This window comes from Salvia miltiorrhiza, chromosome 1 (genome assembly GCF_028751815.1).
Source record: "Salvia miltiorrhiza cultivar Shanhuang (shh) chromosome 1, IMPLAD_Smil_shh, whole genome shotgun sequence".
Taxonomy (NCBI): domain Eukaryota; kingdom Viridiplantae; phylum Streptophyta; class Magnoliopsida; order Lamiales; family Lamiaceae; genus Salvia; species Salvia miltiorrhiza.
In genome coordinates this window covers 57,093,352-57,148,360 of record NC_080387.1, presented here as the reverse complement: position 1 = coordinate 57,148,360, position 55,009 = coordinate 57,093,352, and the positions used below count along the sequence as shown (strand labels likewise).

Below are 55,009 nucleotides of genomic sequence, written 5' to 3'. Positions count from 1 at the left end.
GAGATACATATACAAAACGTCAACCAACTTTTATTTGATAGTTATCACATAACTCACATACCTGAGATTTAATTGTAAAACTCTTAATGCATCATTGTTTGTTTGTAATTGGTATAATAGCACCAAAACAAAAGGAGAAAGAAAATGGTCTTGATTAGCAAAACAAACCAAAATGAAAAATGTACGAATGGTCTTATCATACCATATTTTGTCTTATACATTCTAGTTTCTTGTTTCTAATGCTTATACTATAGTGTCTTTATCATCTCGCACAATACCATATTCACTCCAGCTTGTTCGAGGTTATACAAACCATTCTCCATTCAGTCAGCTTACGCTCCAAGCAAAATGTGAAGTGTTTTTTTTGTTCCAAGTTTTGTGTTGTTATCTGGGAAACACACTGACGTAGGACTACCTCTTACAGTTCATATCCCGCCTTTTGTTCCATCACTTGTTTTTATTTGTCTATGCACCTTTTCAGAAGAATTTATAATCATTTTGATATTCCCAACTCATGTTCAATCATTTTGATCACTGAAATAAGATTAAATAAAGTGCAATATATTTGTTTACTATGTTTAATCTTATACCAAACTAACACCATTCTTTTAAGCATATTGGGTCATTGTATCTATATTGTTTCAAATTAAGTATCTAGTTAAATATATCAACATGAAAAGTAAACATAAGATTCAAATAGTCCATGTCAAACAACTATTGACTAGTTGCTTGATAATTTTCTGTTTGGTAGCAGATATAATTAGGGATGTCAAAAAAGCCCGAAACCGACGGGTCGACTCGAATAGACCGATAAAAAAGGTGGGTTAGGGCTGAAAATTTTTAGCCCGAAAAATATATTAGCCCGAATGGCCCGAACCGAAAATAGCCCAAGCCCGATAGGGTTGGCCCGAAAATCGAGTGGGTTGGCCCGATTAACCGAACACATTCTTAATAATTAATTTTTAAACTTTAATACGTTACTTTTTAATTCGATATATAACATTTTGATGCTTGTAGAATATATTTTGATTTTTTTTCAACGGTTAATAACAAACATCTATAATATAAAAGTCAAATAAAGGTAGTCATTAATGTTAAATCTATATATAATTTTTATCATAAACGAAATTAAAGTTAGATATTATGTAAACTTATGTTAAAAAAAAATTAATTTTTGTGTCTAAAAATAAAGCGAAATGTCCTGATTTTAAAAATACGACATATTTTTATTACAAGAATATGATTATCTATAAAAAAATAAACATATAAAAAAATCGTAAAACTTGCGGGCCCGAACGGGCTAGCCCGAAACCGAGTGGGTTAGGGTTAGGGTCGAAAAATTTTAGCCCGAAAAATAAAAAAATCGACTAGCCCGAACCAAAAATAACCCGAAATCGAATGGGCTGGCCCGAAACCGAGTGGGTTGGCCCGATCGACATCCCTAGATATAATGCATAATGTAAACAAAGTAAACAAACATATTACTCTCCTTGTCCATGATAAATGTGGTCTTTTTGCCATTTTCATTTGTCAATGTGTGATCTTTCCATTTTAGGACATATACCCTTATACTTTATCTCATCTACACACAATATTTATGAAAAATTCATTTCACAAACCATTTATTAATTATCTAACAAATCAACTCGGTGGGACCTATTAACACTTATATTTAATCATATTTCAATTATCAAAATGATTGAACATCACTATTGGTGCAACACAAGTTAGTAACAGAAACTGCCTTTAAACTCCAATCATCAGTTATCTAAACAATCTGGAAGATATTCTAATTATCGTTTTCGCCAATAGTCTTTCGGCCTCTGCCTGAGCAATTTTTGCAGCCTAATTCCGAGGGTGAGGAGCGGGAACCGGGGTTTAAGCTTGAGCCATTCCCGCATCTGCCTAAGCCATTCCCACGGTCTGATCCTGAAGGTGAGTAGTCGAACCCGCGGCCTGAAAATGACTCAAACACATAGGGAATAACCTGATATGCCAACTGGGCCCAGAACCACCCATGCTTTCATGGACCAAGGATAATAGGACAGACGACAATGCAAAGAAACAATATCGAGAAGCTCATCCTTGTTGCCCGACAAAGATCGAGGATCGTGCCCTCGGCTTTATGCTGCATTTTCTTTTCGTCGTTCCTCACATTGCATAGACTGCGAAACATCTCGAAAGTCGAGGGCATGATCCTCGATCTTCACCGGGCAACGAGGATGAGCTTCTCGGTGTTGTACATTTGCCTTGTCGCATGTTTTATTATCATTGGTCCGTGGAAGCGTGAGTGGTTCTAGGCCCAGTCGGCATTTCAGGTCATTCCTTATATGTTTGAGTCTTTTTTGTTTAAGATAGAAGTTTAGTTCTCGAATGAGTCATTTTGGTTTAAGATAGAAATTTAGTTCTTGAAAGAGGTGATAAAAATGGTAGACAAAGTCAATATATCATTTTAAGCCATTTTGGTTTATGATAGAAGCTTATTTCTCGAATGATGAGATAGAAAAAGCCTAAATGAATGGCCTATAAAAATTTTATGCCTAGAAATATTGGCTTAAAAAAACTTGAAACTCCAAACTTCTAGAAGAAGGTGATGAAAATGGTAGACAAAATCAAGACCAGGGTGTGGATCGAAAGGACCGCGGATGCGGTCCTAAGATCTGTGAACACGATCATCCTTCCGTTAGTCCTACCTCCGAGAGACCCTACTAGTAGTACTCCTCCTAGAAACGGCTCCAGTAGAGGTAGGAATGGCTCAATCTCAGACCTCGAGAGCCGCCGCTCACCCTTAGTATTAGGTTGCAGAAATCGCTCAAACAGAGGCGAGAACGGCTCAGGCAGAGGTTGAAACTATGTTGGCGACGGTGAGGGCAAGAACATCGTTGGTTGCAGCGATAATTAGCATGAATATCTTCCGAATTGTTTAGTTAACTAATATTTGGAATTTAGTTTCTGTTACTAACTTGTGTTGCATTAATAGTAATGTTCAATCAGTTTTACCATTGAAATATGATAAAATAAAATGTAATATGTTTGTTTACTATGTTAACATTATCCATTATGGCTGCTAACAAACTACAAAATTATCAAGCAACTAGTACAATAGTTGTTGCTATATTTAACAGGATACTAGATTTGAAACAACACATATACAATGACCCAATATGCTTAAAAGATGGTTTAATTGTTTGGCATAAGAAATTATATATATGTGGAAAAATAAATCTAGGTGGAAAGTTATAAAATGTATGAAATTAAAAATATCTACGTCCAATTTTCGATGATCAGAGATATTGGAATGATACTAATTACAATAAATCAAAAAAACTGTATAATACCTTAGACCATTTGTAGCCGGCTCTAGCAGTTGCATCGAGCCCTGCCGCTAGAGCCGCCCTCTCGTTGTCACACCATCGAGGCTCATACCGGGTTGTATCCTTCACGTCGGGCTTGAAGGGTTTTGAGTAAGGCACATACATAGCACACGTCATAAATAAAAAAATCAAAATTTTCACATAAGAAGAAAGTCCGGGATGGGAGCGGCAAAATTTTCACATAGAATGAAGAAGAAAAAATGCGATGGCGAAGAAAGAGAATAAAAAGAAAAAAAGAAGAGAAAGAACAATGGAGGGACGGGGGATGGGGTAGGATTAATTATTTTTTATTTTATTTTTTCAACTTTTTTATTTATCTTTTCTTTTATTTTGATTTTTATGTTTATTGTAATACTTTTATTTATTAGATTAATGTAATGTTAAAATTGTTAATTTAATAAACAGTTTGATTTTAAAATTGAATACATTAATTTGTTTGCATGAAATATAATGAAATTTTTAGAGCCCAGGAGTGAAGGCTCTTAAATGGAAACCACCTCCTTTTAGAGCCTCAAATAGGCTCTATCACTGTAGATGCTCTTAATACATATTGAAACAGTGTTGTAAATACAAACAGGGTCAAAAGTTGTGCATTCAAATACTCCGGCCGTCCACGAAATGAGTACTCATTTTTCTTTTTGGCAAATGTACCCCAAAAAACTCTTTAATTAATACACTTTAAAAAAGTAAAACCATTCACGCTACACTCAATACATTTCTTAAAACCCATGCCCTCCTCAAATAGATAGTCATTTCGTGGACAGAGGGAGTATGATTATATGATATTAATACAAAAATCGGTGTTGCAAATACAAATAGGGTCAAAAGTTGTGCATTCAAATCGGTGCCTGTCAAACGACTCGAGCACACAAGTAGATTCAACATATTTCTGGTTTCACAAAACGTTTCCAAATTTACTTGCAAACTAATATAATCAATTCAATTGCCTGAAACATTATTGTGCATTGCTCATCCAAATCAAAGATAAACATATGCAAATGATTGTTTCATCCAGAAATGATCATATTGAAGAAACCAACAACCGAATCTTAGCTGTGGAATGAAAAACGAATGTCGAATTTATTCATGGTAAGCAATCACCTTTCAACTGCACTGTCAAAATGGTGCATAGGAACATCACAACAAAAAAATTAGCCACCTGAGAGAGGTAAACCTAGATACTGATAATATACAAGATCACGCAGCAACAGCTATAGAACTATGGGGCACGTACAATAGCTCTTTGTGACCCAAAAATATATCATATAGAAAACAAAACCCCAAAAAGAATGAATACACACACGTTACACACAGCCAACATAAAAAATACAAGTGAAGAGAAACTTGTTGGTTGCAATATTTGATCGTAAATCCACGTTTATGGGTGGGGGGACTCGTTTTCTCTAAAAAAATAAACCAGCAATATCAGCTTACCACAGTGCTCTGTAGTTGCTAAGCTCATCGGTAACCACCATATGGTTGTTGACTGTAATTTCCAGCTCCCATTGTAGGATTGTAGCCGCCAGGTATGGTACTTCCTGGAGGATGTCCCATAGGCTGTTGCGTGTTCATTCCCGGGCCCATACCCATGTTCATTCCCATACCCATAGTTCCTGGCATATTCATACCCATACCAGGTCCCATCCCCATCCCTCTTCCAATTGGTTGGCTTCCCCCGTAGCCACCCATCGCCATGCCCATGCCCATGCCCATCCCCATGCCCATCCCCATGCCCCCACCAGGACCACCAGCTATGCCATAATTCATACCAGAACTCATCATTGGGTTTGGCTGAGGCCTCAGAGCACCTACACCAGCACGTCCAACACCAGATCCAGAGCCCATTGCTTTGCCCATGGTAACTGTAGATACTACAGTAGTTGTTGCTGGTTGTTTTTCCATCCTTTTCTCCTTGCGATTTATGGCATCAAAATCAACTCCAATATCAGCCAATGGATTTGTTTTTGCTGCATAAATTTCATTAATAATTTAGGCTCAATGATGAAATGTACTCAATGAGAAAATGAAAGTGAAAATGCCAGAACTTACATCCAGAAATATTGAGATTGACCAATCCACGGCTCAGAGTGTCGGCCCAAACAGTGGACTTAGTCTCGAACTTGTCCGAGGACGGTTTAGGAGCTACAGCAGAACCTGTTGAAGCTTGAGTAACTGACACTGGAACTACGAGACTACTTGATTGTACTTGCGGAGCTTGAGAACCCATATGTGAAAGGAAATTTTGATTTGTAGAAACTCCTGTGGAAGTAGGAGGAACCATGTACCCACCAGCTGGAACTGCAGCCACTGATTGATGTTGGTAAACTCCATAGAAGTTCGAGTTTTGCTGATTTGGCTGCATAGAACCACCTTGAGAAGGAAAACCTGAAAGTGGTGCCTGACCAGCTTGACCATGGAGGGCTAAAGCCATAGTTTGAGAAGGAAAGCCTGCTTGTGGAACAGAGTGTGATGGTTGAGGAGGATAGTTCGCTTGCAATGAAGGCTGTCCAAGTTGAGTAGGAAAACCAGCAGGTTGGCCAGGTTGTGCTTGAAAACCATTTTGGGGTGCATACTGACCACTAAGAGATGGCTGCATTGTGGGTTGATTGGTTTGAGGTGGAAAGCCACTGTGAGGCACAGATTGGTTTGGTGCAGCTTGGTAACCAGTTTGTGTATTAACAAAAGATTGGGGGGCGGAGGGAGGTAGAATATCTGCTAATATATCAATATCGTGGTTAGGAGTTGATGACTCCTGTTGTGGAAATGGTGTGCTTGTAGTGGGTGGCATTCCAAAAGGGCCAGATGGCATGTTTGTTGCATCATAAAAAGTGCCCCCAGCTTCAGTTGCTGCTTTCTGAGGAACTGACTGAGGCACATCGAGGCCCTGATTGGAATTTGCAGTGAAGGAATTAGAGGATGCATTGATCTGTTGTTCAGTTGGTGCACCATCTGTAGAAGTAATAGCTCTGAAAGGACCATCACCAAATGGATCATCGAAAGGCTGAAACAAAATCAGGAATAAATGGGTGAAATTTCCATATGTTCACACCAAACCACATGTGCAGTTCACAGCAATAAGCCAAAAGAAGTTTTTTGCCTGGTTCCATTTCGTCATTTCTGATTTGACATGCGAATTGCTCACAATTAACTACTTCACTAGATGTATGCACTAAAAAAATTATTTGTATATGAAACATGTCATCAGTCAGAAAGCAATATCATAAAAGTACCTGATTGTTAGTCGCTGCTGGTGGTGGCCCACCTTCAAATGTGGGTCCAGAGGCAAAGCCTGCATTTGGATTAGCTTCAGATGCAGCATCAGGCTGCCCAACAGGCACGAGAGCCAGTGGATTTGAAGAAAAAGGCTCAGAGAGAGAACCCAACAAATCCATTTCCACAGCAGATGTAGCAGGAGTAATACCATTAGATGTGGCAGGGGCAGCTATTCAAATATTTGAAGATCATAGAAAAGAAGAATGAGCCTTCAACATCTGGTAGCTTACCAATGGTATGTAAATAAATGAAAACAAAATCATAACAAGTCCAGAATATGTAGTACCAAGAAATCATACGATGTCAAATCAGAGGAGCAACAGCATCTAATATCTTAGTTTTACATTTTTTATTGGTCAGGGAACCACTTAAAATTATTTGACTATTGATTAAAAGTTATAATTAGTGGATTTGATATTCAATGCAAAAATAACAACCAAAATAACTGAAATGTCAACAAAATCTGATACAGATTACTACAGTCATTATGTTTTTAGACACGCATCTACCAAATGACATTACCCTCAAAATTTGTAAGGAACAGCTCTTTACCTGAAAATGAACCTCTAGGATCAAATTCATCAAATCCATCAACTTCCCGGTTGCTATGCTGAGCTGTAGTCTGCACTGAAGTAGGAGGGGATGCTGAAGCAGGAGGTGAAGCAGGAATAGGGTGTGGAGCAGCTGCGGTTGTATGGCTTGGGCTAGCGTCTTTTGAGGATACTTTAGGGGCGTATGCTTGTGACGATTCTCCATCCCTACTAATGATATGGATTCAGAACTAATGCACAAACTGAAAAAGGTGGAAGGCAAATATACAGGAAATCTTACCTTTCATTGTATGAAGGACTGTGGGTGCCACCAACAGCATCCTCATAACTAGGAGGTGCATCAGCACTTTGCCCAGAATATCTGTTTTCAAGCTTCTTCCCAGCAGTACTGATTTAAAAATCAAACAAATTTAACAACTTTGGTTAATAATCGTTTCATAAGAACATTAAAACAATACATCAAAATAGATCAATTGAAATACCTTCCATCTTGAGATTGCTCATCAGCTCTTGCACCACTTCCTCTGAAAAGGGGAAAAACTCGTAAAATTCACATTTCAATATAGACGACATCACACAGTAGGGCCATGTAAGCAATAAGGTAGTGATCCTAGCTAGCACTCTAATTTGGTGGCAAAAGGTGAGCAGAATACAATTCAAAGGAGCATCAGCATCCATGATTCTTGCGGGAACCTGCTACGCATATTTAGTAAGTGTTTGCAGGTCCAAAAAAGGTGTTTTAACAGGTTCTCGGTTCTTTATTTCAGCACCAAGTCTTCAATTCTCTTCTAGCAGATGTCACATCCTTATTTCATTCTCTTTAGCTCTTATATCTTCAAACAAAGAAAATATCAAGCAATATTTACAGGTTTGTTACTGTTTTTCATACAATGAGACAATTTAAGCAACAGTATTGGCGTGGCTAGACATATTTTTCATTTTCTCTGGAACATTTTATATGTTTACCAGCATGAGGTCCCAAATAATTAAGTTCGTTCAACCTTCACGAAACATATTAAAGCTTGCAGACCAGTTGCTAGTTGTAATTTTTAATCATTGCATTTCTAATCCAAACGGCCATTATATTAGCTTAAACGAAAAGGTTGCAGATTGAAGAATACAATAACACACTTAACATGTTAAACATGAAGCAGACCTGTTTCGCAAGCTACATTATTTCTAATTTCTTTCTATTTTGAGTGAATTAGGAGAAATCCACTTCAAAAGCGCTTATCATCAGCCTATGTTTAAAAGATTGAAGAAGTTAAAATGTTGTCAATGAGTTATTTTCTAGAGGCGCAATAAAACATTTTAAATTCAAACACACATTTTAGGCCAATCACTACTAAAATTTTGGTTCAGTTATATTATTCACAACCTGATATTTGATTGACATTATGGTTCACAAAAACCCTCCCATTATTCCCTTAGTAACTGCTGAAAAAAAATCTCAACACGGTCGAACATGTTTTTATCAATTTTGGGAATAAATTCATCACAACAATCAGTAAAATCACTCTTCTCGTAGCACAGAAAATGTTCAACATGGTCACCAAGGAAATTAAGTCGAACAAATTCACTGAATATGGGGAAATAGAGACTCAGCAAACCTGGAAGAATATTGGCCATCATCCTCATTTGCAGGATTTCTCTCTCGATCAGCACTTCTACTTCTTGATCCATAATTATAGTCATCATTGCCTTGACTTCTTCCTCGGTACTCATCATCCTTGTATCCATCTCGGCCAAATCGCTCCTCATTATCTCTACCATACCTGTCTCCATCACGGCCATATGATTCTCCATACCGACCATATCTATCCTCATCTCTAGAACCCCATTCTCTATCTCTCCCATAGCCATTCCTATCATCATCTCGGTTTCCATATCGATCATCATCATATCTGTCTCCATACCCTCCGGAGCCAGGATGATACATACCACCAGTAGGAGTACTGCGGAATCTGTTAAAATATAATGTCAAAACAACATGTACACAACTTCACTAATGATAAACCAGAAGTTATTTTGGTTTATGATAATTTGCAGCATGCTTTAGGGGGAAAAAAAAGACACCAAGTAATACAAACATGAGACATCTGAGGATGCATAGGCAGATGAATGAATAAAATACAGAAAGAAAAAGAAATGAGACTTCCAAGAGATAAATCAACTTTATGTATACCGAGCATTTAATTATGCTCTATTGTGCAGCAAAAAAATCATCGCGAAAACCCTAGCTCCCTAAGGAGTCCATAGAAAAGGACATAGGCACAGCTCCCTAAGATACCTTGCTCGCACAACTCAAACTTGAAATATGAGTGGTTTTAACGCTAAAATCGTGCTTGGAAAATTTTCATTCACAAACACAACCCGAAGTAGATTAATCCCCAAAAACATTTTAAAAAAGCATAACTATGAAATTTCAAAACCTAAAACTCAGTACCTCACAATTGGAGAAGTTAATCTAGATGAAGCACTATCGAGGAACACGATTCAGTACTTGTATACATGCAGGCATTTAGTAACCAAAGAATGTTTGCAAACACAACCTTCACATAGCAAAATAATTACTGAAGATAATGATTCATTATGCAGAACAGAACCTAATATTTATGTCATTAAGAATAAGTTGAAGATGCAGGCTATGTGATGCATGCAATCAGAGAGATTGTACAACTTACTTGTCCCTATTAGCAGCAGCCTTCTGACGAACCTCTTGTATTCTTTCCTTATCATTTACAAGAACTACTATGCTCTGAGATTTCTTTCTAACATTGTTACCCTGGTCTCTTCCACTGGAATCAATGTATTGGAAATCGGACAAAGTCTATGGAAAGTGGAAAAGATAGAAACACCACCCATTAACTTACATCCAAGGTGAAGCTCTATAAGAAAAGAATTCATATAATAAAGAAACTAACTGATATTTGGTATGCATGTTCTTTGATATCATCTATGACACGCTCGGAACCATGGGCTATCAAGTACTCCAAGACAGTCAATGCCTGCAGATAAATCAGCAAAAAACAATGATTTGGTTGTAAGAAGATCGCACCTACCAAAAAGCACAATCTTTAAGAATATTGCAAAACAGGTACATCAGAATACAAATCAGAGTTGTCTCGTGAATGTACAAAATAAGATGCCAAAACATTAAAATGGTTACCAAAAAGGAAATCCCAAATTAAGGAAGACAAACCTTGTAGACATGCCGCCAATTTTTTCCAGTATCATTTATACGCTTCCATATTACTGATATGATCATCTGATACTCGTGACTGTTAAAAAGCAAAACTCAATACTTGTACATGAAAAGTAACCCAGGTGAAGTATGTTGAGTCAGCCTGAACTTACTAGTTTCTAGTTGCCTGAGCAATATCAGCAAGAAGGGATCCATGGGGACCCCAGGGCTCATTGCTAGTTGCATCAAGAACCTAAAGGGAAAAAAAAAAACAAGCATCATTTAAGAGTTAAGACCGCTGACAAGAACTAGCTAGGCATCACACAGCTCATTACTACTATTATATTTTAAAATACACAATATGGCCAAAACATGTCCATAGAAAGAAAATAAAGAAGATCAGAATGTGAAGTGCAAAGAGAAAGTCAATCAAAAAGGAAACATAGATAAATTACCTTCTGTTCTATTGAAGGGACTTTAAGAACTTTCTTGTTGACCCCTCTCTTACTGCAAGATGACAAACAAAACAGTCCTAATAAAATGTTTGGCCACCAAAACTAAGACATGATTTAACTAAGTCACCACAATATCTGAATGGTAAATCTATATATGTTGTGCCAGCTTGATAGATCAGCAGTTCTATATTCAGAGTAGTCTCCTTAGATCTATTTCTATAATCTAGACAGGGGATAAATTTAAGACTATATCAAATAACAGTGGGAAGACTACCCATTAAATAAAGTGCAAAGGCAACATATTCAGCGAATAAAGTAAAAGAGGAACTTACATGTCACGGACAGTTTGATCAAAAACTTTCTTCATTCCACCCTTGCCTGAGAGATGCCGAATTAGCTAACTCACTCGATCAATTTTTTTTGCCTGTGAAGCCAAAAGAAAACGGTATACTTAAATAAAGCACAGCAATTTTCTCTCTTCATTGAATCACAATTGCAACTTCCAAAATGATACAGATCAATTTCTAAAATAAAATATCGCGATTCCATCATTTCGCTGGAATGAATTAGAGCGCAGAAATTGAAAGTCACGCAAGCAATGATCTTTCTAACAAAATCTACCACCAAAACGGGATACCAATGGACAGAGGGAAAAAGAAAAAAAAACAAGGAACAATCATAACAGAATAACAATGTAAGAAATCACAACCAAAAATCCCCGTAATACACAAACGATTCCATCCACATAAAATAAAAAACCAATTCACATCGAAAACATCAGCTACAATCACACAGGTGACGAATAAGCTAAATTCCATACATACAGATACCGGAAATTAGATCTGAAGCCATATAAACATGATTGAAGATCCAGTAAATACGATAATATAAAAACGCTTAACAAAATCCTTAAAAAACGAAGAAGGTCATGCCTGAGAAATTCACAGCCTCCTTCACCGTATGCTAGATCTGAAGATATGGCGTTGATGAATGGCTGTCGAGATCGAGATCGAGAGGGGAGGAGAGAGAGAGGGAGGGAGAGGGAGATTGTAAGGCGAAATGAAAAGGAAAAAGAGATGCTCCGTGAAAGAAAATTCGTCGAATTGAATGGAAATTAGCTGTCTTTAGTTGGAAATTCTAATTATAGTTAAAAACTTAAAAACACTGTGGTAGTAAATAAATGAAATAAAATGGAGTAAAGTGTAGTTTGAAATGTAAAATGTTGTTTTATTCGCGTTGTTTTTCCCTCTAGGTTTTCTGTTTTGTTTTTTCTTTTTTTTTCTTCAGCAATAATAGCCGTATTTAAAAAAAAAAATGTAAAATGTTGTTTTATAGGTGTGTGGTGGGGTACAGCCGTACAGCCAAAACCGAGTCGTAGGCTCGTAGCTAGCGACCGCATTTTACACGTATACCAACTCTCATCAAAATCTACACATTTATGATTCATTCATATGCGTATGATTTAGTTTGAAATTAATTTATTATAATATGTAGTATATCTAATTTTATGATATAATTTTTGTATTTAAAATTAAAATATATCTATATTTTTTATTATTCGAAATTAAATTGTTTAAGATTACACACTATTCAATTAGCTCAAGTCAATTTATTCGAGAAACTATAAACAAAAAAGGGATTAAAAAAAAAACAAAAACGAACAAACAAAAAACTCATGGTAAAATTGGTGACGATCGAGGTGCAACTAATGCTTCTTATTCATTAATTTTGTTAGTAAGACCCATAATTACTCCCTCCGCAATATGAAAGTTTATTGCAATATTATGGAATAACACGCACAATTAATACCGTGAACTCTCAACATCTACTTCTTAATTGGGAGTGAGGATTTTTTTTTTATTTTTTTATTTGAGCCAAAGTGAGGATTAAATCTAGTAAACAAAATAATCATCGACATTACTCACATTTTCTTCCCTCCACAGATCATATTGATCAATTACAAAAATTGTAATGATTAGTATTTTCAAATGGTCTAATATTTAAGGTTGGGGGGCCAAACATAGGCATGCTTTCTCGATTTAGCGTTTCTTTTTTTTTCTTCTTCCAAATTGTCGATTTAATTAGGTATATTTTTCAAACGAATAAAATTGTAGTTAAATTATTATTACGATCAAAATTAGGTGATATAACAAACATGTGTGTATTTGATTGACCCATTTCTCTGTAGCGATGTACACATACTTATACAAATCAACCCTATGTAAACTTGATTTTTATTATTTTCATTCTATATTCAACACTTAAAAAGAAATAGCAAAACAATGTCTCAAAAGAAGAAGAAGAAGATGACGATGATGATGCCTAATTATTTTTTGTATACGTGGTCCTAATTTTATTGTTTGTTATGTCTTCATAGAAAATATTTCAATATCACAATTTGGAGCGAACAAATAAAATGAAAGTACAAATACAAATTTGCAGGCACAAATATAGTAAATTGTAAAAACAATCAAATACTAATATAAACTCGAATTTATCTGCCCCATTCCTAGCTTGGCATATTTTTTGAGATAATTAGGGTAATGAAATCAAAACATCTTTGTCGTGTCACTTATTTGGACCAAAATAATACTAACTTGACCGTAATTGTACTCAATTGACAAAGGATGGCAAAATTGACAATTCTAATAGAACCGACTACCTATAAATCCAAATAACAAGGTTTAGTTTTTCTTAATTTACAGTCCCACATAATAATATAATTAAATTTATTGGTAGAACGTGCAATAATGACATCAACGAGGATGCAGGAAATGTGAAAAGCATATTATGCAAAAGGGAATCATAATGCTCATAATCATAATGCTGGGAGCTTTGTAGGATAAAAGCTCCCTTTTATTTATAATGAATATATAAATCAACAAAAGTTGCCCTTTATTTATTACTATCAATAGAGCGGCACATAGAACTTTAGATGATACTGTGGTTTGGTATGATAATTGACCATTTTGATTTATGGAGATTGAATTTTCGGATTTTATTTTATTAATGAACGATATTTCCGTCTCGAGGAAAAGCCTTTTATCGATGAAGAAGCATTATTTTAGATTTTGGGGTAATGTTATGGGAGATATTGTACTATGTTGAGGTAATGTTATGGGAGATACTGTACTATGTTGAGGCTGTTAGAAATGGATATTGGGCACATTTCTCCCTTAAAAGGCATTATAAGGGAGAGGGTTGCTCAACATATAAAGTGGTTCATGCCACTATCTCCAATCTAATGTGGGACACTTCAATACCCCCGCACGCGCAGCGTGGACTATCCCAAACGTTATTGGGACACTTCAATACACCCCCGCACGCGCAACGTGAACTATCCCAAACGCCAAAGCCATCTGTTGGCGCAACGTGAACTATCCCAAACGCCATCTGTTGACAACGATATTGGAGGGCCCATCATTAGATTGGGTTGGCTTTGATACCATGTTAAAAATGGATATTTAACTCATTCCTTCCTTAAAAGGCTTTATAAGGGAGATAGTTGCCTCACCATATAAAGTGGCTCATACAACTATCTCCAATCCAATGTGGGACACTTCAATAGAAGCGAACCAGGTTCATTCACTTGCAAAGTTTGCTGTGAATTATACGCGGTTTTGTTATTGGATTGCTAAGTTTTCTTTGTGGCTTACTGATATTGTAGCTACAAGCCTACAACCTTCTTGAGTAATACTCTTGTTTCAAAAATAAAGAAACATTTATTATTGGATAATTTAGGATATATATACAGAGAGAGGATGAGTTCAATTAAGAATCACTAAATAAAATAAAATTAAAACATTATTTTCAACCTTTCGATCATTAAAATAATAAAATTTATAGTGGGTGCATCATCTTAATGGATGAATGCAATAATTTATAATTGTGTTCGAATTTTGAAAGGGTGGATTTTTTTTTTTTTATATAGTAAATTTAGCAGTGGATACATTAATTTTTACAATAGATGGAATAGTTTTAATAATTCTCACATTTTTACAAAATTTGTAGTTTTCACTACAAGGACACTTTGTTTTCATGAAATTATATTTGATTCGTTTGGATTATTCAAGTCGTTGTGTTGAAATTTGGTAGTCAAACTTCCATGATTGGATGCGATTATTTTACAATTGAGCAATCCAAATGAAACTAAATAAAAGTTTAATGACTAAATTACCAAAAAGAAGACGTATCTACACATTACTACAACAAAAGTTTATCCCCAGAATCAGGACATTTTCTCTTCTTCCGAAACACATTTCTTATTGCAAATTTAGAACACACTCTCCTAATTTCATGAATTGAATCAAACTCGAACGCACACTTTTTCCATTCCGATCCTCTATTGCCTTATAATATTACTCCACACTTTTTATTACACTAGCAGAAAGAACCTACGTTGTATTTGTAATTAATGTTATTTTATTTGATAATCTATTATTTTAAAAAATCTATTAATTTATTACTTTATTAGATAATTTTATTGAATGGATATATATATATATATATCAATAGCTATAGATATATATCACATAGATTAAGTGTAATATCTAATGAATTAATATATTCTTATAAATATATAATATGTAAAATAACCTTAAAATAAAATATGTAATAGGAGTAAAATAGGCAATCCACAAGTTGTGCCTTAGGAATTAGGATGCTTAAGCTCTTTTCTATTAGTATAGATTGTAGATGATTGGCATATAACAATACTAAAAATTTAGGTTTTAAGATTTATAAAAAGAATACAGCACACTTTAACATAGAACAATCTTTTTCTTTTGAGAATTAACATTGAACAATCTTAAGCCTTGGTAATGGCGGACACAGTCAAAAGTGAGGAGGGGCTTGAGCCCCCACCAAGCTTAAACATACTAGAATCCTTCAACTACTACTGACAAAATATATGGCAACAATAATTTATGATAACAGTTGTTGCTCTGTCCCTACCAACAACGTCAAAAAAATTCATAGTTGACAAAATGTCCTCTTCATGTCTCTCTCCCCCTATCATCATCAGTTTTCCTTTACATGCTCCTCTCTCTCTCTCACTTAACTTTACAGGAGAAGGCTTTGGTTGGTGAGAACAATGGAGCATAGTACTGGAATTAAAGTGCCAAGACTGAAAGTGGGCTCCCAAGGTTTGGAGGTAAAGGAAAAATACAAATTTTAATTAGCATTAATGATGAATACATATAAGATATATAATGGTTTTCTGCTGTTAGAAAGGTTTTGATGCATTGTTCCTTTGCAAAATGCAATGTCTTTTTTTGGTAACTATGAATTTGTAAAATACAATGGAAAAGTTTTGGTGCTTTCTTCTTATCAGCTGTATGAAAAGTAATTTGTAATATTCACCTCCGAATTCTCAATTTGTCTTCCTGAGATAATTCGTTAGAAACAGATTTTGTTAAACCCAAAAATTTTGTGTACAAATATTAGCTGGTGTATATATATGATTGTGCAACCATATTCAAGATTGTGATCAAGAAGATTAATGGCTAGTATTCCTCTTTAAATAACATATCTAAAAAAGTCATTAATTAGGAATTGACCTTTGTTATGATCATCCAAGAGGCTCTTACATACTGAATTTACACTATAGGATTGATTATTTGAAAGAAAACTTTGTTCAGGTTTCTAGACTGGGGTTGGGCTGTGGGAGCCTCTCAGGCATACTGAACGCTCCCCTCTCCCACGAAGCCGGGGGCGCGATTCTGAAACAAGCATTCAACAAGGGCATAACATTCTTCGACACTGCTGATCTCTACGGAAAGGATGGTGACAATAAGATCATGATTGGGAAGGTAATAACACCAACAACAAGCCTTTCTCATCTCTTTCTCAAATTTCAAATTTTGTTGTGGTTAATTGCTGCAGGCTTTGAAAGATCTGCCTCGCGAGCAAGTCCAGCTAGCAAGCAAATTCGGCATTTGTATGGCCGACAAGGCCCGTGCTGAGGTCAGGGGAGATCCTCAGTATGTCAGACAATGCATTGAAGCCAGCCTCAGGCGCCTTGATGTGGATTACATTGATCTCTACTACCAGCACCGCGTTGATCAATCTGTGCCAATAGAGGAAACTGTGGGTATAGTATTAGCTTGAGCTTGTTAGAGAACTTAAGACATTAGGTTCCCTACGGGGGGCTTAGGGTGCTCGTGCTCCCCCCTGCACCCCCTGGATCCATCCCACTGGGTGTCTGACTTCTTCTGAAACTCCCTTTTTTTTGCGTTTCTTGAAGATGGCCAGATGGGGGAGCTGAAGAAGCTGGTCGAGGAGGGGAAGATACGGTACATTGGGTTGTCGGAAGCTAGTGCTGGCACGATCAGGAGGGCGCACGCGGTGCATCCCATCACCGCAGTGCAGATGGAGTATTCTCTGTGGAGTCGAGACATTGAGGAGGATGTTGTTCCACTTTGTAGGTTGGTCCCAAATTTAGCAATTTTTTTTTTTTTTTTTTTTTTGTGATACAAAGTGTATGTTATTCTTATGCACAAGTTTTTCTTGAAGGCAACTTGGAATTGGTATAGTAGCATATAGTCAGGGGCCCAAATTTTGATTTTTTTTTTATATATAATATGTATAAAAATGTTGTTATTATTATTAGTATTATATTTGTATTTTAGTAAAAAAATGTCTAAAATGTATTGAGTGCCCCCAAAATTTTTTTTAGTAAATGTCGAACTATATTATCTATGAAAATGTTGTTATTATTATTATTATATTTGTATTTTAGTAAAAAATGTCTAAAATGTATTGAATGCCCCCAAAAAAAAATTTAGTAAATGTTTTGAACTATATTATCTATGAAAATGTTGTTATTATTATTATTATTATTATTATTATTATTATTATTATTATTATTATTATTATTATTATTATTATTATTATTATTATATTTGTATTTTAGTAAAAAATGTCTGCTGAAGTGGAAATTTTATTAAAAAGAAAAGGAAAAAAGAGAGACCTGATACATAAGGAAACAAGCAAAATAACCCGCAAGAAACCCCGGGTAACCAAAAAAGAAACCAAGACTAAGAGAATATTTTAAGCGGGTCGCCCTCGTCTAAAACATCGTCCTCTTCATCGTCCAACCAATCGCCCCATTTTTTCTTCATTTTTGAAGAGGCCACAACCGACATAGCATGGGCTGCATCGGTAGAGTTAGAGGAGTTGATCACAAAGTTTTGCAGTATCTGTCCTCCAGACTGAGCAAACTTCACTTTATTCAGGAACTCCACAGGCGAAGAAGTGTCAAGACCAGGGCCATGCATATCATCACTGCGTGCTGAATTTTGGAAATCCGAAGACATGCCATTGATTATGAAACGACGGAGCCTGTGCTTGATAGAAGAATCAGAAACTCTCCCCTTCTTGGTGATAGCCCCTTTCGGACGCCCTCGTGTACGAGAAATGGGTCCTGTCGTCCCAGTCAAAGTTAGCACAGCGTTGTTGTCAGTCATAACAGCAAGCGGCTGAACAACCAGAGGTGCAGAAGTCCTCTTGTGTTCCTGCTCAACTATCTCAATTTGGCTCTTTTCGTCATCTGAACCAGACTGTTCTATATCCTTTCTACCCTGACTGTCCTGAGGGATGCAAGCATCTGAAGCTCGGCCTCCATCAGAAGGCGGCTTGTCCATGTTATCATCACCATCAAGAGAAACCAACACAGCAAAGGGATTGGATGAGGTAGGATCTGAAGACTGTCCAATCTCAGCTAAAGCTTGTGCAGCCCTTGCTGGAGATTCCTGATTTCCGGTGTAGGGACGAGGATCAACCCTATGGTCATCCACCTTGTAGTGAACACGTTCCCGGCCCTGATGTTCCGAAAAGCCCATCGTGGTCGTTTTACTCTTTCTGCATTGGTTAGCAGTATGTCCCACAACATTGCAAACAGAGCAGTAAAAAGGCAAATTCTCATATCGAAACTTGACAGTAAAGTCAGTGTCGCCACACTTAATATCTAAAGCCTCAGGAATATCAGCCGAAACATCTAACTCAACAAGAATTCTAGCAAAGTGACCCACATGAGCCTGTGCAGACTGACCATCAATCAAGATAGGCATTCCCACTTCTCGTGCGACCCCGGAAAGAACCTCTGGGTGCCAATATTCATGCGGCAAGTTAAATATTCTAATCCATACCTGAACAAGGGTAGAAGGCGTTTTGTAGGGATCAAAATTCGGCACCCAAGCCTGGAGATGTAGTATACCTGAGCGTAGACGCCAAGTCGTTTTAGTGAAAGCCGCTGCCTTATCCTCGTCGGTTGTGAAATTAAAAGTGAAGAAACCTTTTCCGAGAGGATGAATTGACCAACCGGCAGACGGTTTCCAAAGCTGCTGAAGTTCCTCCCAAAGATCCGCTGCAAACCGAGGTGAATCACCTTTGCGGAAGATCAGTCGGCCGTGAACCGCATGGGCGAAACGCCGGACTTGTCGTTGGTGGAAAGAAGGGTCCAAAACAAGGCAACGCTTGAGATCCACCAACTCCGGCCGGAGGATTGAATAGTCATGAGCGGGGACGTCCCTAGGTTTGGAAACTTGCTTGGTCAGACTGCCATTCCTAGCCTTCAGCTTATCTGCAAAAGAGGCATTCGGCTGAGGAGGAGGCGACACCTTCGGACCAGACGGGGGGGCCATCGAAGGGTTCGGAAGAGCAGCAACACCCGAACTTCGATCCAGAGGAGCGGTCTTGGAGTTCTCTCCTACAACGAAGGATGAACGAGGAGTATTTGGGAGAAAATTTGTAGAGACGACCGGCAGGTTGAGCGCACCTCTGTCGCCCGGTGAACTGAGACCACCGGAAGCCAAAGATGGCGGCGGGAACCAACCAACGCTGGAGGGGCCATTGCCGCCGTTTGACGCCATCGGAATCAGCGGCGTGAGGTCGACGAGGTCGACGAGGTCGACTTTTTCAGCCGTTTCCTCCTGCAAAAAATTCGGCTCCTCCGCTAAGGCTCGCAGCCACCACTATGTGAATCTACCTGCCGTCGCCGCCGCCTCCGTCTCAGTCGCGAATCGGTCCAGATTCCGCCGTTAGAAGAGGGCAGATCGGGCGAAGAGGTCGCGAGGAAGAGGTGGAGCACGCGAGGAAGAAGCTCGCAGCAGCTGCTGCTGCGCCGCTGTGAAGAGTGCACAGCAGCAACGGCCAGGTTGCGGTTCTTCAGCGGACGAGCAGCAGATGCGGCGGCGCGGCTGGCGTCGCTGCTGTCAATCCGCGGCGAGGTTGCACCGAGCGCGGATGGCGGGCTGACGGGAAGTCAACGCCGGGCTTGTGCTGATTGCTTCGGTTGAAAGAGAGAGAGAGAGTTGAGGCAGAGGTGTTGCTGTCACGGCGGCAACAATTCTCGCCGTTAGAAGAGAGAGGGACGGCGGCGGTGGAGGCTGCCGCCTGTTGCGAGATCGGGTCAAAATTGGAACAGGAGAAATCGCCCAATCAAAATCGTCTCCATTCCATGTTCTCCCGGGTCAAAATTGGAACAGGAGAAATCGCCCAATCATTTTGATTAGTAAAAAATGTCTAAAATGTATTGAATGCCCCCAAAAAATTTTTTAGTAAATGTTTTGAACTATATTATCTATGAAAATGTTGTTATTATTATTATTATATTTGTATTTTAGTAAAAAATGTCTAAAATGTATTGAATGCCCAAAAAAAAAAAAAAAACGGGGGCTGCCGCCCCCGAACCCCCGTAACAGTTCAGCCCCCCCCAAAAAAATCCTGGCTCCGCCACTGCATATAGTCCACTTGGTCATGGATTCTTTGGTGGAAAGGGAATGGTGGAGAGCTTGCCTTCCGAGAGCTTCCTGGTAAGGCCAAAAAACTTAGTGTACATCCAGATATACGGTGCATCTAACCTAATTAAATTCACTCAACATTCATTATAATTATACCCATAATTGTTGCACATATCTTCGTCACATTGTTCTTGCTCTTATATGATGTTGTCGTCGTTGTTGTTGTTAGACGCTGCATCCGAGGTTTACGGGCGACAATCAAGAAAAGAACAGAAGTATATACGTCCGGTTTGCGGGTTTAGCAGCTAAGCATTCGTGCACGCCTCCACAACTAGCTCTGGCTTGGCTTCTCCATCAAGGCCACGACGTCGTTCCCATCCCTGGTAGTGTACCACTGATGAGTGAAACCTTTATTTGGATTGTATTATTGTTTTTTTTGTAAATGAAATGTCACAAGAGAATTTGTTGATAAATATTTCAGCCACGACCAAGATTCAAAATCTGGAAGCTAACATTGCGTCGTTGGGAGTGAAGCTGAAAGCAAAGGACTTGAAAGAAATTGGTGAAGCAATTAATGTTGATGAAGTTGGTGGCGATAGGGAATATGGCATTTTTTCTAAGTATACATACAAGCTAGCAGATACCCCACCCTATAAAAACTGATATGTATCCACCTTAGGTAGCAAGAACACTCCAATAAACATGAAGATGCCCACATCTTTTACTCCAATTAGCTTTCATCGATGGAAGAAATCAGGCTGTGCATTGGGCGTTTGCTATTCAAGATTGATATATATTTATATGGGTTAAGTTCCATGGAGAATGATATATAAATATAAGTAGAGAATGGAGAAATATTGAACATGTTATGAACATGTCAGTAGAAGCGATTGAACATACCAATAATTTTGTTAAACGTTTCGGGGTTTGGGGGTTCGAATCCTGTATAAGTTCAACACAATTTCTGTTGAACGTTAATGAACGAACATTGACTGTTAGATTAAATAAGATCAACGACTGAGATTGCTTTTTCTTTCTTTGCAAACATTTACTTTTCCATTGAAATTTCTTCTATATAATTAAGTATTTTTATCCTCATCATGATTATAATTATGTTTCTAATTATATTTAGATCAAAAGGATATGAGTCATGCAAATTAACTCAAACTACCAAATTGTTAATATGCGGTATCCTTTATATTACCTCAATAGTGAACATTTTGGAGATACAATGATAAATCAAATAAGATAATAAAGAATCGTGTAGGAATAATTACTTCAGTTAGTTTTGATCAAACATTGAAAAAAAAAAAAAAAAAACTACCCGATTAATGTTTTCCTATCATACCTCCATTCTTTCACCTCTTCAAGAAATGGTCGTTGGAGGAGAAAATTTTAGGGTAGGTTTTATTTATTTATAGGTCAGCTCATGCTATATAATTTTATTTGAAAATACTCTGATCATAGTGAATAAATTTTTTGTTTCATCAGAGCAAAATCTTCATAATTCACAAATAAAAGTAATAATAATAAACAAATTCGGAATGACTCATTTTAGACCATCAAAACAGAAACATTCGCACTCCACTAGTATAGATTTTAAATTTATTATATTAACGTTAAAGAAAATATTGGATAATTGGAAGTCGACGCCCTAATTGACATATAAATTGATTTGCAAAAATATACAGTTAGTACTGGGGACATTTTATTCATAGCCCTCATTTTACTCTTTATAGCCCTAATAATAATAATAAATAAATAAAAAAATTGCCCTTTGTTTTGACACAGAAGAAGAAGAAGAAAGATGGAGGATTGGCGGTGGGGAGCTCAGATTCCGACAGCATTGTTTTCAAGAGAAGCAAATCCGCTGCAACTCCGATGTGAAGCAAATCCACCTCAATTTTTTCGATTTTGAAGTGAATTGAAGGGACAAAATTGTAAAGTGGAAAATGTAATAGCAAGTACTATAGAAGGCGGTATAATGTAACTGGGGGTGGGCAGTGGTTACAATTTCTAAGTAGAACAGTGATTTAGATGCGGGCCTGACTTTTATGCGAGCCTGGGCTAATATGTAATACGCCTATCGAACAGGCGGAAATCGCTAGAAATATAACATAACAAGCTTATAGATATAACTTATATAACTCTTCATAGAATTTATAGTTTGAAATTTTGTTATACAAGATAAATATAATTAGACATGTTTAGTACTTTATTATAGTTTGAAATTTATTATATAAGATACTTTCTCCGTCCAATTGATCTTGTCTCATATTCCTTTTTTGTTTGTTCCACTGATCTTGTTTCATTTCTATAAATAGTAACAATTAACTAAATAATAAGAATTTTTAATTACCTTCTATCTCCTACTTTATCAATTTATCACCTTCCATCTCATACTTTATCAATTTTATTTATACTTTATTACCTACACACTTAAAACACTAATAATACTCTCCTTAATAACCGTGCCGGAACCAAATGGAACAAGCCCAATAGGACGGAGGGAGTACATATTTTATATAGATATATTTAGTATTGTACTTATTATAAAACTTATAAATATAATTTATAACTAATCACAAAAGTTATGGTTTCAAATTTATTATATAAGATACATATAACTTAATTAGTTTATTAACTAATAAATAGTGTATTTATTTTTTATTGATATTTTAGTAATTACTATATAGTAAGTAAATGAAGTGAAAATAATTTAAAAAAGTGTATTTATCTTATACATATCTTTAATACTAATAAGATGTTTATATAATTAATTAACTATGACATTAAGACAATTATAGTCACAAATACATAATTAGAGTAACTATACTTGAATAATATCATTTAGATTTAAGTAAATTATTTTACTATTTAATTATAAAGTCATATTCTATAAAAATTTAAATAAACAAGTATAAATTACTCCATAAATTATAGCCGACCACACCACAATACCACATGCCCCAAAAAATAGAAAAAATAAAAGAGGTGGTCTTGGGTACACCCGGGTGTACCGTACAATCGAGTTATACATTCACTTAAATTTTGACCCGCACCCTGATTTGAACACATATCCTGACCCAACTCATGTACTATTTTGGATACAGATCAACCCGATTGTACGGTACACTCAGGTGTACCCAAGATTTTGTGAAAATAAAATTAGAAAGGCTCTAACTCTAACAAAATTAAAAATAGAATTCCGGCTTTCCAATTTGAAATCGACGACTACAAGCCCTAAAATTTTACAATCTTCTCACAAGTCACCACCAAAGGAGCTGCCACAATTTTCCTCTCTCTCGGCGATAGCAGCGCCATGTTCCTCTCTACAACAACAGCACTGCTGCCTTGCTCTCTCTCGACGATAGCACTGTTGGTTAGCAGCGCCGCACTCATCTTTACAACAACAACATCGTTGCCTTGCTCTCTCTCAGCTGGGTGCGTCAGTGAAGGAGCCGCAATTCTCCTCTCTATCGGCGACAACAGAAGCAGCGCCGCCTTCCTCTCTTTCGGCCGGACGCGTCAATGAAGGAGCCGCCGCTGTTGCTCACAACTGCCTCCTTCATTCATCCTTAGGGCTGTAAATAAACCAAGTCGCTCGCAAACTATTCGGAGCTCGGCTCGAAAAAAGCTTGTTCAAGTTTGTTTAGAGAAGCTCGATAAATAAACAAACAAAACTTGAGCTTAGTAGTATTCGGCTCGTTAGCCCGTGAACATGTTCGTCAAGTGTTTCAGCTTAAAAAATATAAATTATTAGTAGATACAATTTAGATTTATCCACTAAAATTAATAATCATTGTATTAAATCTCAAATTAATTTTATTTGTTAGAAGAAAATAATTAATATATTTATTATTTTAAATATAAATATAAATATAAATTTAGAAAGTTCGTATAAGCTCGATTAGGTTCGTGAGCTTCAAAATATTCGATAAGTAAAGTTCAAAAGTTGATTCATTACTAAACAAATCAAATTTGAGTACACCATTATTCAATTCGACTCGATTCAATTAGACCCCTATTCATGCTCGACCCCGACTCACGCCACACCGCGTAAGTCCCTGCCTCACATAAGTAGTACTCCCTCCGTCCACCAAAAAAACTCCTACTTGCCCTTAAATATTTGTCCACCAAAAAAACTCCTACTCTACTTTTTGGACAATTATACCCTCCCTTGCTTTTAAAATTAGTACACCTTTACCTATTGGCCCCACTTTACTCTATCATTACTTATGTTATTATTGTTATTATTATTATTATTATTATTATTATTATTATTATTATTATTATCCTTATTATATTATTATTATTATTATTATTGTTATTGTTATTATTATTATTATCCTTATTATATTATTATCCTTATTATTATTATTATTATTATTATTATTATTATTATTATTATTATTATTATTATTATCGTTATTATTTTTATTATTATTATTATCCTTATTATTGTTATTGTTATTATTATTATTATCCTTATTATTATTCTTATTATTATTGTTATTTTTATTATTCTTATTATTATTATCCTTATTATTATATTATTATTATTATTATTATTATTATTATTATTGTTATTATTATTGTTATTGTTATTGTTATTGTTATTGTTATTGTTATTATTATTATTATTATTGTTATTGTTATTATTATTATTATTATTATTATTATTGTTATTATTATTATTATTGTTATTGTTATTATTATTATTATTATTGTTATTATTATTATTATTATTATTATTATTATTATTATTATTATTCTTATTATTGTTATTATTGTTATTATTGTTATTGTTATTGTTATTATTATTATTATTATTATTATTATTATTATTATTAGGGTAAAGTACCAAATACCCCCCCGACGTTGGCGTCCCTATCGCGTATAGCCCCCCATAGTCAGGGTCAGCGCTGTTTACTACCCTAACGTGGCAAAATCGTAGCAATTAACCCCCCGCGACTTAACGGCCCTAAACTCCGTCTGAATTTTTTTTTATTTTTTTATTTTATTAAAAGTGGGGCCCTCACCAACGATTTTCAGCGGGAGACGAAGGGACGAAGGGGTTTGGTGCTACTTCTAACATACCCAAAGGTCTTCTCCACTGCCATTCCAATTTCAAATCCGAAAAAACCCTTCTCCTTCGCCGCTGCTCGTCTGTGAATTCAAACCTTGCATGCAATGGCAGAAGAGGAAAATGACGGTTCAGGGTAAGTGTGTTGCTTGAGAAAATTGCGATTTAGCTTCGTTTGTGTTTGTTAGTTCGAGCACTGATTTTTTTTGTTTTGCGTTTCAGTAACGTTTTTGAGGGCTTCTTTTTCAACTTCGGGGGGTATTGGGAGAAGAAGCACGCTTGGTGTTATGAAGAGGTAAATACTGACTTTGTGGAGAGTGCAAGTATTGATTCATTGACATTCGAAATGATTGTGAAGAAATATGAAGAACTAGGCTTCCCAAATCCTAAAGCATATTTCGTGCAAGATTCGAATGAAACTTACGAGAATGGACTTTATGCTATTTACGATGAGGAATCGACGAGGAGAGTGTTGGATTTAGGTTTCATTTATGGTTGGGACGAGGTCTGTATATACATAGATCATGAGTTGCTTCCTTTTCCTTCTGAATTGGTGGATAGAGTACGCGGGTTCCTAGATGAAGAAGAAAGGGTAAAGCTTGATAGGTTACAATCAAAGGGGGAGAGTGAAAAGTCGCGATTGATTCAGGGTGAAGGAGGTAAGTTTGATGGAATTCAGGGTGATGGGGATAGGATTGAGGAAATTCAGGGTGATGGGGATAGGATTGAGGGAATTCAGGGTGATGGGGATAGGTTTGAGGGAATTCAGGGTGATGGGGATAGGATTGAGGAAATTCAGGGTGATGGGGATACACTGCCTAAACAGATAGATGAAGATAGGATTAAGGAAACTCAGGGAGAGGGTAGAGATCAGAGAGGGGTAGATGTAAGAGAAGGTGATGCTTTGGTCGAGGAAGATCTTCATACTGTCAACATTATGGAGTTTGATAACATGGAAATTCAGGGAGGAGAGAACAGTGAGTGCAGTGATGAAGATGGTGAAACAGATGAAGATGAGATGGATGATGAATCAAATGGAGAGGAAGATGAGATGGAGGATGAATCAAGTGGAGAGGAAGATGAGATGGAGGATCTCGAAGATGGTTTAGATGTAAGCTTCAAGCTTGGGCAAACTTTTGGCTCTGTCAAGGAAGCAAGGGATGCTGTCAATCTCTACGGAATAGAAGGTGGATATAGGTTGCGGTTTGTCAAGAATGAGAGTTCAAGGCTGAGAGTTGTTTGTCTGAATTCAAAGAGCTGCCCTTTTCTGTTCTATTGCTCAAAGATAGGCAATGATGGAGGCATGGCTGTGAAGACATTGATCTTGGAGCACAGTTGTTACAAGCAGTGGACTGTGCCAAGTATGACACAAACTTGGCTTGCAAACCACTTCAAAAGCAGAGTATACAAGGATACTAAGTTCAGTGCAAAGCAGATGCAAGAAGATATCAAGATCAATTTCAAGCTTCATGTTTCCTTGTTCAAGTGCAAGAGAGCAAGAAAATTGATCATGACAGAGCTTAATGGAAGTGTCATCAATGAATTCAAGATGTTAGAAGCATATATTCAGATTTTGAAAGAGAAGAATCCTGGATCAAGGTGTGAGTTACAACTGTCTAAAGAAGCCGCAGAAAGGGGTGCAAGAGTTTTTAGGAGATTGTTTGTCATGTTGGATGCATGCAAACGGAACTGGTTAATAGGTTGTAGACCTATTATTTGCCTAGACGGATGCCATCTGAAGAGCCTTGCCGGGGGTGTATTATTGACGGCAGTTGGGAAGGATGCAAACGACCAAATCATGCCATTAGCATGGGCGGTTGTGAGCAAGGAAAACAAGGTTAATTGGACATGGTTTATGTCATTGATGAAAGCTGAGTTGGAATTGAAGGATGGTGAAAGTGTTACCATTATTTCAGATATGCAAAAGGTTATAATCTAAATCTCATTCAAGTTGTTTTATTTACTTCACTACGTATTAAACTGATGGATGATTAACTGCCCTTTGTAGGGTCTTATAAATGCCGTGGAGCTCATACTTCCGCAAGCGGAGCATAGATGGTGTGCTAGACACATCTATGCGAATTGGTCGAAGAATTGGAGAGGCCCCGAGTTGAAGAAGCGTTTTTGGATCTGTTCCTGGAGTTCTTACGAGGAAGAGTTCAAGGAGAACTTGACTAAGCTTGGGGAGATCAAGAAGAAAGCTGCAGAGGAGCTTATGAGGTATCCTCCACGTACGTGGTGCCGAGCCTACCAAGATTTCAGGTGCTCTTCGTACATGGTTGATAATAATGTGTCCGAATCATTTAATTCTAGTTTGTTAGAAGCTAGGAGCAAACCAATCGTGAGCATGTTAGAGGATATACGAGTCTTGGTGATGAATAGGTTTAGGGATAGAAAGAGGATGTCGATGACTTGGAAGGGAGAGTGGTCCCCTGCTGCCATGAAGGTGTTCATGGCAGCTAGGGAAGATTCTACCATTTGTCAGGTGTTGTGGAATGGTGATAATGGGTATGAGATCGGTGAAGGGTTGGAGAAGCATACTGTGCTACTCGACAGGATGCAATGCACTTGCAGGATATGGGGGTTATGTGGCATTCCTTGCCAACATGCAATTGCAGCAATGTACCATTCAAAGATGAATCCGGAGAGTAAGATTGCACATTGGTATCACAAAGACACATACGAGAACTCTTATGCACACACAATTCAGCCTGTTCCAGGGGTGAAGTTCTACAAGATAGAGGCCCATGCTCCTATTGAGCCTCCCGCAATTGAGAAAAAAATTGGAAGGCCTAAGAAAGTCAGGGTGAGGGCTAGCAATGAATCAAGGCAGAAGGCTCACAAGCTTTCTAGGATTGGGCAAGTACAGCTTTGCAGCCAATGCAAATCCACCGGGCACAAGAAGAATCATTGCCCCAATGCATCAACTGAAGGAGGTTCTGTAGCTTCTACTTCCAAGGCTACAAAAAAAGGAAATGCTGGATTGGGAGTGCATGTGAATCTGGAGACTGGTAAAACAACAATCAATGTAAGTATTTTGCATACATTACTTTGTGTATTTGGTATACTACATATATAACTTTCGTCGTTGTGATTTTTTGGGCAGCCTGGCATGCCATCTGCAAGAGTTGTGTCACTGGGGGATGTTTCAACTCAAGAGAGCTCAGATCCAGGTGTTAGATTTCCAATTCCAGATGAAAGGGAGTGCAAGAGAAAATACAAAGACATAGGCAAGAACAAGTCTACGAATCTGCCTTTTAAGCCACCGGGGCTCAGATGGAAAGGCAAGAACAGTGTGACTGCAGCTGCTTTGGTCGATGAAGCGGTTGCTAAGAGAACAAGGCTGTCAAAGGCTAAATCATCACAAAGCTCTGGCATTTCTAATGTCTATGACTTAGAATCTTAGTTTGGTTTTGATTTGGATGTCTAAATTTGCTTTTGGATATGCAAACTTGTTTAGATATGCAAACTTGTTTAGCATTATGTTTTTTTGAATTGGCTTTGATGTTTGGATACATTGCTTTTGGATATAAAGTGAAGATAATGCTGTGTTTACATTACTTTGAATTGGCTCTGATGTTTACTATTAAGATCAAAAGGATGTTGACAGCAACATGTTTTTATTGCCAAGAACAAAAGCATACCATTAAGAACAAAAGGATGTTTCATTATCATCCTTTTCATTGACAATTGACAGCAACATGTTTTTACAAGAACATTACAAAAAAAATCATCCAACTAAGCATCAACATTGAATAAGCGATCCAACTCTTCTTCTTCCATTCATCACAATCATCCTTCATCTTTTGCAGGGCATACTTCAATTCGCCCTTTTCAACATCAAATTCGCAGCTTCTTGCTTGAAGTTTCTTCACTATTTGTCTACATTCTTTCAATTCATTAATAACAAATTTAGCTCTCTCACCTATGGGCTCGTCATGCCACACAAAATGCCCACAATTCTTCGACTGAAACAACAAAAAATGCACACCAATTAAGGGTGCGCCCATGATTATTCAGAAATTGCACATAATTCATCTGGTAATTTCGAACTCAAAAGAAAGAAAATTAACCTTCCAATTTCGACATCCATAGAACCTGCGACCAGGATTATCAGCTGTCCACGAAGTCATTAAAGGTGCTATCACCCTTGCGCCATCAATTTTGCACATACAAAACTGTGGAGAACCTTCCATGTCCGCATCTGTCGTCCTTCTTCGAAATGAATTGCTCGACCCACAAAACGAATTGGAACTCATAGGTATTATATATACCAAGAACGAATTGGGGAAATTATGAGTTCTTCGATTGGAACAAATTTAGCACAAGAACAGAAATCGAAATCGAAAAACTAGGGTTCTTCGATTGGGGAAATTATGAGTTCACAACCCTAACATTTGATCTTAAAATCGTTGGTGAGGGCCCCACTTTTAATAAAAAAAAAAAAAAAAAAAAATTCAGACGGAGTTTAGGGCCGTTAAGTCGCGGGGGGTTAATTGCTACGATTTTGCCACGTTAGGGTAGTAAACAGCGCTGACCCTGACTATGGGGGGCTATACGCGATAGGGACGCCAACGTCGGGGGGGTATTTGGTACTTTACCCTTATTATTATTATTATTATTATATTATTATTATTATTATTATTTTATTATTATATTATTATTATTTATTATTATTATTGTTGTTGTTGTGTGTTGTTGTTATGTTATTTTATATTATTATTATGGTTATTGTTATTGTTATTGTTATGATTATATTATTATTATTATTATTATTATTATATTATATTATTATTATCGTATATTATATTATTATTATTATTATTATTATATTATCCTCTTATTATAGTTATTGTTTATTATATTATTTATATTATTATTTATTATTATTCTTATTTATTCTTGTTATTGTTATTATTTATCTTATTATTATTATCCTTATTATTATTTTTATTATTATTATTATTATGTTATTATTATTAGTATTTTTATTATTATTATTGTTTATTATTATTATTATTATCAATAGCTAGTGAAATATTAGTAAAAGTACTCACAATACAAAAAAACTCCTACTCTACTCTTTTTAATCTTTTTACATCACTTTTACACCGCCTTTTTCAACTTTCTTAGTCTCGGTGCCGAATCCCAAATGAGAGTTTTTTTGATGGACGGAGGGAGTAATTCCTAAATCCCTTAACCGAACTAGTCAAACACGAAGTCTTTTGTTTTTTAGAGCAAACACGAAATCTTTTTTTTTTTGAGGCGACACAAAATCTTGATTGGCTTATTTATTCTAATTCCTAAATCCCTAAATAATTCTAATTCCTAAATCCCTAAAACACTGCCGCACATAAACACCCAAAAGTCAAAACCACCGCACCGCCACCTCTCCTCAGTCGCCGGTCCGCCGCCACTACCTGTGAGCGAGTCAACCAGCAGCCATCAGTGAGCGCGTCAGCCAGCAGCTCAGCAGCTGCCCCCGGCGCCGCCACCTCCTTCGTCCGTCGCCGGCGGCCCCAGCCCACCCGCCCAGGTTTGATTTTTGTGCTTGAACCGTTTTTTTTTTTGGTGCTGAGATCGTCCTTGTGATTAAATTCAGATTCATTTTTGCGGCATTGGTATTAGTACCGTATTTGAGATGTGATCAGTGAAATTTGTTGATTCGATTTGGTATTAGTAAATTTGAGCTATGCTGAATTTTGCTAAGAATACTTCGCAAGAGAGCTTTGCTGAATCAGTGAATTTTTCTGAATCGATGCGATTATTTGAACTATGCTTCGCTATTTGAATCGATTGTATTGATGGAAACCAATTTTGTTTGTTTGTTTCTTTTTTTTTTTTGGGGGGGGGGGGGGGGGGGGGCGGGAGGTTATAGCTAACCGAATACCGAATCGGTTGAACCCCTTCTGATGATGACTAACTAATAATTTCCGTCAAAATAAGCATGGAAGCGAAGTAGTTGGGAGACTTAAAGAAGTTGGTCCAATAATGTCCATTTCTTTTGGCTTATAATCACACAAAGTTCCTTGTAAAGCATATCACCTTCCATGCATAGCCAGTGTATGATTGATTTATACGAGTCAGGTTTTACAGTGTGAGTATATTATATTTTCTCTTTGTATATTTGTCCATCTAATTTCGATCCACTTCCCAGTCAACAGAAATCCCATCTCTTCCGTCCAACAGTTAGTAAGCAATGGCAACTTCGGATAGTAATTTAAGCATGTCTCCTCCCGGTTCTTATGGTGCGGTGGTTCTAGGCGGAACCTTTGATCGTTTGCATGATGGCCACCGTCAATTTCTCAAGGTTTGTGTGTATGCAACTGTTAATTGTAACATAATTAAATGCACTGATCAAATTGTATTAGTTATTGTGATTTGATAGGCTGCGGCGATGGTAGCTAGAGATCGAATTGTGATTGGTGTTTGCGATGGCCATATGCTCGTTAATAAGCAGGTTAGTCGCTGTTCAGTTTTTGGAAAAGACTGAAATTCATTTGGTATTTAAGAACAGCTGATGATGATTGAATGGGTTGTGATGATGCGTTTGATCTAAATCTGGGAAATATCGAATTTCTTATTCATTTCTTCATGCCCAATGGTTGCCTGGATGAAGGATGCCAATTTGTCTTTTGCCATATATCGAATTATGATTAGGTTGTTTGAGAACATATAGACAATTTTTTGGCAATCTTTCTCGTTGCTTCAGAGAAATATCTGGTTTCGCAAGGCATTGAATGTATTTTCTTTACGAAGTTATGATATTTTGCTGAACCTATAAGGTTTTGGAGTAAAAAAAGAATGGTTGGATGAGTCTAAATTGACACAATTCCTACTAGAGACAAGATTGGAATACTTGTTTAGAGTTGCATTTTTCAGGTAATGAGAGGGGAGGGAACAGCACTATATAAACCATTGGTGCAGACAAGTGGGATTTGTATTGGATGTTTTACACATATTGTTTGGTAGGATATAATTGAATTTATATGCATATGTGGCATGCTAATTGTATATAACAGACTTATGACATCATGTCTTGAAATGGAGAAATACACAAATCAATAGGTTCACTAATGTTCTTTAAACATGATGTTCAAATTTTTAATCACAATCTATGAGGTTACAATCACATGAGTTGTCTTATTTGGGCTTCAACTGACAAGGCAGCTGAGTAAACTTGCAACTCTTTGTGACCCATTTGAACTTACCCAATTCATGGTGCGAGAAGAAAGCAAGCCATGTTCACTTGGCACATAGGATTTGAATCAGAACATGTGAAGTCTAAATCATCTTTTCATTGGGGAAGAGATAAATCAGCCTGCTGAGAAATTTGCTTTAGCATCACTTTGTCATAACAACTTGGTGACGCCCATCATTTCGATAGGCAAGTTTTAGAAATGAGAGTTTAAGTTAGATAGAATTTCAGAGGTAATCAATGTGATTTATCTATTTTCATACACATTTTCAACTCGAGTATGCTAGTTTTTTCCATCATATCATCTAATTTACCTCATTATGCTAGAAAAATGGAAAGAATTATGATCTATTTTAACTTTCTTTTGTGCAGTATTCTAATCTGATCGAACCAGTTGAACAAAGAATGAAAAATGTTGAAGAATTCATAAAGGTAGTTGATAAATTTGAACATTAAGCTTTCTTATTATGTCTTATAGTTATCTCAACTGATAGCTGTGGTTGCTACCCATTCTTGAGTATACATGAAATTACTCTAGGAATCTGGTATTTTGACTGCACTTATCATGATACATTTCTGATTTATTTGCTAGCTTCCTCATCTTAAATTTAAATACTTACCATCTAGTCTGATGAGATTTGTGAAGGGATAATAAATAATACTCCCTCTGTCCCACTAAAAATGGCCTGTATTTTATTTTGGGCCGTCCCACTATAAGTGGCTTGTTTCCATAAATGAAAAAATTTAACACTTAATAAAGTGTAGGCCCTACCACCTTTAACCAATTTACACCTTTTCCTTAATTCCCGTGCCGAAAAGTTTTGAGCCACTTATAGTGGGACAGAGGGAGTAATAATCTGTGCGGGCAAGTTATGGTTATGGATTAACTGATTTAAAGTATCTTTATTTATTTCATGAATTTCTGATGTTTTCAATTGTGTCATCATGAAGATAACTCTTTTTCCTTGTGTGGATATGTTCTCTTCAGTCCGTAAATTCAGAGCTTGTGGTGCAAGTAGAACCAATTGTGGATCCTTATGGTCCTTCTATAGTTGATGAAAATTTGGAGGCTATCATTGTCAGGTCTAGTACATTTTCTCTGCAATATTCTGTTTTCTTTTTTCTGATATATGGAGGCAAATCCACCTGGCTTGTTCCTGGCCCTTGACCTTTCATTTTCTTTAATTAGTTATATTGTTCCACAAGGACCACAACTATAAAATAATTTCAATCCTTCCTAATTTGGTCCATATCCATGCTTAAGTTGTATTCTGTCAGATATGCTTAAGGTTTAAAGGTTTGGAATTCTTCGACGAGCTTTTGAAGCTTTGGTTTTTTTAAAACATGAAGATATTCCACAAAAAAGTTGATGGTTAAAGAACGCGAAAATGAGAATTTCAATTTTCAAGAATTCATGAAACTCAGTAGTTGAATAGGTTAACGTGATAGAAACTAGAGTACTTAGAACTATAGACCAGCAAATGTATGAATTGAATTTTATTAGTACTATTTTCTTTGTGGTGGGCTGGTGGTTATCAATTAGTACTAACAAAATTCTCACCTTTTCTTTTTACCTATGTTATGCAATAGCTAACTCAATTTTTTTGTGATACAGTAAGGAAACATATCCCGGAGGACTATCTGTCAATAAGAAGAGGGCTGAGAGAGGTCTTTCACAGCTAAAGGTTTCCGATCCTCTCCTCTCAGCGAGCTATTTTTCTTGTCATATACAGTAAAAAAATTTATATTTGTAACTTGTGCAGATTGAGGTTGTCGATTTAGTCCCTGAAGAGTCGACCGGGGAGAAATTGAGTTCCACTGCATTAAGAAGAATGGAAGCTGAGAAGGCGAGGAAGCTTCAGTTAGAAGGTCAGCTTTAGTCCACGGTTTCATGTTCTTATCATTTTCCTTTTTATTCTCTTTATATAAATTCTCAGATGTGCAGAGGTAGTCACTAAATAAATAATAAATCAATACTCAGAAAGGTATTCTTAATATGTTGTGCAATCAAATTCTACAGAGAAAGTCGTTCTCACTAAACTTATAATCTTCATTCAATGTATCAATGCTCTGTTGGAAAATACTCTTAATGTGCCTATTCATAGTTTTAAAACCTTGCATATATATAAATGAAATTTTTTATGTTACAACGACTTTAGCTCAATTTGGGCCAAATTCTGGACTCAGCACGATCTAATTTCAATGTAAATATAAATACCCTTCGCTTCTAAAGTTTTGCCTTTTCTATTATTGAAAATCATAATCCATTGCTGATTCATTGGTCACAATGTTTTGTTTATATAAAAACGAATCGGGAATTCATCGGAGAAAAACCGAGTACAGGTATATTTTATTGAGTCCAAATATCTTGTCGAGGTGATTACTAATCATAATTGTAAAATATTTTGTGAATATTTGTGTTTTCAAAATAAATTATTAAAAAAATAGTTATTATGAAATTTAGAAATTATTGTAATTTAAATTTAACTGAACCTAAATCATAGGTGACCTTTTATGTTATAAAATCAATGAAAATTTTGGGATATTTCAAGGCTATTAATATTTTCTACCAAGTTAATTTACTTATTTCATATCCCATTGAAAAGACACTATACGAAAATTTCTGGCAATAAGGATGAAAATATTCAATCATATATCTTATCCATTATATAAAGTAAACTCCCTTAATTTACAAATTTAATCTTAGTTAAAATGATTTCACAAAAAAAGAAATTTAGAAATTTCAAATTTATTCTACCATCTCCTCATCTTCTTGTTCTTGTATTTGTGTAACACATCTTTTTTATGTGTTTGTATTATTCTTGTACGAATGATTATTTTAGTAACAATTGCTAGTGTCTTTTATATACTTTTATAGTAAAAATGATTCATAATTTGTATGAGAGAGAAAAAAAATGTAGTGAGGGCCAAAAAAGTAGCAAAGCTCTCTTGCCCCCCTGGGTTCCATGGGATTCGTCTGCTTTTTAGTAAAATACTTACTACTGCAAAAGAGACATTATATATATGAGAGAAAAAGTATAGGCATAACATATGAATATATTTCAGCAAGGCTCTCTTGGTCTCCTGGGATCCTCCCCCTGCTGTATTTTTTGAGTTGTATCCCTAAGGTATATACCTTACTATATGTTTTTATTTATTTTATTTACTCATCAAAGAAAAAATATGAAATCCATATTACTATATAATTAACACGATGAAACACTTCAAAAAGTATTTTAATTATGGAAAAAATATGTCTTAGCTTTCTTAGTTGAAATTCCTAATTGTTTGCTAACTTTTAGAATACTTATGTTCTAAATTACTATACTTCGTATTGTGAGAGAAATAATACTCCCTCCGTTCCGTAAGAGTGTATCACATTTTTCATTTTTATTTGTCTTATAACAGAGTATCACTTCCCTTTTGGGACATGATCACACTTTCTCCTTTTAATCACAATCACTCATTTTTACATAACCCATAATCAATTCAACCGCAATCATTCATTTTCACTCAACACTTTATCTACCTACTATTTTCTTAAAACCCGCACCATCCCTTATGTGATATACTCTTACGGGAAGGAGGGAGTATTTCCACTTATTGATTTTAGATTTGTAATTCTCATGTCCTCATGATTACTTGTTTAGATGGTTAGGAAACGCAAAATTTATAGGATGAGCACAACAGTGCCAACACGTGTGCAAGAGTTGGGACGCAAATTCTCTTCGTATCAATGGAAACATAACGAAGGTGTAGAAGAAAACCTTTGGGTCATGTTGAAATTGTGTGATTATTATGTCTCCGAATGAGGGGTGTCTAGTGACTTGGAAGCAATAAACAAAGTCGTAGAAATGATTGATGTTCGACTGAAATACTTTGCCTTGGAGGCTTATGGAGTGAGTTTTGATATATCTGGGTAGTATATCAAACAAAACCTCATTTGAGCGTTACATAAACATTCTCGTTACTAACTTTAAAAAATCATATTTTATGGGAAGAAGGCCGTGGAGGAAAGCCAAGGCTCCAAGGCCGTGGAGGAAACCCTATGACGACGGCTCGTCATAGGGTTTATAAATAATGATTTGAATTTCTTATGCAATATCTAAGTGTGATTTATAAGACTTAAAATTTAATTAATAAAAATAATTAAAGAATATAAATTTTGTAGTTAAAATATTTTGGGTCACGACTCACTATATAACTTAAGTTAGTTACATTTCATCTCAGAAAAAATAGTGATTCAATTTTTCAATATTGTGGAGAAATCACATTATGAATGCATGGAAAACGTTTTTATATTTCTAAAAAATTGATACCAACTCAATTATTGTATTTATAAATATAATAAAAAATAATTTTGAAAGAATATATTTAAACTAAATATTAAAAAATTACAATAATAAGAATTGATATCATGAAAGGCAAAAAAAAAGAGTTAAAAAAATAAATTAAAATAGACTTATTAAGAAAATATGAAAGAGGATTGAGAATTTTTTTAAAATTTTAATTTTAAATAAATATACTCCCTCCGTCCACCAATTCAAGGCCTACTTGCCTTTTTGGAACGTCCACAAAAACAAGGTCTACCTATTTTTGGTAAGTTTTTATTCATTATTTAATCAAAAAAGTCAAAGATTCTTTACAAAAAAGTGAGACCCTTTCTCCACCCAACTAATAAAAATACAATTTTTCTTAAAAAGTGGGACCCTTTCTCCACTCAACTAATAAAAATACACTTTTTCTTAAAACCCGTGTTCTTTCCCCTAGGCCTTTAATTGGTGGACGGAGGGAGTAGTTTTTACATTTTAAATCAAATATTTACATAAAATATATCAAATTAAAGCTCTTATTGTGATCTTTAATTTGATATGCATATTAAATATTTTATAATTAGTCAAATTTCACAATTTTAGAAGATAAAAAGATAAAAAAAGTAAATAAATGCAAAAATATTTTTATAAATAAACCTTCAATTTATTATAACTATAAAATTATCACTCAATTTTGAAATCAATTTGAAATTAATTTTAAATTGAAATCTTAACAAGAATAGATTTTAATTCATAATTTTTTTTTTCTTCTTAAATCCTTTTATCCGAAGTCTTTTAATAGTGGGGACCTCTCCTTTACTTTCTTGCTTCAACAACTATGCTAACAGCTATCTAGTCAATTTTGGAGTTAAATTGCTAACTCAAATTCTTTACTTTCTTGCTTCAACAACTATGCTAACAGCTATCTAGTCAATTTTGGAGTTAAAATGTTAAATTGCTAACTCAAATTCAAATTATTTATAGGGACATTTGCAAAAATGCCCACATCCTTATAAAAACTTGTAAAATTGTCCACTTTCATAAACAAAAGTGGGCAATTTTACAAGTTTTTATAAGAAGGGGGCATTTTTACCTATTAACACTTATTTATATCCATCGTAGTGCAAGGAAAAAGAGTTTCTAAATATATATACCCAAACTTTTTTAGCAACCTTTCTTGCAATTTTCAATCCCTAATTTCAATAAAACATCTTTTCGATATGCGTGTCAATTTTTGAGCTATCTATCTATATATTCAAAGGGGTTTGGTGAAATTTAGACTAATCATATTCATATATACCGTGATGTCTTTGTCAAAATAAAGAAATAAATATAGGAAGATGTTTAAATAAGACCTCTTATTAAAATGGAGAATGTAAGAATCACTTATTTGATCATAAATATTTACCGTGGAGATTGAATTCTAAATAAGAAAAAATTCCATTTTTTTTAGTGCAATCAATTTTACAGAATAAAATGTTATACATTTGGTATAATATTTTCATGTTTTCATGAAAAATATGGTGATGGTAAGAACCAACCCATATATATTTTGATGTCAATATTTCACTTTATGTCCTCATTGGATGTAGAGTTGTAAACGAATCAAATATTTTTGTTCGATTCGGTATTCGATTCGAAATTTTGATATTCGTATTCGAAAATATTCGATTCGAATTCGAATATGAATATTCGATTCGATTCGATTAGTATTCAAATACGAATATGAAATTATGATATTCGATTCGATCCGATTCGATATTCGTAGATACCTAATTAAATATTATATTTATATGTGTGTGTATGAGCTAAAATAAATAATGAACTAATTTCCATCCTTATATTATAAAATTTACGGTAGATCCATCTTTTTTTGGATGAATTTAATTTTATATTCACAAATATTCAATTATATATATATATATATATATAATTATAATTATGGTATTATATAATAATTGACAATTTTAAAAAGGAAAAATGCAAAAAAAATCATAATATACATGCATTAAAGTCATTATTCATAATTTAAAAAGTAAAACTTCACAATTTATGAAATCAAAATTTAAAATTAAAGTCATTCTTCCACAACAAGTCATAGTTTTTCATTGCGATTGTAAACTGATCAAATAATTCATATTCGATTCGGTATTCGAATTTTGATATTCGTATTCGGTAAATATTCGATTCGAAACATACGTATTCGATTTGGTTAGTATTCAAATACGAATACAAAATCACGATATTCGACACTATTCGATTCGTTTACAACCCTAATTGGATGCATATTCAGTGAATCGAGTTACTTAATTAGTACTACTAATTAAAAGGGATTATGTAATTTTTTTACGAAGTGTCAAATGGAAAAGGAAGAAACTAGGCTGTTTGGCAAAAGATCGAAGGGTGCTGCTACTAGTATTGATGCCGTCACATAAAAACGATAATTTAAAAGAGCTTAAAATCATAAAAACTAGCGGGACGAGATCTTCTGGTGAAAGGCATTGCGTGGAAAGTTGGTGATGGGGAAAGAATTCGCATTGGGAAAGATTGTTGGATTCCAGACGGGAAAGGAAATTTCAGTACAGCTTGTGTTCAAGACAGATGGAAAGATCTTAAAGTGGGAGAGCTCTTTTCGGAAGCTGAAGTGTCGTGGGATACAAATAAACTTGCGGAAATCATGCCGAGGAAGGAGATTTGGAAGTTTTCTGGCAGTTTGAGGATTAATATGGCTAATCCAGATAGACCTTTTTGGCCAAGCGGAAGATGCAACTCTTATTCGGTTAAGTCGGGATATCTCCTGGCGGTTTCTCTTCGCAGTCGTGAAGAAGCCTCCTCCTCTCATGTTCTAACAGGCCTTTGGAACTGGATATGGGGGCTTGAGGTCATTCCCAAAGTCAAGATCTTCATGTGGAAATGTTTGAGTGGTATTTTCCCGACGACCAGAGCTCTTATGGCGCGCTCTATCGAGGTTGATCCAGTTTGCTGTAGATGTGGAGAGGAGGTGGAATCTTCGGAGCACGCTTTGCGCGACTGCCCATGGATGGTGTTTTTGTGGGAAATCTCGCCACTCAGGCTACGTCCTCTTAGTGCGGCTGAAATCTGGAATGTTAAAGATTGGTTTGAACAGATTAGGTCGATACCAGATAAGGAGGTTCATGCTACTTTTGCTACTACTGCTTGGGCTTCATGGTATGCTCGAAACCTTTTGCTTTACCAAAACAAGAATCTCACCCACATTGAGTGCTCCATGGTGGCCCAGAAAGCTAAGTGGAAAAGATCGGCTAGCTCTTCATCGATCATTTCTCAACCCAGAAGTATTTCTTGCAGCCGAGACTCGCAGGTTAGGATCCAATGTGACGCTGCTATTGGAGAGGGAGTTGGGATTGGTTTCGGCGCTGCAATGTTTGATGTTGATAATGGTCTGCTGGGAGTGAGGTGGGGTTTCACACCGGGTGTTTTCACGGCAGAGGAGGGTGAAGCTCGGGCCATTCTTGAAAGTTTACAGCTGTGCGAAGAAAAGGGTCGTGGAGATGCTATTCTTGAAACGGACTGTCAAACGCTGTATTGGAAACTCATCAATCGGGAGGAGGATTTATCTACTCTTGGAGACACCCTAAACGAAATCTTCTTGCGAACTGACAGCATGCAGCAGATCAGTTGGAGCTGGACGTCAAGAGCAAATACTTTTGTAGTTGATCGACTTGCTAAGCATGCTCTTTGTCTTCGTTCTCGTTTTACTTCTTCTGATGGTTTTCCCTCTGTTTTGAACTCTTCTGAGTTGGTTGAATGAAGTTCTTGTTTCCTCTCAAAAAAAAAAATACCTTCAAAATCTATGTACTATCATTAATTTGCAGTAGTTGCATGTGCACTTTTGCAAAATGAATTGTAAGTATCAACTATAGCTTCACAAATCAAAATTTTAGTCCGATACTATTAATCAGAGACATCCTTAATTATTTCATTCTCTTAATTAATTAGGACACTAAACGAGTCGAGTCGAGCCGAATACTAGTAGGTTTGAGCTTGACTCATTTAAATATTCGGGTGTTCGAGCTCGGCTCGAGCTCGATTCGAACTTTTATCTTGATGATCGAGCTCGGTTCGTCACCCACTTATCAAGCTCGAGCTCGGCTCGGGTGATGCTCAATAATATCGAATTCGAGCTTCAGCTCGAGCTCAGCTCGTTAGATGTTCGTGTATATGATGTTCAAGCGCGAATTTATTATAATTTAAGAAAATCTTCTTAATTAATATGTTACTCGAGCTCGAGTTCGACTCGTTTAAGGCTAGTGTACTAACTCGATTGAAGGCTCGGCTGAAGGTTCGTGAACAGGCTCGCGAACATGTTCACGAACAATCGAATTCGAACATGTTCACGAACTCAATGAGTTGAGCACTGTCAGACTCGAGCTCGGCTCGTTTATTATCGAATCGAGCTCTGAACGAGCTTTTTTTAAGTCGAATCTCGAATAGCGTGCGAGTAGCTCTGTTCATTTACAACTATATATATATATATATGTATATATATAGGAAAGAGTTCAATGGAGAACCCTAAATATTCAAAGAAGAGAGAACAAATCTCAACTGTTGATCTTATCTAATCTAACGGTCATAATTTATTCACGTCATGTTCAACGAATTTTTATATTGAACATATAGGGGGTCGAACCCCAGAACCCCCAAAAATTCAGTATATTTTTATGAACGTTCAACGAAATGACTGATATGTTCAATATAATTTGATAAAGATGGGCGTATTCGATTTCTCCATTAAACGCGACCCTATATATGTATGGCAAAATTTTATAGAAACGCAAATATAGACAGAGAAAGGAGATAGAATCAGGTTCGACGAGACTGGAATATAAATAGTTATTTTGAATATAAATCAATCAACTAGTGGCAAAATTATTACCACCGTTACCTTCTCACAATCTCGAGAAGACAGATTCGACGAATGGAAATAACATACCAATATACCTAGGTATGCATTGAAGTGGTATAAAGATAGAATCTTTAATAATATCTTCCAAATTTAAAAGATTTGATTGGACGAAATCTGTTATATTAGAGATATGGTTAATTGTTAAAAGTCTAATCTAACATTCTTTTAATAATCCGCCAGATATGGTGTAAGCATTCCAACCGTTGGATCTCAAAATTTCAATGGATATGCTTGCTTCTTAATTCTCACAATATTTATCCTTCTCAATTGAACCATTGCCTATATAGTATGCAAATTAAATTTGAGTCATGTTCAAATAAATATGTGACACAACATACTTGACGCCCCAGACAAAAAATATTGTCTATAATTACTAACATTACAATTTAAGCACTCAGTAGTGTTAATAGGCAAAAATGTCTTATTCCTTAAATTGTATATGAAAAATGTCATACTTTACAAATTTAAGCATTTTATGCCCTAATTATGTGAAATACATATTTTACCCTTTGATATTGATGAGTTTGCTTGGTTTTTTGCGAAAGTCTTACATATTTGATCAATTTAACAGCTATCAGTCATAAAAGTCAACGATTTGACAACTATCAGTCAAGAGTACATATGATCGGTGGGTGACTAGATCGTGTGGCCGGCCGGTCGGACACGTAATTTCACTGGCTGGACACATGATCTAGCCACCCACCGGTCATATGTATTTTTAACTGATAGCTATCAAATCGTTGACTTTTATGACTAATTGCTGTCAAATCAGTCAAATGTGTAAGACTTTCACAATAAATCAAGTAAACCCATCAAATCAAAGAGTATTTAAATATTAGGGCATAAAATACTTATATTTATAAAAGATAATATTTTTTCACATATAACTTAAGGAATATGATATTTTAAATTTTCACTCATATAAGTATATATACCATAAAGATCATAAGCCGTTATGCATAATATAACGACTACACATAATGGTTATCATTATACGCGCGTTTTCCTAACAGCGATAATTGTAATAGCATATCCATTTAGATTTCCAACTACAAGTGATACTTAAATGTTATTGGTTATTTATTACACAATGCGATTGAATTTGTGGAATAATAATATCGATAAATCCGCTCCACATCCCAAAATAACGAAAATAACGTGGGCTGCTTGACTCTATATCTATATGCTACCATTATTATAAGAACACGCCAAAACAAATGAAACGTCAAAAGAGAACATAGTACATATATTATAATTTAAATGTTAAGAAACCAACAATTTAAATCAAAGAAAAGTAGTAAAGCACGTGGAATAACGTTTTTCTGAAACAATGAAAGCCAGCAATGTGTTGGGCCCATTCAATTATTGAGAGGCTGCTACTCGAAAATTCATATAATACCCCATCAGTCATAAAAATTACTTGTATGTCCCGCAAATCTTGAGACAATTCTTTTCGATACGAGAATTAAGAAAATAGTATTTAGTGTGTTAAGTATGGTAAATTGAAAAATAAAAATGTGAATAATTTTTTTTTTTGCTATATAAAAAAAATAACTCGAGATTCATGGGACGAAGGGAGTAATTAATAAAACATGCATATATGAATTTAAAAACACATATATGCATTAACTTAAAAACACATTACTACATATACGTACATATAAATAAAAAAAGCCAGATTATATATAGAATAATGCATTATCATATACATAATAAAAATACATGAGAATTACGAACTGTGATATTACGTGAAGACTGAGATTTACCTATATATATAGTGGCGGATTCAAGGGGGGGGGGGCTGAAGCCCCCTCCTATTTTTTGAGTTTTTTTTTATATAGATATATATTTTATTTTATATATCTATATATATATGTGTGTGTGTATAAATATGAAATAGAAGAAATAATATAATACATTATTTATAGTATTTCCAAGTATCCATATTAATTATTTGACATTGTACATTGATTTGTTATATTTATGTTATTTTTATCCTATTTTTTTCTTATTTATTTTTTATGCTGAATTTGAGTCAATTCTAAAGTTAAAAGTAAAATTACTGATTATTAACAATGAAAGTTAGTTTATTTGTTTAGAAAATGAAATATGTTTTTTTAAAGGAATGCATAAAAGTATGTTGTGTATGCTTTCAATCTACTTGATGTTGAATTTATTGAATTGCAAACAATTATCTATTATATTAAGTGATTGTTAAAAAAAATGCATGAAAATGAAGTGTACGGAATGCTCAAAAAAATTTGCTTCGGGGGCTCCTGCCCCCCGAACCCCGTGTAAATGTCTTCAAACATCGTAGATCAATAAATTCAAGCCCCCCCCAACCTCAAATCCTGGATCCGCCCATATATATATATATATATATATATTAAAAATTCTCCTTATTTCATTCTTTTGTCTCATTTTTTTTGATACAAGAATTAAGAAAAAACGTGGTAAATTGATATTAATGTAATAAGCTCACACTTTTTTTAAAGTTTAATTATTACCTAATATAAAAATAAGATAAGAAGAATGAGACGACTAAGAAAATAAAACAAGACAAGAAGAATGACAGAGAGAGAATATATATATATATATATATGTATATATATATATATATTAAAAATTCTCCTGATTTCATTCTTTTTGTCTCATTTTTTTTGATACAAGAATTAAGAAAAAACGTGTAAATTGATTTAAATGTAATAAGCTCACACTTTTTTAAAGTTTAACTATTACATAATATAAAAATAAGATAGGAAGAATGAGACGACTAAGAAAATAAACAAGACAAGAAGAATGACAGAGAGAGAATATTTTTTTTTTCGCAAATTCTTGTATGCTCCATAACACCAACAATTGCATTTAAATAACACTAACAATACACTATCTTGAAATGACACTAACATTATTTTGTTTTACAAATGACACTATCATGTTATAGTGTTAGTGTCATTTCGCGACAGTGTTATTTATATAATATGATAGTGTCATTTGTAAAATAGAATAATGTTAGTGTCATTTCAAGATAGTGTTAATGTTAATATAGTGTCATTTAATGCATTAATGTCATTTGTAAAACAAAATAATATTAATGTTAGTATTATTTAATGCAAGTGTTAGTGTCGGTGCTCCATGAAGCACACGAGAATGCCACTTTTTTTTCGTCTTAGTAATAGATATTAACATAATCGAGGAATTTGGTTGCACATGTGGAGTTCTCTGAATGAAAGAAAATGACATTTTATCTAATATTCACCTATATTTTGGATAATAATTAATGGATATATGCTGTCACCTCGTGTATTTTCTTTGTCCTCTCTCTCTCATTTTCTTCTTGACACTATTATCTGACACATATTCGGGTTCTTTATGCACGTCACTATATGATAAGAACATTATGTAATTATATCTATGATTAAGATTTTACTAATAGTGTTTAAATGAGTATATGGGAAGAATAAATTTAACGTCGACAGTGTAGTATAGTTCCAATCCAATTATCATATGTTATATAAATAATTACATTATATTAATATGCATTTAATTCATAGGAAATTAAAATAAAACAAGATAGCAAAGGAATGTTGTCCTGGATGCAATATTTAAGGAAGAAGTATATGGTTGGGAACTTGGATGCAACATACTCTCCAAGAGATATTTTAATAATTAATAGAAAAAATTGAAAATAAATGATCGAATTGAGGATTAAGGATAATTCTCTCCAAGAGATATTTTAATAATTAATAGAAAAAATTGAAAATAATGATCGAATTGAGGATTAAAAATAATTATCCGTTTCTTATTTTTTTAATGGTTCTTAATATATTAGAGGGAGATTCAAATGATAACCGAAATTCGAAATGAGAACGAAGAACCATCATCAATCCTTGGATCATGAATATCAACTGTGAATGCATTATTTTGATTAGGGCTGTCTAAATGGACATTAGATTTTGGAAAATCCAATAACCGAATCGAACCGCTTGGGTTCGGTTATCCAATAACCGAAAATTTTGGGTATTGATCGGGTTCGGTTATCAGTTTTTAAGAAATTTCGGGTATCGATAAATCGAATAACGATAAATATTTAATTATAATTTATTATATACTATATTTTAAAAATAAAAATTATTATATAATTATTTTAATTATAATAATTTTTTAATTTTTTTAAAAAATTGAATTTCTGATAAAATAAAATTACGTTGTATTAAAAGTACAAGAGTGTGCTTTAATTCAATGGATAAGTTGCTCTTTGTATTGTTGAAGACCAGAGATCGATCCTTCTAATAGTAGATTTTTTGAATTTTATTTTTTTAAAACGGGTGTTCGGATACCCAAATACCGATTCAAGTAACCGAATCAAGTATTGGGTAACCGATCACCCAAAACGGTTCGGGAACGGTTAGTAGAATAGGGCATATTTTGGGTTCGGGTAATTGAACCGAACCGTTTTAGACAACTTTACACGCCAGTGTATATATATAATATATATATATATATATATATATATATATATATATATATATATATATATTGGGTGATGTTATAGTGAGATTGTTATTTCTCGTGAGATTGAGACTAATGAATAAGCCAGTATATAGTGATGAATAAAATAATATATAGTGTTGAATAACGATATTCAAAAAATTAGTAAAATTTTCTTTCTTCTCCATAATTCGAATCCAAGTAAAAATTTTCTTCCTCCAAATAAATATCACTCATAAGATACATTAAATCAACACATACAAATCAATTTAAGATATTATATATATATAGGGGTGAGGCTAAAATAAAAATACATTTTATAATATAAAATAAGAACCGCTTTCAAGATCTATGATTGATTCATCACTTTGTTTGATGAATTCATGGTCCCGAATTCGAATTTCATAGGTAGCAAAAAAATTATTTTTCACAATTTATACATTTACACAACGAATTCATACGTATTCTACATAGAATTAATACATTTTAGCTAGTTCGTATTTTATATGTTAAGAAGTGTTTATACCCTAACCCTCCCAGATATGTGGTGAAATCTTAGATTGATTTGTAGGTGTTGATTTCATGTATCATATGACTGATATTTATCTAGATGACAATTTTTTTTACCAGGATTTGAATCATGGAGGGAGCGAAAATTTTACCATTTTTTTATTATCGTTATTCATCAGTATATACTATTTTATTTATTGTATTCATGACCTTACGAAAAAATTAGAGAGAGAGAGAGAGAGAGAGAGAGAGCATCCACTTAGAATGCTATATTTGATGAGAATGAAAATTGATATGAAATAAGTCAATAAAAATTTGGCGAGGTAAACTTCTTGTAATGCACAAATGATAATTCAAATTAAGTTCAAATCTTGGAGAAAGCGAAATTTCTACCATATTAACTGAATTACGGCTATTATTTATTCGTGAATTTATAGTTACTCGTTCGTTTTCTCACAGAATGGCGCTAAATCGAAACTATTATACGTATGCCTCCCAGAAATATTTATTTTTTAAATAAAAAATAGAAAAATAAGTGTCTTTTGTCTTATATATCTATATATAGTTGTTACGTAATGGTTGCAAAATAAGTCGAAAGTATAATAATTATTGTACTAAGGATCTGAGTATTAATTATTAGATTCCAATACATAATTTATTGTCAGGGGGGTCACATCGTTTATTTAAATCTTCCTGAACGACAAAAATAATTACTCCTATTTTATGATGAAAAATAATTACCTCCTATTTTATAATTACTCAATTTATTTTTTAAAAATAGATATTTCTCCACTTGATAGTCTTGCTCTTTTCTTTTGTTTGTTTGTTTTTGGATCATAACAATGAATAACATAACAGTATCCTAAGCTATTTATAATTATCGTTTTGCTTCGTTGATTAAGCAACGCATAAGTGTGATCATACACGAAATCGATCCCTTTTTGTAAGTATCGTTATCTTAATTTTTGGGGGTAGTTGAGGTTTGGTAGTTGCTAACAACTCTCGAAAACAACTTTCTTGGTATAAATTTAGTATCAAATTGACTCAAAATAAATTAGTATTAAAAATAACGAGAAAATCAATTAGTATATGGTATGATGTTATCCCCATTAATGCCACATGTATTTCTCAAGAAATTTGGCAACAATTAATCCATTCACTTAATTCTAGAATTTTATGCCTTTCTTGCACTAGCTACTTATTAAGAAATCAACCAAATCAAGTCAAAACAATGAAGAGTTTGCAATCAAATTAATCAACTCGGTTTCTCTGTTATGTATACCTCATATTTTTGTTTTATGTTATACTAATAGTGAACACAGATCAAATATACACAGTTAACTGATTATGATTTGATAATTTCCTGTGATTGTGAGTGTGATGTATCGTAATGGAAATTTCTTTCTCCTAACATACAAGAAAGCAAATTGAAGTAATTGGATTTTTGTGTGTGTGTAAAATATTAGTAATTAATTAGAGTGGCCAGAGCGGGTTTATTATTTAATTAAATAATGTATCGTGCTAAATTAACAAATGTTACTTAACTTCAAGTTACATCTCAAGACCTGATCATGAGACATTGGATTCAACAGTGAAATAGTTAATAAATTAATATAATATTTTTTATAAAGAGTGTTCAAATGAATCGAGATATATATCATATTATATTTTAATTATTTTTATATTAGTCATTAGATTGTAAATATTTAAGGTGCATTCATGACTTATTAATGAGTTAATGGTCCAAAGTTATTTTATTGTGGATTCATGAATGAATTTTTTCGAATACACGAAAAAAAAATATATATGATCGTTTTTCCAATTTTATCTTTTGCAATTGTTCTACTGACTTAATTACCCTTGAAAGTGATTTCACAGTATGTGTTAGGTTTTCACATAAATATAATCATTCAATTATTTCGTAATTTGTTTTATTATTGCGTACCTGGACGAACCATAGTTCCCTTGTGCGCAACAACAAATTAAATAACATTAATAATATATACACGTTTGATCATAAAAAATGCTAAAAATGTAAATAGTAGAGTTGGTTGAGAATAAAAACAAAATCTTTTATTGCTAACTTTTGAACTCACGGAGAACAAAGAACACAAGGAATTGAAATTTGAAATGAATATAAATTCAATCAAACAAGGCCATCCACTATACAAACACAAATTTTAAATAGGAAACAACCTCAAGCCTAATAGTAACTTTTATCTAAATCTTCTTTGTGAAACAGCATATGATTTCATCTTGGAGCAACTTTCACTTGATTGGAGATTGTAGCCAATAAGAACAATGTGCAACAAACAGCCAAAGACACAGATGCAAACTGGTCCAACACGCATTTGGTGAAGCTTCCCAATGCTTGCAGGACCTTATTGAATAACCTACTTGTTCTCGAAACTTGATACTTGAAAATAATCCTCAAGCCTTCTTTTATTTTCTCTTTGGATTGGATGCTGCAAAAGAATAATAATGGTTAGGTTGATCATCTAGCTAGTAATACGATAATACGAAAGGATAAAATAAGCATTTTTTATAAGATGAAAACTTACAAGGATGCCTCGAGGATGTTGCGAACGTTTTAGAACTTAATAATGTGTCGGAGGAGGCGGCGATCCATAAATGTATACAGGTGGAGGAGATGATTTTACAGGTGGGGGAGGGTGATGAGTAATGGTAAAGAGGAGGCGGTGGATGGTGAGGGAGGAGGTGGGACTTGTAGCGTATGGTGGTGGGGTGAGGGAGAAGGTGGTGGTGGAGACTTGTAGTGGTAGGGTGGTGGAGGTGAAGGTGAAGTGTGGTGGTGGGGCGGTTGTAGTTGTAGGGGGGGTGGAGGTGAAGGTGAAGGTGGTGTGGGGGGAGGTGTAGTGGTAAGGGGGTGGAGGGGAAGGTGATGGTGGTGGTGGGGCGGTGTAGTGGTAGGGAGGTGGAGGATGATGACGATGGCGGTTGGGGGTGATTTGTAGTGATAGGGTGGCGGTGGAGAAGGTGATGGAGGAGGTGGTGACTTGTAGACATAGGGTGGTGGTGGTGAAGGTGATGAGGGGGTGGAGATTTGTAGTGGTAGGGATGGTGTGGAGGAGACGGACCGATGGCGGCGGGGGAGATTTGTAGTAGTATGGATGGTGTGGAGGAGATGGTGACGGAGGTGGTGGAGACCTTATAGTAGTATGGTGGAGGTGGAGATGGGGATGGTGGCGGTGGGGATTTGTAATAGTATGGATGGTGTGGAGGAGGTGGCGATGGTGGTGGTGATGTGAAGGTGATGGAGGGGGTGGGGATTTGTAGTGGTAGGGATGGTGTGGAGGAGACGGCGATGGCGGCGGGGGAGATTTGTAGTAGTATGGATGGTGTGGAGGAGATGGTGACGGAGGTGGTGGAGACTTATAGTAGTATGGTGGAGGTGGAGATGGGGATGGTGGCGGTGGGGATTTGTAATAGTATGGATGGTGTGGAGGAGGTGGCGATGGTGGTGGTGGTGAAGGTGATGGAGGGGGTGGGGATTTGTAGTGGTAGGGATGGAGTGGAGGAGACGGACGGCGATGGCGGCGGGGGAGATTTGTAGTAGTATGGATGGTGTGGAGGAGATGGTGACGGAGGTGGTGGAGACTTATAGTAGTATGGTGGAGGTGGAGATGGGGATGGTTGGTGGTGGGGATTTTGTAATAGTAAGGATGGTGTGGAGGAGGTGGCGATGGTGGTGGTGGTGAAGGTGATGGAGGGGGTGGGGATTTGTAGTGGTAGGGATGGTGTGGAGGAGACGGCGATGGCGGCGGGGGAGATTTGTAGTAGTATGGATGGTGTGAGGAGATGGTGACGGAGGTGGTGGAGACTTATAGTAGTATGTGAGGTGGGTGGTGGGAGGATTTTGTAATAGTAGGGATGGTGTGGAGGACGGTGGCGATGGTGGTGGTGGTGAAGGTGATGGAGGGGGTGGGGATTTGTTAAGTGGTAGGGATGGTGTGGAGGAGACCGGCGATGGCGGCGGGGGAGATTTGTAAGTAGTATGGATGGTGTGGAGGAGATGGTGACGGAGGTGGTGGAGACTTATAGTAGTATGGTGGTGGAAGATGGGGATGGTGGCGGTGGGGATTTGTATAGTATGGATGGTGTGGAGGACGGTGGCGATGGTGGTGGTGGCGATTTGTAATAATAGGGATGGTGTGGAGGAGGTGGAGATGGTGGTGGTGGGGGATTTGTAATAGTAGGGATGGTGTGGAGGAGGTGGAGATGGTGGTGGTGGAGATTTGTAATAGTAGGGATGGTGTGGAGGGGATGAAGATGGTGGTGGTGGAGATTTATAAACGTATGGAGGAGGTGGTGGGGACTTGTAGAGGTAAACTGGTTGTTGGAGGGGGTGGAGATTTGTAGACGTAAGGTGGCGGTGGAGGGGACTTGTAGACGTAAACTGGTGTTGGAGGGGGTGGAGATTTGTAGACGTAAGGTGGCGGTGGAGGGGACTTGTAGACGTAAACTGGTGTTGGAGGGGGTGGAGATTTGTAGACGTAAGGTGGCGGTGGAGGGGACTTGTATATGTAAACCGGTGATGGAGGTGGTGGAGACTTGTAAACGTAAGGAGGTGGTGGAGGGGATTTATAAACATAAACCGGTGATGGGGGGTGGTGGAGACTTATACACGTAAGGAGGTGGAGGAGGGGATTTATATACGTAAGTCGGCGTCGGAGGAGGCGGCGACGTGTACACATAAGGAGGAGGCGGTGGGGGATTTGTAAATGTAAGTCGGCGACGGTGGTGGTGGAGACTTATAGTAGTACGGGGCCGGGGTCGGGCTGGGCTTAGGTTTGTAACATTTCTCATAAGAAGTCTTGGAACCATAAGCAAAAGGCTTGGCATACAAGACAACTTCGTAGTGATTCTTGGACTTCACTTTAAGCTTGGCACCCTTGATTCCCCAATTGAGATCAGTAGGAATGCTACACTTAGAATCCTTAGGTGGAGCATGAAGCTTAGCCTTGCAAGCCTTTGCACCATATTTGCCATATTCCAATCCCTCAACAGCAATGCTGTATTTTCCATTGATCTAGTTTTGCCATATGCAACAACTTCTTTGTCGCCTGCTTTGCATGTGACTTTCCACTACAGCACCTGATAAATATGTATGGAAAGTAAGTTAATTAAGTAAAGTGGTAGCCAACTATACGAACACAAAATATAATCTTTGATAGGGCCCATTAGTTTTAAATTTTTGTATAGTCACACAATCATATCATTAGCTTTTAACTGTTGTTGACTTGTTGTATGCTAGGGGGAATTTTTATGGATAGTGGAGTTGGTTCTTCCATGAAAAGCCAAGTATGGACCCACAACCTTTTTAATATAATTGACAACCTTTTTCTATTATGAGCAGGCATAATAAACATAGAAGCAAATTGGAAAAGTCCTTGAGTTTAGGTGGGGACGTCGACGTCAATAATGATATAATTATTTGTTTTCTTTATGTACATTATTAAGTAAGTGATTCATTGCTGTAATTCATTATCAATTAAGACTTGTGATTATTAGATTATGTAATTTTCTAGAAACACAAATAATCTAGGAATTGAATGGTGACAATATTCAGCACACTATTTCATGTCTAGACAAAATTAAAACGCTTTTTGTTACCAAACAAAGCTCAGTTTCTTAAACAATAAATCATGATTAAAGGCTAGGAATATTCGTTATATCTATCAATGTTTTTAATTGAGAATTAAACTAATCTTGATCAAATCCAACTTGAAATAATAATAATAATAATCACAAACTCAGTTGTACAGTAATTTAATGTCATATTTTGATAAATATATAATCTCAAACGTGGTGATATATATCTACATACTATATTTTAAACAATTATATACATAGGAAATTAATGCATGCAAAGCATCCAGAAAATGGAAAACAAAATAGAACTACAATTCCCCGTAAATGTCTAATAGATCCAACATTAATTAAATAAAAATCAATGTTTGAGATTATCATGTATGAAATAAAATAAAAAGCAAGTTTGAATAATACCTTTGAGATGTTTCTTTGCATGAGACTTCTCGGGTGTTTCCAGTCGTAGCACCTGTAACATATACTTTTCCGGTCACCTTAACTACCAATGAGTGGTGGTGCGGCGGATAGTGAGGAACGGGGGCGGTGGTGGAGGAGAAGTGTAGTAGTACGGTGGAGGGGGTGACTTCACCGGTGGTGGTGGTGATTGTAGTAAGGTAGGAGGAGGTGGTGGAGATGGAGAGGGAGGAGGTGGTGAATTGTATAGTAGGGATGGTTTGTGGAGGAGGCGGCGATGGTGGTGGTGGGGATTTGTAATAGTAGGGGTGGTGTGGAGGAGGCGGCGATGGAGGTGGTGGGGATTTGTAATAGTAGGGGGTGGGTGTGGAGGAGGCGGCGATGGTGGTGGTGGGGATTTGTAATAGTAGGGGTGGGTGTGGAGGAAGGCGGCGATGGAGCGGTGGTGGGGATTTGTAATAGTAGGGGTGGTGTGGAGGAGGAGGGGATGGTGGTGGTGGGGATTTGTAATAGTAGGGGGTGGTGTGGAGGAGGCGGGGATGGTGGTGGTGGGGATTTGTAATAGTAGGGGTGGTGTGGAGGAGGCGGCGATGGAGGTGGTGGGATTTGTAATAGTAGGGGTGGTGTGGAGGAGGCGGTGATGGAGGTGGTGGGGATTTGTAATAGTAGGGGTGGTGTGGAGGAGGTGGCGATGGTGGTGGTGGAGACTTATACACATATGGTGGTGGAGGGGAAGGAGAAGGTGGTGGTGGAGATTTATATTACATATGGATGGTGGTGGAGAAGGTGATGGTGGTGGTGGAGACTTATACACATACGGTTGGTGGTGGAGAAGGTGATGGTGGGTGGTGGTGACTTGTACACATACGGTGGTGGAGGGGAAGGAGAAGGTGGTGGTGGTGATTGTACACGTACGGTGGTGGTGGGGAAGGCGATGGTGGCGGCGGAGACTTGTACACATAGGGTGGTGGCGGAGACGGCGAAGGAGGTGGTGGTGATTGTATTCATATGGTGGAGGTGGAGAAGAATACCTATAGGGGTCAGCTGAAACTATATTTGAAGTAAGCTAAAATGACCAATGCAGCCACAAGGAAGTGTGGCAGCAGGCGGCCATTCGCGGCGAGGGCCGCGGCCGTGGGGATATCATGGTGTCGCCGGAAAGTGCCACCAGCTCCTCCTAATGCTCCACCTCTATTAGATGGATGCAGATTTCTCTCTACTGGGGTAGGCTTATTTGGAGAAGGGATGATTGAAATGGTAGAGATGAAGTGAGTTATATATAGGCCGCGGAAATAAATAATTGGATGGAAAAAATTTCGTTAGAACAGAGCTGTCAATTAGGAACTTATTTAAGTTTGAGATTGTTTTTTCTATGGTTTGAAGAAAATTAGTTTAATGAGGTTATAACAACTGGACTCACTACGATTTATTTAAGTTCAAAATAAGACCATAAATTATAGTATATGATCAACTGATGACCTGCTACGATAATGTTAGTGATTTAACTGGGGATTTTTCTTTATCATTTCTACGCCTTCATTTAATATTTGTTTAGGTTATCAACAATGAAACTTCTTATAAATTCGGAGCCCATTCATTTTTATCATATGGCTCTTATTCAAATATGCAATATTCATTATTCTTCATTTCTTTTCAAAAAGCTAAAGAAAGTCGAGTTAATGAGGCAAATTTTGGTTAACTTTCTAGCTATTAGCTTACTACCTGGCTTATAAATTTTTTCTACAATCTCTATTATACTTGAACTCTGCTTTGATTTTATTAATGCACATAAATTACATGGACATGTATTTATTCTGTGATATTATTAAATTTTGGATATCTACTCGAAAAACGGTAAACATAAA

General features: G+C 35.8%; 4 protein-coding genes and 1 pseudogene across 11 annotated transcripts; 3 read left to right on the top strand and 2 right to left on the bottom strand.

Annotated features, from left to right (window-relative positions):
- Nucleotides 1-4,435: 4,435 nt before the first annotated feature.
- LOC130997579 (clathrin interactor EPSIN 2) lies at nucleotides 4,436-11,962 on the bottom strand. 3 transcript variants are annotated; one of them, XM_057922959.1, is made up of 14 exons: nucleotides 11,770-11,962; nucleotides 11,170-11,261; nucleotides 10,838-10,889; nucleotides 10,556-10,635; nucleotides 10,401-10,479; nucleotides 10,123-10,206; nucleotides 9,883-10,028; nucleotides 8,809-9,162; nucleotides 7,681-7,722; nucleotides 7,479-7,586; nucleotides 7,200-7,405; nucleotides 6,605-6,816; nucleotides 5,424-6,375; nucleotides 4,436-5,341 (listed from the first exon to the last, which is right to left on the bottom strand). In XM_057922959.1, exons 2-14 carry the CDS (start codon nucleotides 11,202-11,204, stop codon nucleotides 4,833-4,835), a joined length of 2,859 nt encoding a protein of 952 aa, XP_057778942.1. In that variant the 5' UTR covers nucleotides 11,205-11,261; nucleotides 11,770-11,962; the 3' UTR covers nucleotides 4,436-4,832. The 3 variants fall into 3 exon arrangements, with proteins under 3 accessions (XP_057778942.1, XP_057778936.1, XP_057778927.1); XM_057922953.1 differs by having other exon boundaries at nucleotides 7,200-7,408; nucleotides 11,170-11,259; nucleotides 11,767-11,961; XM_057922944.1 differs by having other exon boundaries at nucleotides 7,200-7,408; nucleotides 11,770-11,961.
- Nucleotides 11,963-15,779: 3,817 nt separating this feature from the next.
- Nucleotides 15,780-21,330, top strand: LOC130997567 (perakine reductase-like). The gene is made up of 8 exons (XM_057922935.1): nucleotides 15,780-15,989; nucleotides 16,477-16,647; nucleotides 16,721-16,924; nucleotides 17,090-17,262; nucleotides 17,351-17,382; nucleotides 20,585-20,649; nucleotides 20,807-20,960; nucleotides 21,059-21,330. The coding sequence occupies exons 1-8, from the start codon at nucleotides 15,930-15,932 to the stop codon at nucleotides 21,238-21,240; spliced, it is 1,041 nt and encodes a 346-aa protein (XP_057778918.1). The 5' UTR covers nucleotides 15,780-15,929; the 3' UTR covers nucleotides 21,241-21,330.
- A 9,540-nt stretch (nucleotides 21,331-30,870) lies between these two features.
- LOC130997539 (phosphopantetheine adenylyltransferase) lies at nucleotides 30,871-36,773 on the top strand. 6 transcript variants are annotated; one of them, XM_057922882.1, is made up of 9 exons: nucleotides 30,871-31,199; nucleotides 31,821-31,973; nucleotides 32,052-32,123; nucleotides 33,234-33,293; nucleotides 33,850-33,944; nucleotides 34,477-34,546; nucleotides 34,625-34,730; nucleotides 35,928-35,989; nucleotides 36,512-36,773. In XM_057922882.1, exons 2-9 carry the CDS (start codon nucleotides 31,863-31,865, stop codon nucleotides 36,671-36,673), a joined length of 738 nt encoding a protein of 245 aa, XP_057778865.1. In that variant the 5' UTR covers nucleotides 30,871-31,199; nucleotides 31,821-31,862; the 3' UTR covers nucleotides 36,674-36,773. The 6 variants fall into 6 exon arrangements, with proteins under 6 accessions (XP_057778865.1, XP_057778900.1, XP_057778873.1 ...); XM_057922890.1 differs by having other exon boundaries at nucleotides 30,910-31,199; nucleotides 31,828-31,973; XM_057922917.1 differs by lacking the exon at nucleotides 35,928-35,989 and having other exon boundaries at nucleotides 30,886-31,199.
- Nucleotides 36,774-39,534: 2,761 nt separating this feature from the next.
- LOC131010509 (uncharacterized) lies at nucleotides 39,535-40,964 on the top strand. Its single transcript, XM_057938050.1, has 2 exons — nucleotides 39,535-39,589; nucleotides 39,673-40,964. The coding sequence occupies exons 1-2, from the start codon at nucleotides 39,535-39,537 to the stop codon at nucleotides 40,962-40,964; spliced, it is 1,347 nt and encodes a 448-aa protein (XP_057794033.1).
- An 8,753-nt stretch (nucleotides 40,965-49,717) lies between these two features.
- Nucleotides 49,718-54,152, bottom strand: LOC131010501 (extensin-2-like; annotated as a pseudogene).
- Nucleotides 54,153-55,009: the final 857 nt, after the last annotated feature.

Coding starts and splice junctions, on each gene's coding strand:
- LOC130997579 (XM_057922953.1), bottom strand. CDS start 11,204: ATGAAGAAAGTTTTTGATCAAACTGTCCGTGACAT. Junction 10,890..11,169: donor GATCAAACTGTCCGTGACAT/GTAAGTTCCTCT, acceptor GTCATCTTGCAG/TAAGAGAGGGGTCAACAAGA. Junction 9,163..9,882: donor GCTGCTGCTAATAGGGACAA/GTAAGTTGTACA, acceptor ATATTTTAACAG/ATTCCGCAGTACTCCTACTG.
- LOC130997567 (XM_057922935.1), top strand. CDS start 15,930: ATGGAGCATAGTACTGGAATTAAAGTGCCAAGACTGAAAGTGGGCTCC. Junction 17,263..17,350: donor GATGTTGTTCCACTTTGTAG/GTTGGTCCCAAA, acceptor TTTTTCTTGAAG/GCAACTTGGAATTGGTATAG. Junction 20,650..20,806: donor TGCCTTCCGAGAGCTTCCTG/GTAAGGCCAAAA, acceptor TGTTGTTGTTAG/ACGCTGCATCCGAGGTTTAC.
- LOC130997539 (XM_057922882.1), top strand. CDS start 31,863: ATGGCAACTTCGGATAGTAATTTAAGCATGTCTCCTCCCGGTTCTTAT. Junction 31,974..32,051: donor GCCACCGTCAATTTCTCAAG/GTTTGTGTGTAT, acceptor GTGATTTGATAG/GCTGCGGCGATGGTAGCTAG. Junction 32,124..33,233: donor ATATGCTCGTTAATAAGCAG/GTTAGTCGCTGT, acceptor TCTTTTGTGCAG/TATTCTAATCTGATCGAACC.
- LOC131010509 (XM_057938050.1), top strand. CDS start 39,535: ATGGAAAAGGAAGAAACTAGGCTGTTTGGCAAAAGATCGAAGGGTGCT. Junction 39,590..39,672: donor ATCGAAGGGTGCTGCTACTA/GTATTGATGCCG, acceptor TTCTGGTGAAAG/GCATTGCGTGGAAAGTTGGT.